Raw genomic sequence first — 72,089 nt, forward strand, 5'->3', positions numbered from 1 at the left:
TAAGAATTGTTCTGCATCATTTGCATGGCCGATGAATATATGATTATTCCACTTGCTGTTGTGTAGATACTTGTAAAGTATAATGATGTACACATGAAGGTATATTTTTCTATCAAAAGCAACTAAATATACTGCTAAATATACTCTTCATACTAAAAGAATAAGATATAAACAAGTTAAAACACTGCAGTCTTATAGTGTTTTTGTTTTCTCTGACAAATGTAAACAAACACAATTCCATCTTTATTTCCAGCACTGATAATATACAAAATAGACACAATTCAATTCACAAATGTTCCAAAAGATCAAGCAAGTAGAATTCAAGGAGAATTAGGACAATTTAAAGACATTGGGATGGGAGGAAGGTGGGATAGGGCAATGGAAGGAAGAAATGAGAGAATATGAAAAAGCAAGAAAGAATATATTCTTGTGGTCCTGATGAACTTTTAAGAGAAACCTTCAAAGTTAACACAATACATTTATATAAGAAGTGAAATAGTTTAGAAATATGGAAGAACTCTGAAAGAGAAAATGGCAGTGATGTCTTATGTCACAGTGAGTCAATATTGTGATATCACAAAGTAGAACCATAGAGATTACATGATTGCAGCCCCATGAAGCTTATGTACGGACAAGGGAGGATCTCTGAGTTACAGATATTAATGTTCTTTGTTCTCCTAGAGCTATGTCTTAAAGCAGCTATCTTAGAAGTTGATTATTTACAGTAGTTGAAATACTCTCACCACAATCTTGTAGTTATATTGTATTAAAATTTGTCCATTTAAAATTCACCAGTCAGGGAAATTTAAGAATAAAAATACAAAAATAAATGAAATTCTTATACCCTCAAATGTTTAAAAGTATAGAATATAGTATTTTTATTTTTTTCACTTAGCTTTCTTTGAATTGTTTGAAGGTGAAAAATAGAAATGTAATAAATAAGAATAAAATAAAAACTAAAAAGAAAAGAAAGAATATGTGCTAGGTTAAATACTTTATTGTTTGGTAGGTTTGTAAGGCAATTGTTCTTAAAATATTTTACGATGTATAAAATATAAATAATCTGAAGTTGGGCTTTGCCCACACTTTAAAGGTAAATAGAAAATATAACCTTTCCCTGTGTGCACTGTACCTTGAATTTTTGTGGGAAAATTGCAATTATCTCTATAAAATATGTGTGGCATGAGAGAAATATGTATTCTATCATATGTTGTTAAATGGTCCAGTGTTCTAGCCTTTCCCTTTTAATGAAAGAGAAAACAGCCTATTTTCAGCGTGATTTTCATCCTGCTACTCCCATTATTGTTTTGGCAGACTGTTCCCAATCTGTAGCCTACATCAATATCTCATGGGCCAAGAGGAGCAGGGATTTGTGTAGATAAAATGCTAAAAGTGTTTTCTCAGAACATATTAAACTGATGAAACATTAAGCTGCCTAATGTACTGGCAGTAAGGTGAACAGCAAGAATTTCTTGTGCTGACATTGTGCTTGTGCTATTGGTTACTGAAGTGTTGCTGTTACTGCAGGACTCTGAGCCCAGGATAATGCAACTCATTTATTATCAGCTAGTGGAAGTCAACAGCCTGTGGTTAGGTAAGAGGAAAAAGATGCCATAATTAAGATGTCTGCTTTAAGATTATCTGGAAAAGATTTCATCCTAAACCCTTTTACTAACCACAAACATTACTCATTTTGAAAGTGTTGCTGGTAACTCAAATTTGTGCTGTCTTGTTGATAGCTGCACAATCCTGCAATGGTGACACTAAAGGGAAGGTAGGGTGCAGGAGGAAAGCTTGGATGCTCAGGTAATTCAGTGGCCAAGGCGCTCCTCGCAGCTTTCAAATATCCCCTTTGTGGCTCCTCCGAAAACATCCACTTGGCGGTCTTCCCAGTGAACGAGGTTACCTACAAGAGGTGCTGTACAGTTGGCGATGCCCTCTATTTCTGTCTGGGTCAGAACTCGATCCCACATGTTCAACTGTGCCACTTCACCCACGAATGCCTGTGTTGCATCAAAACGACCACCTAATGTGTCCTGTATCAGAAAGGAAAATGTAAAAAAAAAAAAATAGGTTCAACATGTTGCATAGACAGATAATTATAATAATACATTTAATAAACCAAAGTGATAGGAATAGGTAAATTAGAGAAATGTCAATGTGTGTGTATGGGTGATTTCAGCAAACACAGAATGGGATAGAAGCATATTTATTCATGGGTGAAAGTTAGAGTTCACATTTATTAAATACACTTTTCACAATCCCCTAGGAATGAACAGAAAGCGGGTGAGTTTTTCTGTACTGAGCTCTAATTTCACACTTTGATACTGCAAAGTACAAGATATTGAAAGGAATGGCCTGAAAAAAAGGAGTGTATTAACAAGTGGAAGAAAATGGAAGGATACATTGATTTATGACTTATGGAATAGCATTAAAGATGATGCTAATGTAATGTATATAACTTAATTAAATAAAAAAAAAATTATAAGCTTGTCGTCCTCCTTACGAAACTACAAAAAAAGTGTAACTCTTTCCTGGCCAACAATATAGATTCTATGTTGTCAACAAAAGTAGGTAACAGCCTATGTTTCCAGACATGGGGGTTACACTACACTGCCTAGCAACATCTTTTTCCTGAAGCTACATTAAACAGGGGAGAAGCTGACAGGGAAAGAGAATAGTCGAGCACCAAACATACCCATTAGTATTCACAGACAAATATTGATTATAACAGTAAGACTGAGGGCACACGGGGCACTTCTCAGCTGTGTGGAAAGAGTCCCAAATCACCCTGTTGCTGCATCTTATTGATCTGAATGGGAAACACCTATCAACCACATCAGAGCTAAAAAAAATGCAGAGTGTGTTTTAAATGGCTGAATTTGTAATTTAACTGTGCCTATTTCCTATTTCAACTCTCACTGCAACCACCAAAACATATTAACAGGAATGATAATGACTTTTGAATGATATAAAATCCCTTGTGATGATATTGGGAAGCCGAAAAGCTTTCCCTCACATTTATTTGTAAATCACAAAATGTAAGAAGAGAACAGAATTTACCTGCTCTTGTCCTAATATAATAACTCCATTGGGTTTGATGGGATGCCAAGCAGAGAGGTTCTCTTTGGAGCCTTTTTTCTTCCCATCCTGGAAAGCTGTCCACATGCCATCCCTCGTGGTCCAGGCTACACAGATATGATGCCACATCCCATCTTTTAGGCTCAGAGGCAACTGTGTGACCTGTCAGTTTGAGTTAGAATTTGTCAGACTGAGATATCGATATAGCAGTTAATACAAAGACTACTACACATAAACCAATTGCTAGTGATGGTAGAAATTTTTGTTTAAAATTCTCTTTTTGTGTTTTTTTGTAAAAAACATTTACATAGCAGATTTATATTATTTTCTAAACTTTCATATGGAGATGCGCGCCAAACCGTCATTTGTGTAACCCAAAATAAATACAAGGGGGCATTTACTATGACCCAGACAGAAGTGCAAGGGCACTATAGGGTGTAGTTGAATGCCTATGTGCTTCCACCCACCCTCCCCTCATTTATACAGTGCCAAAGGCAAGCACTATATTATGGGGGTAGCTGCAATTTGTAAAGGTAGGAAGGCAGGGTGCAAAGTGCAGGTGCTCCTGTTTTTTTGCACCCTGACTTCCTGTTGCTTAATGGCCACTATAACCTACAACATTGCTTTGGTTCTGACTATACTGTATTGCTTCATATTTATTTTATATATGAAATGTTTACCTTGTCATTGATAAGAAGCTCCATTGGATTGTGCCCCCATTCTAACAACACAATTTCATTAGGCTGACCCGGTACTGAGTAAGAGAAGGGAGTTCCGGACCCTGCAGATGCCTTGGATTTCAACCACATACAGATGGTGAACGCATAAAGCTCTGGAAGAGTCTTCTTCACACGCCCATACATGTAGTTGGTACGGACTGAAAAGCTGAGCTTGAAATTTTCAGGGTTGTACCCTGGGTTTCCTATGTAAGTAGGTAAATAAAAACAATAAATATTTTAGAGAATGAGGGTTCTGGGGTTTTCATCCAAGAGCGGTTTGTGATTTTCTAAAGTAGATTTTAAGGCAATGTAATATTATATGTGTGTATATGTATTATAAGACACAACAAGTATAAGTATATCCTTTAAAGTATATCTGGTGCTTAGTGATGTCATCAGTTATGATTGGGGCTCACTGAACGCATCCCCTAATGTAAAATATAAGGATAAACCACAGAGGAGTTCCATGATCATATAAAGGCAAAAGACTGAAGACTGGGATAAATTATTTTTCACAATGCACAAGATTCAGTAAGTCATGCAGCTAGCTTCCCTAAACACCAAGTACCCCATCTTGTAAATGATGTCATATTTTGCAACTGGGGGTACTTTATTTATTATAATACACAAATTTCAGTGAGTCATGTGACAGAAATGACATCAGAACTCATTGTTTATAACTGATGGCATCAGAACTCACCGTTTATAAGGATTATAAGGATCATTTAAAAGATATTCATGGCTTTTGTGTATTATATTATAATATTCATATGTTATGTTCTTAGCTCTTTGATGTCACTGTGTAGTTTTTTCTGATCAGCCCTTTGTATTTTGAAGTATGTATGATGAGGTGGGTAAAAGATGGTGGGTGGAGGTGAGTAAAAGGAAACTAAATGTGTAGTTCTGTCTGTCTGTCTGTCTGTCAGATCACCCCTTGATACATAGTATAATTGCAGTTGTACAGTATTTTGTAACATGTTTACACAACACTTTGTTGGTGCTTATATACCTGCCTTGATTTAGTATTTAATAACTCATATTTAATAACTTACATTGTTACCAGTATTTTGCATTACAATCTACTATCCTGGCTGGTACTTTTAATTCAATTGTCCTTTCTGGCACCGTTTTTCTTTTGCTTTATTTGAATAAAATTTATATGAATGGAATATATATAAAGTAGCAGTATTCCCCCTAGTTCAACATGAGTGCACATAATAGGGCTTGTGCTAAACATACTGTTGTTTTAATAAAAAAACATAAAGCCGTATTTGTTATATTTCTTGAGCTAAACAGGGCAAACAATGTAATTGAAGCTGCTCCATGTTTAGTAAATAAAGTTGGACAGTTGAACAAACTACCATCCCTTTTCTGTTTAAAATGTATTTGTTTATCAATTGCTGGAACAATTTGTATAACATTGTGGTCTGAATCCTATCTGATTGCCACTGCCAACCATTGTTTTTGAATTTAGTTTGACCCTGAACATAATTCTGGATTTGGAGCATCCCTGCTTTCTTATAATATAAATAAAATGACCACCCTCACCATGTTCTAGTTCTGCAATGCGATTCTGTAAAATGCTTAGTTCTTTCTCTATATCCTGTTTGTCTCTTTCTCCAGAGGCTGTGGTCTGTTCCTTCTCTAGTTCCTGAAGCTTGGCCAGAAGTTGGGCTTCCAGCTCTAGCATCTTGGATTGCAGGGAATCACGTCCATGAAGAGGGGATGGTGAGGCTGAGGTTGGAGAAGATGCATTATTCACTCGTTGTTGAATCTCCGTCTAGAGTAAAACCAAATCAAGCAAAAAACAATTACATGTTTTAATTAAAAAAGGTTATTCTGGTTTCCTCAATATGCTGTTGATGTATTTCTGTCTTCTTTTTATTCTCTAGAATAGTTATAGGTAACTGAAAGAAAAGTGCATCATCACAATATCAATGAAAGATGTTATTATTGTCTCAGAGACAGAGCACACAAACAAGTTAGGCCACAATAGCTGTTTTTTAAAAATACCATTGTTGTGCGACAAAACCGATGAAAACAAGGTTGTACAGCTGCAAAAACACACTAACATACATGCTAATCATCTATTATGAGAAAGCAATTTAATTCCAATAACCCAAGCTATATTTATTCTTGCTAGGTCTAGCAGCGGGTTTGCTTGTGAATTTAATATCTATTAAATAAGCTCATTGTGTTATTAGGAGGCTATGTATGAAATATGTATACATCTGAATGGATTGATCATTGCAGGACTGAAATTGTAAGGAGGAGTAGGAGCTATTTGTGGGGTCTGAAGATTCCACAAGAATTTAAGATGTTGCAGGCATTGGTTTATGGGGGTTTTAAGAGAAAGGGTACAGACTGTTCTGCAAAATAGAAGCTATGTTCTTTATTTTAGTTCTGTGTGAGTTCTGTTCCAGGAATCCATCTGCACTCTGCATTTCATGCTAGATTAAAAATATGGCAGGGGGGGCACGTGAAACTCAGCTCTGTACTTATCGTTTGTTCTAGGGCAAGTGTGATTCACTCTCCGGGGCTCTACAACTGTGTAACGGTATGTCTGATGAATGAAGCACAAGTTAGGAAATGAGTAGTGGGTGAAAGAGGATGCTCACATGCACCCCCATTCACCTCTCATGAATACACCCTCCATGCTCCATTTTGGTGCAAAAATAACATGGACATTTGTGTCTGTTTTTTTGATCTTTGCACCCTGTTTTGCATATGGTGAATGGTGGTACATTGTTTTTAATTTAATACTCAAGGTTCACCAAGATATCTGCTTTCTTATATAAGCAATTTGGTCCCATAGATAATAGCTGCCTTCTTCCTACTTTTTCTGTGTTAAAATGTATATTATTTACAACACAATATTTCTTTTTAAAATTACTTTGCCATAATACTTTTCATAAATAGAAAGGGCATGACTTTTACTTTGCTCTTTAAAGTAATCCGAAGTAATATAATAATGAGTTTGCTGGACTTTCGTTTCTATTTTGTGGTTTGCAGAGAAGAGAATAAGAAATAAATTGCTTATGAATATTGGGAAAAATAGAAAAAGATAATCAGTTTCTCAGACCATGTTCTGGGAATTCTTAACTTGTGCTTGAAGTGTTTCACTTTTGCCTGGATACCCAATTTTAATTAACAGATATTCTAATATGAGCATAAAGTTCAATTCTATAGTTTGATAGGATTGTGAAATATATCCCTGAGGGGTTTCTGCCTTTGTTAAAGTGACGAATGTATCATTAATAAAATGGAAACTTCTGAGATATAAGATGTGCTAGGTACTATAGATTGCAAGAATTCATCAGCAAGATAATTTGCTTAATAACTCAGAGACCGGAGACCTTGGGTTCGATCTCAGAAAGATTGCTGTCCTTACGGAATTACATTAAAGGGTACCATGAGGACAGGTTTCCCATTACCATGTGTTGAAAGTGATAATAGAAATGCTTTGCAATACATTTTGGAAATCCCTTTAGTGCATACTGTACATGTTAACTGAATCTCTATTCACAGACCCTATTAAGATAATGCCAACTATCTGCTGTTTGGATAGTAAAAATGTAAAGCAGCATTTATTTTACACTTGATCAGAAAAAGAAAGAAGAAAGAACTGTCCCATATCATTGCACCCTCCCATCCATTACATCCGAAGACTCATGTATGATGGATAATTAAAATGTAACTTTTAATAAATAACTAAAACAAAATGTCCAGTGTGCATCAATTAAAATCCGGCTAATAGCAGGGAGACGAATCAACAAGAGGCAATGAGTTGTTTATATAGATATGCTCTTATTCTGTGTTCAAATTACAACCGAACTTGTCTATTACGCTTGACCAGGGGCAGCTGGGAAATTGACAATATGTCTAGCCCCATGTCAGATTTCAAAATTGAATATAAAAAAGTCTGTTTGCTCTTATGAGAAATGGATTTCAGTGCAGAATTCTGCTGGAGTAGCACTATTAACTGATGCGTTTTTAAAAAAACATGTTTTCCGATGACAGGATCCCTTTAAAGAGTAACTGACACCAGAAAATAACCTTTTTTTATATCCATCATAACATTATCTTTGAATGCTATTTATAATTTTGCCATAAAAGTATTTGCCTGATGCTTTTACATTACCTTTCTTACCCCCATGTTCCTCTATGAGGGGGCTGCCATATTTGTGCAGCAGGAGTCCGTTAGCATTAGAAACTCTGACTGAGACTGAGATGGGACAGTCATGTTGGCAAAACAGTCAGGTTTAGAAACTTCAAGTAATAATTACTTACAAAAGCAGAACTCTCGGCAAAAAACGATCGATGTGACCTATATGTAACTTTTAATGTAGATCAATATTTTGAAAAGAAAATTTCTACTGTCAGTATCACTTTAAGCAGACTAGGTAATGAATATAGACCTGGGAGAGTCACCTATTTCATACCACCTCAAGCGCTAACCCCTTCACACTTTACATTTTGTTTTAATTATTTATTAAAAGTTACGGTTTAATTATCCATCATACATGAGTCTTCGGATATAATAGATGAATAGAGGGTGCAATGATATTGGTCAGTTCTTTCTACTTTCTTTTTATGATCATGTTTAAATCCACTTGACGCTTTACACCATCCTCTGTAAATTCACAATTGATGGTTGGTGCTCCCCAATCCTTGTTCTCTAGGTTTATTTTATACTTATTTAACAAAAAAGATTGCATTGAAGATACTATACTGTATGTTCTGCATATAGTCTTTCTCTGATTAAACTTCAACCGCACAGATGTTACTGACTTCTCCACCCCTCTGTAATATGTTCATCATTGTTTAAGGAAATATTTTAATGTCACCCTCCTCCCACATCATGGAGGGAATATGAACTGTGTGTACTGGTGTACTATACAGCGTTGCCAGTTTGGCATATTTTCAATAAATCAGACACCGTATAGCAGGTTTTAAAGTACTAACTGGCTGGTTGGCAGATATGAGCTGGCTTTGAACTCTCTCTTGTGGGTTGCAAGACCATAACTGTAATAAGACTAGTTTAGGGCCTTGACTTACGTGGCAGTGTGCAACACTTTACCAAGGGCAGCAAAAAAACACCCCCTGGAGATGAAATGATGGTTTTGTCATGAAAGTCAGCTCTTCTTGTGTAAAGAATCAGTTGTGGTTGGACTGGTTGCCTCAAGCATCATGGGGTGCCAGCTGGGTATGGTGTGTACTAGTGGGGAGCCCCCTTATGAAGAACTGGATAGGCTGCAAAAGACACATCAGCCTAAATGAAAGGGCAGATATAGGCTCTAATATAGGTTAAAATCAAACTTGTAAATTGTATACTGTCTGTTGATGTGAAGACAACACAAGATGCAGATGAGTCCCTTGAAGGTATATAGGGTTCTTCCTCTGGGGTGGATGTGTAAAAGCAATGCTGTCAGTCTTACTTACAATCCTTGCAGGTAGATGGTGTAACCATGTAATCCCTGATGTTCCCTCAGCAGCTCTGCTGGTTCATTGGAACAAAACAGATGGTGACTGTAGGGTTATGGCTGGGCACACAGGCTGTTGTCAGTGGCTGTTGTGAGTCTGCGTATTTTTGCAGACTGAGAGAAGCAGTTTTGTTCAGTGTCCCTGCTCCATTGATTTGGATTCGATCAGCCTGTGTGCAGTTACACAAAAGCTGAGCTCAACCGAAATAAGGAATTCAGCTTCAGCTCCGCTGTGTGTGACCGCACACAAGCTGACCGGATTCAAATCAATGGACAACAGCCACTGTCAACAGCCTGTGTGCCCATATTCTAATATAGAGGGAGACACATCTGAGCACCGTGGAAACATCCAGCAACTCAGGTGCTCCCCAGTCCATAGAAACTACACAGTCTCACAGATACAATAAGGGCTGAACTCCCAAACTGGCAAAACAGTTAAGAGCAACTCATCGTTCAGACGGAACTCTGTTTCTAGCTTTCTACTGATAAAGAAGACTGTTAGGCCGCAACCCAGGATTGCATTGGCTGTTGGGACCTTGCGCACTTTCCCTCCAGGGAACAGGAAACAACTCCCAGCAAGCTGCACCCTGCAGTGTCTCCCTCTGCAGATCAGTCTCTCTATCTGGCTGGTCACTAAACCCGGCTGCAACACAAAACTCCCAGTCTCTACTAAAGTGGCCAGAAATTCGCCAGAAATCTCATCCGCAGGGACATCGCCAATTCACTAACAGGCGTAGAGGACACGTTGCTAGTGAACAAGACTGTTGCTAGTTTTTGTTCGCACTCTATCACCAGGCGACTTTTCGCTCTGGCAAACGGTCATTACTCTGCAAATTCTGGCTACCTCTTTCACCAGAGTTTACTTTGCCACCTCAGACCAGGCGAACTCATAAATGAAGCAACATCTTCCTCAATCTTATGTCAGCGACATCATATTCAGTATGCCGGAAATGCATTAAATTTGTCAAAAACGCTGGCGACTCTTCTTTTTTTAAAGCGAGATTGCCATCAAAAGTCCTAACTATTAAAGATTTATGTGTGAGGAATTTTTTAAAACTAAATTGAGGGGCATGGCACATTTGTTTAAGGATGGGCTCATGTCTAGGGCATTACAGGATCTCTTCTGTCTTTATTATGGCTCATTGGACATGTGTTTGAAAGAGTGGCCACTTCAAGCATTTACACCATTACTATTAAAGATGTCCATACCTTTAAGCACACTGCCTATTCAAATTAACCTAATCGAAAGTTTCGCTAGGCAGAAATTAACGCTAGTGAAAATTCGCTATGAAATGCTCACCCAACCGAAGTAACACTAGTGAAAATTCGTCAGCTGCTGAGACGCAACTTTGCCTATTAGTGAATTAGCAAAGTGATAACGAATTTGTGCCTGGTGAAGTGGCGCGGAGTGTGGTGAATCGGTCGATGGTGAAAATTCACCCTTTAGTGAATTTGCCCCTAAGTCTTCCAGCACAGCACTGTGGCTGGTTCCTCCCTTCCTCTTCCCTTTTGGTCTATGGGGTTGGGGTGTTTTTGGCCTTTCTATGCACTTCCTGTAGCAAGGGCTTGTAGGAAATGTAGTTCTTAGACTTACTATAACCCCAAGCAACAGGGGCAATAATGCTAATACAAATGCATTCAATCCTCATCAGTTGTCTGTTCAAACTCAGTTTTTTTCCCCTCCAGGGTCTAAGGATAATAATAAGAGGTATGTACCTTTTTGCACTTTGCACCCTGCCCTGCATTTTATAAATGACCCCTATAATCTATGTATATACCTCTGTCTATGGCCAAAACATGCCTCCTAACACTTATTCAAGTAGCACTGGTTAAACTGGGCTATACAATAGCATTATAATACACAGGAACTATATAACAAATTTACAAACAAGGGTGATAGAATGATACGGGGGAGATGGACCTGCTTGCAATATTTTAAATATTAAATATGCTCCTGGTTTTTAAAGCCGAATCATGTTTGAGCCATTAGTAAAGAATAATTTGTGATATTAAAAAGGAGAAACAAGAGCCTCATACAGCTACAAATCACATAACTTAGAATTATTGTACAGAGAATAACTATAGAAATAATTGAGTCTAGCTTATATATTACTGGGAAGCTGGAGGGCATACATATGTATTCTGCGCATTTCTTTGATATAGTGCTACTTCTTCTCAGAAGCCTATTGCATAATGATTGTCCCCAAGGGGACAGTTTAGGTGGCGAAACACATGCAAGAATACAAGAGGAAAAACAAGAAATAGGCACTATTTGTTCAAACAATGATCCAAACAAAATGGCATATGATCACTCTCTTTCCAGAAAGGGAACATAAATATATCACATAAAAGATCAAAACCTTTTACGTATGTGCAACAATTAACTCAATACATATAGGTGAGTTAATATTGGCAGTAAGCAGGCATTCAGTCTTCTGAGGATGAAGTTAAGGCATCTGTTGCACAAACGTTTATAACCCACGCAACCACCATTTGGGCTAATTAGTACCCCAAGCAAAGAGTTCACTTTTAATGTGATAAGGACCTTAGACAGCACCATCAGGGCAGTGATGTGAATGATGTATAATCTGAAGCTGTGCAGCTGCTGAGGTCAGGTGTAGATGTTAATTTTATGTCAACCATATATAACTCTATTTCGTTCTCAAAGACAGCATATATATATTAGTTTGCACAGGAAAGTGTTCATATACTGGAACCCCTCCATGGGTCACTTGTAGTTTAAACAGAAATACTGTATCTGTAGAGCCTAGTTCTGCAAAGACAATAAGGGTAATTCTGTATTGGGTATATGACCACGGGCCATGATTTCTGTTTCGCAAAGACCTGCTGCTACTCATCTCTGAATTGGAGAGGGGAGGCACCTAGACTCCAGTGGCGATCCTGGCCCCTCTGCCATCTGCCACCTGAGGCAGCAGCAGTTGCTGCTGCCCCCCCTCCCCCATGCGCTTACCTTTTTGCACCTGAGGTGGTCCAGGAGGATCCACAAGGGCGGCAGAGAGGGCCAGTACGCTAGCACAGAGAGCCTAACTTGCGCTCTCTGCGCTAGAAGAGCTGAATTTCAGGTTTGAAAACCGTAAATTCGGCTCTTAAAAGTACCAGGAGCAGCATTTTTGCCTCCTGTGGTACCTAGTGGGGTGCTGCCGCCTGAGGCGAGAGCCTGAACTCGCCTAATTGCTAGACTCCCAAAGGCAGGCGTTAAGGACACTACTTGGCTGCATCTTCTGAAGCTGCTCTCTGCACCAAGGGGTGGATTTGTGATCCGGCACTCTGTGTAAAGCCAACCATTCCCAAGTGTTTTATAAGTAAGCACTGCAAGGCCTACTCTTGCCCGCTCAGGTTTGTTGCAGGTATCAACACACAATGCAGCAATACTGCTAACTTTTTGAATCCACTGCAACATAAAAAAGCAAGGTCTTTTGGAAGAACCAGAGCTCTCCAGATCCAAAGGAAATTCAGACTCTCAGATGAAAATGGCTTTGTGTAAGTAAGTCATACTTTTAAACCACATAATTAATTATCACAAAAACTTTTATTGTTGGATAAGTCACTATACCTTTATGAGAGGAGTTCTCAAGGCAATAGAAAATCTTGCCACAGTTGCTAAACACAGCACTGCGTTACCCCCAGCATTCGAATGATGTGCAATAAAGTTAGATACACGGATATTTCGGACACATGATAATGTCTTAAAAGGAGACAAATCAGTTGTAAGATGTCAAATAATATAATAAAAGCCATGACATTTTGACTATTTCTAGTAACAACCAGTTGGATATTTGCTCTCACAAAACTAACCAGTAAATGCTACCTGCTGATGGTTGCTATAGGTTACTAGACGTGGTGCAAACTTTATGATTTCTTCTTTCTATTTCATTACCACTCACTTATGGCCCAATCCTGGATGCCATTAGCCAAACAAGTTGGTTTCAAAATGGTACTTAGGCTTTGCCGTCAACAAAAGATCACAACTTACATTTTAAAAACATAAATCCTAATAGTAACTGCACACAAAGAGTGGGAATTCAATGTAGAAATGATTGTTAGCATATTCAGCTAAAGTAGCATTTACTGGAGAAAACAAGAAGAGTTTATTGTACTATTTGAGGATGTCAGGAGATGCAGTCAGTACACTACGTTCATTTGGACCCTTTAAGAATTAAAGTGTGTGCGAATTCTCCATTTTCCCTGCTGACCACCCCCACATGGTTATTACTTGGAAGTCTATGCCCCAGTCTATCACACGAAGTTATAGGTTCTATTTATAAAACCACAAGCAAATGCTAATGAGACAGGAGGCTCAGTATAGCTGGCAGATCAGTGGAGCATTACAGACCAGTAATAAGCCACTCGGAGGAAAGAGGTGGCTTGTGGCTCCAGAACTGTTTAATTATTTAAGGAAAAAGAGAGAAGGGAAGGATGGGTTGAAAACGTAACATGTTGAGAGCAGAAGCAATGTTACATTGTGCATTTGTTTATCAGTTTCAGTAGTCAGTAGTTATTAGTGATGCTGCTGCTTGCATTATTATTCACACTGTGCAACTTTACAACAAACCTGTAAATTATAGGCTTTTCAGTTTATTAATTGTGGTTTGAATTGCCACTTTATTTTTCTATTTGCCACAGAAATTGAAGACAGAATTCACAACGTACCATGGTCTTCATGACAATGTATAAATGCAGACGCAGGGATGTCTGCAAAAGGCGCAGGGCTTTCTGTAATTAGGAAGAGACACAGTTGTATTTTGTATCAGTTTTTTTTTAGATAATAATGGAATGGATTGACTAGATGGACCATAAAATATTTGCTTGGCACATGTTTCTGCAATTTGTAATGAATTTTCATATCTGATATGAAAATTGTAGCAGATTATCATAGGAATGATATGGGGGGGCACTCACATCAACCAGGGCCACAGTCATCGGGGGGATATGAGGGCCCCTGACTCATGTGACATCACTTAGCAGCTCTTCCTGTGAGTTAATAGAAAGGATAGAGTTTCAACTCAGAAAATATAAATGAGGTGAATGAGGAGATAGGGAGAGACTTTAAGCTACATACTATAGAGTGTTGCATTACAGACAAAAGACTTTGGGAATGTGATGTAATCTATGCACTTTGCAATTTTTGCAAATCATCACTACAATTTCACCATACATTCTGTTTTGGCAGGGAAAAAAACTCTTTTTTTGAGCCATTAAAAACACAAATGTCATTATTATGTGCCCCTTGTCTTCCACATAAGCTAATCAGATGTGAGCCTTCCCCTGTTTATCTAAGGAGCTGTCCATGTGCAGTGTTTGGAAGAATTTGGCAATATGGGAGCCTTATTTTTTCTAGGAAGAACAATTGTAGGATAGTACAAAGGAGCTTCTCTAGCAATGCAGGGAAATGCATATCCTATTGCAGAGCTAAAACATCATAACCCAATGTTATTTCGCTTTCCCATTGACTCTAACGCCTTTAAGTTGAATTTTGTTCCCAGTTATGCTCATCCCTGCTGGGAAGTATACACTGATTATTGCGTAACTGAAGGAAGTATTCATTGCATTCCAGATTGTATTTGCAAAAAGAAAAACATGAAAATTATACAGTAATACCTTAAATAATAAAACAAAAACATGCATTTTAAGGTGGCTATGATATTGAAAATGGGAATAGCAAAACATTTACATGTTCTGTGGAGCTCATGTCATGAAAACCACCCAGGCTCAAGGTTTACTTAAAGGGAAACTCCACACATAACTTAAGCTTTTTAAAAAGTAAACATAATTTCAAGCAACTTTGCAATATACATTAATTAAAAAATATGCAGACTTTTCATGATTTTTAATAGTTTGGATTAGTTCCCTAAGCCTAGCCCCCTGCTCTCCTGCTGATCTGTCTGACTACTTTGCTGAGCTGGCTGACTACTGTTACTTTGTATCAACAACTGTCTGTCCTTAGCCTGTATCCTCCAAACCCCACAATTCCCTGCACATGTGATTTCATTAAGGAACAGAACATCACAGTGCAATGCATTGTGGGTTATGTAGTTCCTGCATGCTGTCTGTAAGATGTGGAGAAGTTGTTAAAATTTGTAACATCAGTTTTTAGTCCCTCCTTCCCTGCCAGGATTTCAAATGATGCAGAAAGAGAAGAACTGCTAAACAGCTGGATTTCAGCATAGAAAATGGCAATTATTCATACTTTTTGAAGAAACATGTAACTGTGATGGGTATATTAGGGGTTTCTGTGTTATGTGGCCTCTTTATCAATTTTTTGTTTGGAAGCCGGAGTTCCCCTTTAATCCACTTGTGCATAAACAATATCAACTGATTCTTATAACAGTAATTCCTATGTAAATTACTTATTTGTTTTTATGAATGCATTTTTAAAGCTTTACCAAACATCAGCAGTCTGTTTTTTTACCTGGAACCCACACGCCCAGGAGTACAAGAAAATTTAACCATAGAGAAACACTGGATAGGCAAACAGGGAAAGACAGGCTGGTCTAGCAGTGTGAATACTGCAGTATTCTAATAAGCTGCATGTTGGTTCAGTTTCAACTCACCAGGCTACCCACAGACACAATAACAAAAAACAGACTGCTATTGGCATTCCCTAAACAACCATAAGGTTACATTAGTTTCACCTGTTGGGGTCCCAACAAAGTCACCTCTGAAAAAGCAAAACAAAATAAAAAAGTTGAGGGTGCAACCAGAATAGTGGCACATACCAGTCACTTATTTTCAGGTTAAAGGAGAACTAAACCATAAAAATGAATATGGCTAGAAATGCCAAATGTAATTTACTGCACCTATTGTACCAGCCTAAAGATTCAGCATCTCTATAGTAGTAACGATCCAGGCTTTCAAAATTGTCACAGGAGTTTCTCATCTTGCATTTTGTTAGGAGTGTCTGCGACATGCTCATGCTCAATGTGCTTTGGGCAGCCGTTATGAAGCTAAGCTTCGGGGGCCTCACAAATCTTCTGATGATAATTGTGCTGGTTCCTGAGCTGCCATGTACCTATAATCTGAATTATATTGTGACATATTAAATTATATATACAGTATATTGTGCATCGGTCCCTAAGCTCAGCAGCACAGAGCATGTGCAGTGAATATGCAGAAAAGAAGATGGGGAGCTACTGGGGAAATCTTTAGGGGTACAGATCTTTACTGCTAAAGAGTTGTGGTTGCCTTGGGCTGGAATAGACACCCAAAGCCTAAAATTCAACATCTTTGCCCTTCTTCTATCGTTATGCTTTGGTTCTCCTTTAACAGCAGTTGAGGAGAGTGAAGGTGACATTTGGGTGATGGGGGAGTTATTTTTGGGGAAACCACAGCCATGGCTCTTGATCCATTCTTGAGTGACTGTGCAGCTATGATTTTCATTACATTTCAAGCACCCATTATAAACTACTACTAAATAAGAAGTAACCTCCTATATTACAGTCATGTTAGAATATTGAAAAGGTTACCTGTCTTTAAGGGATTTAGTAATGTATTATATATTGTTTGTATGTGTTTATGTCCACACTAGAGAAGGCTGACACCTTGGAACACAGTGCTCAGCATCCCATCTCTCAATCAATACTCTCTGCTGTAATGGAAAGAAAATGGAGTTGCAGTGCCAGAGGAAATCTCTCCCTAGGACAAACATGACTCAGGAGAGGTGTTAATGAGAATACATGGAAACTGGAAAGCCTGCAGTAGGGGGGCTGAAAGTGGGACTTAGAACTAATTATATTGATTCATGAATAATGTACAAATGGACGTCCAACAGTGAAGGAGTAACTGTGGCTCAGCTACAAACACAACACACACACCTGTATCATACAATATAAAACTGGAGTCACATTTTAAAGTCTAACAGTTTAACCTATGACTCTAATCTGTTAGTGGGTAACTCAAGAACTACCAAACGGTGGCAGATTAAGCATTACTTTCCCTGTGTTGAATATAAAAATACAAGGCCAGGGTTTTATATTTACCTTACTTTGCAAAAACATAAATGACACAAATTCCATACGTTTATACAGAAAGCATTAAACAAACACAGACATGGGATGTGATAGCACAGCTTGCCAGGCATCCAGTAAGAGACACTGTATTGACTCTCCACTTTATGCAACATACTGCTATCTTGTCTGGCTATGTCACAGCACAGTCCGTTATTACCACTCTCTGCAGGTGCTCATTACTTTCCAGTGGCTTTTGGCTGTGCCTGTCTCCAGTTCACATTGGGAGTACCAATATTCCTTATCCTCTTTGTTTTTATAGTTGGTAGGTTATACAACCTGTGTGGCTTAAGCAGATGGCTCCTTTTGAAGGACTGATTTTTTTTGCAAATGAGCAAGTATAATTCTACCTACCTGCCTGATAACACTACAGCTAGTACCATCTATTGCTTTTTTTCCATGGACTAGTTTAAGATCAAGAATGGTACACAGTGAGCTTCAAAGCAATTTCAGGGGTCATTTTCTAATGTGGGGTGCTTTTACTTCGGTCCTCTTGTGCCTTGAGCAAACCACAGTGCTCTCCTGTATATCTAATCCCTGTGCTTAAAGGGATACTGTCATGGGAAAAAAAAAAATTTCAAAATGAATCAGGTAATAGTGCTGCTCCAGCAGAATTCGGCACTGAAATCCATTTCTCAAAAGAGCAAACAGATTTTTTTATATTCAGTTTTGAAATTTGACATGGGGCTAGACATTTTGTCAATTTCCCAGCTGCCCCAAGTCATGTGACTTGTGCTCTGATAAACTTCAATCACTCTTTACTGCTGTACTGCAAGGTGGAGTGATATCACCCCCTCCCTTTCCCCCCCCACATTAGCCAAACAAAAGAACAATGGGAAGGTAACCAGATAACAGCTCCCTAACACAAGATAACAGCTGCCTGGTAGATCTAAGAACAACACTCAATAGTAAAAACCCATGTCCCACTGGGACACATTCAGTTACATTGAGAAGGAAAAACAGCAGCCTGCCAGAAAGCATTTCTCTCCTAAAGTGCAGGCACAAGTCACATGACATGGGGCTGCTGGGAAATTGACAAAATGTCTAGCCCCATGTCAGATTTCAAAATTGAATATAAAAAAATCTGTTTGCTCTTTTGAGAAATGGATTTCAGTGCAGAATAATGCTGGAGCAGCACTATTAACTGGTTCATTTTGAAAAAAAATTTTTGTCCCATGACAGTATCCCTTTAACACCTGCATTAGTCAAAGTTAAATACAGCCCCCTGCGCCTGGATCTCTAGTAAAGAGTAAGCAGGGACACTCCTGCCTTGAGAAAAGGGGAGAACTGTGCCTCAGCTGGCACTTTACCATGACCCCTACAGGTAATTCAACAGTTGAATTTCTATTACAGCACAATATGCATGAAGGGCCTGCGGCGTTGGCTCCGGCACCTGATTGTAAAAAGCTTAGAGGTGCCCTGGACTTAAAATGTACAATGCAATTCTGATCCCTGCTCTATGGCTCTGAAAGGTTCTCCAGCAGAGTAGGCTGCGTTTTAGATAGGACACACCTATACAAATTTTGGAAGACAAATGGTTATCTCATATTTTGATGAATATCTGTAAGGGGCACTGTCATTATTACATACGTGAATGTATGTAAATCAGACTCGCTCAATGAAATACAATTCTTTTTACAGCATATGGCAGTGACCTACGGATAAGTGACATGTTTAGTGTCTTTAGGAAATCTGTTTGCTATTTTTCCAGTACCTGCTCAAATAGATTGCTGCTGAATCTGGCTACTATGTGACATTTTCCTAATCTGTACTTAGACCTGACAAATAAGGAAACATTTCTTATAAATAATATATTTAGTATGTTTCCCAAAGAACAGAAATCATTTGGGATCAACAAGCCACAGCTGGGGACTCAGTTAACAGTAAAAGGAATGATTAAGGATCAGGAGACACAGACTAAAATAGGGAGCAGAAAGCTCAATATAGTTGCAACAGGAATGTATTGAAATAGAAGTGTGTGCTTGTCATAGCATTTCAGCATAGGGGGTAGAAGAGAACAGAAAACTCCAAGAAGAGGCTTACCCAGTGAACCTTTGCCCAATTAAAGCTTCATTTGGGCACATTTGATTTCCCCTGAAACTACCTGCATAGAAATATATATATATATAGAATATATAATAATATAGAATGGCCACTTTTGAGGCGCAAGATTTTTTGCGTGTGGCTACCTTCACTGTGAATATTTAATGTTCTATTTGACTGCACCCAATTGGGGCAGATCATTTTTTTTGAACTGTGATAGAGATGAGCAGAAAGTACTTTTATTCTGTTTTTTTTAAGCAGTTTTTTTATTTGAAACACTCAGACAAGTTTTTTCCCATATATATTAAGTTAAGCTATGTATAATATACACCGCTATTGCCTATCCCTTGTGTATCCCTCCTATTTTACAAATATTGATTGGCATATATTGCTTTTAGAAGAACTAAACCACACAGCAATGAAAGCGTTAAACAGCATGCAGTGATGAATTTGCTGTTGCAATGTACAACCCTTTTAAATATTTTATAACCCAATAACCCTATCTTTGCTGACATTTTGACCCAATTGAATATATCTTGGTAGCTGCTACCTCCTTGTAATTAGCAATAAAATGTCTGTGCAGTGAGTTTCTGAAGGGTTAACTCCTCTCTCCATTCCCCATCGATTTGATTCCTCGTCTGCTCATGGCACTCTTTTCATCTGTCTGGCTACCTGATAAAGCTGTGTATCCTTGGCAGTAGATCAGTGAATATATAATGCATCTGTCTGCATCATCTATTACAGTCTTGTCAGGGCTTTCTCCTAGTATTTGTGTTTATAAGTACATCTTTGCAATACATTTATAACACGCATGGAGGAGAAAGAGCATTTTCCCATGGACCATGCTGTTAATCTTTAACATTAAAACAGATTCCCTTCTCATTTCCTTACCTCAATTTTCTCAATGCGATCTTTCAGTGTCCTGACTGCCTCTTCCAGCTCCTGCACTGCCTGAGGGGAGTCGAGGGGCAGATCTCCCATAGCTCCTTCCTTGGGTCCCCAGCCATCTGCACCCTCCCGATAACTCTTGTCCAAGCCATTCTCACAGCGACTGAGCTTACCGGTCAGCTCCCTTATGGCCTCTTGGTCAGTGAGGATCTGCTTTTTCTGCTGTAACACAGTCTGTCTCAGCTGTTCTGCTGTGCTCTGCAAAGAGAGCACCTCTTCTCCAGGAGGCTGCGGGGCATCTCTCTGTACATCAGACGGGCACTCCATTTCCAGGGGGGTGCACAGGAGCCTGCTGAAGCTTGGAGGGGCCTGGCTCTTGGAACCCGAGACCTCCAGAAAGGAATCTTTGGTGCCATACAAGGTTTTAACACCATGGAGAGCTCCCAAGCTCTTCTCCATTGGAGCTGTAGAAGCAGATTCATTGTCAGCACCAAGGACAGGTCCCTTGGCTGCTGGATGGACACTTGCTATAATGCATATGATGGCACCCAGGAATGCAAGCATTCCTGCCACCAATAGGACTGCCAGAAACTTCAGGGTGACAGCTTCAAGGGGGCACCTTAGCAGAGAAAAGAAGGCACTTACGCTGGGATAGACAGCCCCTTTGTTAATAAAGACAAGCCCTTTCTCGGCAGAGAGTGTTCAGGCAAATGGATAGAACCTGACAGGCAGCTCTCTCAGCTCAAGCCTCACTCTGTAGTGCACAGCCGTTGCTTAGTCTATGACTTGGAAGGGAGGAGAGAGTTAGACGTCAGAGCTCCCACCCCCATTTTTTTTTATTCCTCTAGTGAGTTAGCAGAGCTTGGATTAACCCCTTCATTGCTTAGACTGCTTACGGAGTAATTTACGTCTTTGTACCAGAAAATATCAATACTGTCTAAAATATTATGCCTGCATACGCAATAGAGTTACAGCAGCAGCAGCAGCAAAGGGACAGTAGTGTTGCTCTACACAGTGTAGAACAACCTTTACTAGCCTTAAAGCTATTGGTGCATTGAGCGACAATAAAACATTAAGAGATTAAGTGACTTTAGGAGAACAAAAAATATTTTTTACATTCATTATTTGTTTGTTTGTTTTTTATTATTATTTATTTGTTGTAAAGAAAGAGGAACAGAAAGGAAAAGAGAATGAATAACCAACAAAAAATCTATATCAAATAATAACCGCTATAATTAACCACTATCAGTATAATCAGTACAGGTATGAGACCTGTTATACAGAATTCTCGGGACCTTGGGTTTTCTAGATAATGGTATTTCCATAATTTGATCTTCATATCTTAAGTCAACTAGTAAAGCATTTAAACATTAAATAAACCAAACAGGCTGGTTTTGCTTCCAATAAGAATTTATTACAGGTATATCTTAGTTTGGGTCAAGTACAAGGTACTGTTTTATTATTAAAGAGAAAAAGCAAATCAGTTTTAAAAATTTGGGTTATTGGATAAAATAGTCTATGGGAAAAGGTCTTTCTGAAATTAGGAGCTTTCTGGATAATGGGTTTACAGATAACAGATCCCATATAACATCATGTACCTTTATCTCTATAGTTCTTTTATCAGGTGTTATATAATCCTCATACCCTTAAATTGTTAAACAGTGTATTTATATTTTATGTTTTGTGGGGGGGTTATTTGTGGCATATTGCTATGGCTTCACCTATTCTTATCATTTTCCGCCGTAATAATGTAGGTGATTCATGTAGTTAAAAAGAATTGCCACCCAAAACTTGTTTTAATGAAGATTGCAAAAATTTTTTAATTCTATCTAAGCAATTTTCAAACATACTTGATTACAATTTTGCAATGGTTTTCAAGTTATTTGTAAGTGTACCTTCAACTAAAAGAAATACAGTATTTGTTTATCCCTTTCTGTTCTCTAGTTTTGACTTGGTACCCCTCATGCCTGCAAATCACCTGGCTTGTGCTACAGTATGTTACATCAGTAGTCAAGACCAGCAGTGCACAGAAATAAAGAGCCGGTACTGCTTGCAGTAGCAATTAGGTGCACACTAGTGATGTGCAGGTTGAGAATTTCTCGACCCGCACCAGATCCTAACCCGCCCACTCCCTACCCGCACCCGACCCGCTGCTCCCCTTTATTTATAGACCCACGCCCGCCCCGCAGTGACGTCACATAAGGGTCGCGGGGAGAGCAGGAGAAGAGCACAACCCACACCCGCCCCGCGCATTTTGTCCAGGGGTCGGCCCGAACCAGCCCGACCCGCAGGCCTCGGGTCAGCCCGCACATCACTAGCGCACACATAACTTTTAATATTTTAATAAATGTATATTGGGAAGTTGCTTAGAATTACATTTTGTTTCATTATGGAAAACTGATGGTTGTAAATCCCTTTTAACCCTAGGAAACCATAGGACTTGTTTACTATGTGCAAGGCAGTGTGCAAAATGTGTGCAATCCACCATGTTTGTGCACTTTGCACACTTTGATAAATTAATTTTGCTCCAAAACAGAGCACAGAGAGCTACCTTTGTCCACTTGAATACAGTGCTGCCTGCATTCGGCATTACTGTATTCAAAAGATGCAGACGGGAGAAGGCAAATAGGCACTTGATAGCTTGTCACTTAGAGGAGGATGAGGCTAGTTGTAAATGACTGCACATACATTTCTTTAGTTAGGGAGTTTCTTTCAGCTGCTACAAGTATGAGACCTATTATCCAGAATGCTAGGGCCTAGGGTTTTTTGGATAACGGATCTTTCCATAATTTGGATCTTTATAACTTATGTCTTCCAGAAAATCATTTAAACAACCCACTTAGATGGTTTTGCTTCCAATAAAGATTAATTATATCTTAGTTTGGATCAAGTACAAGGAACTATTTTATTATTACAGAGAAAACGAAAACAATTAAAAAAAAAATGGATTATTTGGATAAAATGCTGTGTATGGGGGATGGCCTTCCCATAATTCAGATTCCGGATAATGGATCCCATATCTGTATTTCTGGTATTATGAAATTTTAATTTTTCTGGGGAATGAGGGACAGAATCATTGAAATATAGTATTAGACTGATACAAAATATGCATCTGATCTTACCCTCACCTGATAAAAATCAGTATATTTAATAAATCTGAGTGAACAGATTTGCCCATTTATTAATCAGCATTGCAATGTGCTTTTCATGCAGTTTAATATAAGCATTTGGTGTGCAGTATGCCTTTAATGGTTTTGCATGCTGCACACGTTGTTGACGAGTTTGGCTGCTTATGGTCTCCTAGGACACTCACATGTCATCTGGTTTCCTGATATTTCCATGAAGCCAGGGGCACTGATTCTGTACATGTGAACTAGGATTCCAAGAATCCTAAAATGGATGTTAATTCACAAATATCGATTTGTTTTGCAGGCCTTACACTGCTTCTAAACAAAAGATTAATGTAGAACATATGATGACTGGTGATGTGGATTGTTGGTTAAAATTGTGTAGGTCTTTTCATTAGTATTTAGGCACAAAATGGTTTTTAGAGACACTCTGGTAGGAATGGTTGGGGTTTGAGTTTCATATAGATTAGTGTCTTTCCAAGTTTAGAGCTTTCATTAAATAACATTTACATTTTTTGTTATTCATTTTTAATTAGAAAGTAGAGGGTAACTCCCTGGGCACTGTGGGTCCCAGATGAGGAACAGTTTTTTCAGGCAGGTAAATGAAAGAATGACCATTATAACCCACAGGTTTATCTCTTTTTTGTGAAGGGGCCCACCAGTGTCTATAGTAAGTTTAGATGGAATTGGGAAGGGGTTCCAACATATGGAAAGAGCATTCAGTTCTCTGCTGTCTTCTGGGGTATTTTAGGAGTTTGTATCTGCACCTGGGAGTATCCTGACCACTGTGCTTTCTATTAATAGTGTAAGCTGGGGGTCCCCAACCCTTTTCATCCAAAAGCCACATTCAGATGTAAAACGATTTTGGGAACTACACAAGCATGGTAAAAAAGGCCATGGGGTGCCAAATAAGGGCTGTGATTGGCTATTAGGTAGTCCCTATGTGTACTGGCAGCCGACAGGAGGTTCGTTTTGGCAGTACACCTGTTTTTTATGCAACCAAAACCTTCCTCCAAACTAGGATTTCAAAAATAAGAACCTGCTTTGAGGTCGCTGGGAGAAACAGCCAAGGGGTTGGTGAGCAACATGTTGCTTATGAGCCACTAGTTGGGAATCACTGAGATAGACCAATAGCATAGCACATACAGTACAGGGAGCCGGTGCCAGGAACACTTTAGGGCTGTACAACATGCTATAGCCTATGACTGTTGTTGTACTACAACTTTCAACCTCACTTTGGCTGTTCTGAGAAGCTGGAAGCTCAACTGCCAATGAAGAGATCCCGGCTGAATTATACAGTTACGTCCATAAATCTTTGACAGAAACAACCTTTGGAAGCCAACAGTGGTGGATGATCGCAGAATCATTTCCATGGTGAAGAGAAACCACTTCACAACAGCCAAACAAGTGAACAACCCTCTCCAGGAGGTAAGCGTATCGATATCCAAGTTTACCATAAAGAGAAGACTGCATGAAAGTAAATTAAACCAAGACCAACCTCTACCAGAATGATGGCAAGAAAAAAGTATGGAGAAGGCGTGGAACAGCTCATGATCCAAAGCATACCACATCATCTATAAAACATGACGGAGGTAGTGTGATGGCTTGGGCGTGCATGGCTGCCAGTGGCACTGAGACACTAGTGTTTATCCCTGATGTGACACAGGACAGAAGCAGCCGAATTAATTCTGAGGTGTTCAGAGACATACTGTCTGCTCAAATCCAGCTAAATGCAGTCAAATTGATTGGGAGGGGTTTCATAATGACCTAAAGCATACAGCCAAAGCAACCCAGGAGTTTATTAAGCAAAGAAGTGGAATATTCTTGAATGGCCAAGTCAGTCACCTGATCTGAACCCAATTGAGCTGCATTTCACTTGTTGAAGACTAAACTTCGGACAGAAAGGCCCACATACAAACAGCAACTGAAAGCCGCTGCAGTAAAGGCCTGGCAGAGCATTAAAAAGGAGGAAACCCAAAATCTGGTGATGTCCATGAACATTTTATTTTCAGTTTTTTAATTTGTCCAATTACTTTTGAGCCCCTGAAATGAAGTGATTATGTTAAAAAAAGGCTTTAGTTCCTCACATTTCTTTTGTTCAACCCACTGAATTAAAGCTGAAAGTCTGCAGTTTAACTGCATCTGAGTAAAATTCATTGTGGTAATGTACAGAACCAAAATTAGCTAAAGTTGTCTCCATCCAAAGATTTATGGACCTAACTGTATTTTATTATTGGGCTTCAAGGGGTCACAGATCTGGTCACAGACTCACAGTAATATACAGTTAGCATACTTGTACGTGGTACTGATATTCTCTGTTGTTTTCTGTTCTCTGCTGCACTCCATTTTTCTTACCATTCTATTTTATCTGTCATTCTGAAATCCTTTCATGCTTCTCATCTCCTCTTCTCCTGTGTTCTCTATTTTCTGTCTCTTTTCAACCCTTTTATCTCCTTTTCTGCTTCTGTTTTTCCTCGTCCCATTTTTTCCCCTATTTACCTCTCCCCCATTTTCCTCCATCTCCCTCATCACCTGTTTTGTTCTTCAAAAAGGAAGGTGAAAAATATGAGTTTGAGAGCCACTAGAAATTAATGAATATAGATAGTATAACACGGTTAGGATGGTGCTCGAAATGTTGCTTACATTCCAATGTTTGTGTTTTTTTGCAAATGATTTCTGCAATGTTCTCGATAAAAAAAAATATGAATTTCTACTGTTGCAGCATTGTGGGCTTCTACTGGGACTGAGCTTTCATTTTTGGATTGGCCCTTATGGGATAGTACAGTAGCAGTTCATCACCAGGTAAAGGGGAACTTCAGCCATGTTTATTATCACTTAACGAAACAAAAGCAATTTCATTTAAATCTGTGGATGAGGTAAACTTATCAGAGAAAATGTGGCGGCTCCCATTCAAAGCAATAACAATAAATATATACATATAAAAGGGCTCCCTGTGCATAACAGCCTATTCCTTTGGGCATTAATTGTGACATAAAGCTAACGTGAGCCCTGCTTATAAGAAGGGCATATTGTTCTATTAACCACGGACCACCTGTTAAGATCACTCATTAAAAATGTCTGGCTACACGTTCTTTAGAAACAGACTTTGCACAATTACTCATCATTTTTTGAAGGTGTCACATGAGATAAATTAATTAGCTAAAGCAAAGCTCATGTGCATATGGGCTTTAATATTTGTGGTGCAGATCTGTTACATTTTGTATCATTTTTTTTCACACCAGGAACACTGACATATATGATGTTTTATTCATAGATCGAAACAAATCCATAAATTTGGTCTTACTGGCCTTTAATAACTCTAGCGCTATGTGCCCTAAAAGTCACTGTGTGTATTAGGGTGTTGGTGTAGAAATACCCATGTAAATTAGAATATATAATCTATATAGTGATATTGTACGCAGAGGCTCTGTTGCAGTAACTTACATGTCATCAATAATAAATGGCACACTGCATCTGACAGCTTTGGGAGATCAATTCATAGCCAGACCCTTTTCCCCAGAGCCTATGATTGATACCATGTGGTCTCTTTTTATGGTGCAAACTGCAGGAAATGATCTTGTAAACTGGAAAAAAAACTCAATTGCTTTGGAAAAGTCCTCCATAAGATAAACTCCTCCTGAATGAGATATGTTTTGAAAATGTTCAGCTTGTGGCCTCCAGCTTTTTGAACTACATTTCCCACCCCCACCAGACCACCTAAATGAGTTAAGGGTATGTTGTTTATTCAAATAGCAAATGGAGGTCCACAGGTTAAAGGAGTTGTTAACCAAAAGCTATTAATCCACTTCCACTACAGGCACCTTCTTACCCTACTACTATACCTACTATTCCACAGCCTCTTTCCAAATGATGTTATTTCAGCTTCTTCTCCTGGAGCTTTTGCTACTATAGACACCATCTATTCCTACTATCTCACAGCCACTGTCCCTTCCCAGAGACTATTATCCCACTGTTACTATAGGCACCATCTCGCCCTACTATACCTGCTATCCCACAGCCACACTCCCTTACCAGAGACTATGATCCCACTGCTACTATAGGCACCATCTCTCCCGACTATACCTGCTATCCCACAGTCACAGTCCCTTCCCAGAGACTATTATCCCACTGTTACTATAGACACCATCTCTCCCTACTATACCTCCTATCCCACAACCACTGTCCCTTCCCAGAGACTATTATCCCACTGTTACTATAGGCACCATCTCTCCCTACTATACCTGCTATCCCACAGTCACAGTCCCTTCCCAGAGACTATTATCCCACTGTTACTATAGGCACCACCTCCTCCTACTATACCTGCTATCCCACAACCACTGTCCCTTCCCAGAGACTATTATCCCACTGTTACTATAGGCACCATCTCTCCCTACTATACCTGCTATCCCACAGTCACACTCCCTTCCCAGAGACTATTATCCCACTGTTGCTATAGGCACCATCTCTCCCTGCTATCCCACAACCACTGTCCCTTCCCAGAGACTATTATCCCACTGTTACTATAGGCACCATCTCTTCTTACTATACCTGCTATCCCACTGTCAAACTCCCTTCCCAGAGACTATTATCATATTGCTACTATAGGAATCATCTCTCAGTACTATACCTGCTATCCCACAGCCAGACGCTATTATTCCACTTCCACTACAGGCACCTCCTTACCCTACTTCTGTACCTACTATCCCAAAGTCACAACCTCTTTCCATATGATGTTATTTCAGCTTTCTACCGGAGCGTCTGCACAAGACTAACTCTTTGAAATTTACCAATAGGTTTTGCAATTGTTTTTTATGCTTGTTTGTGGCTGCTATAAAGAAGGTTTTACCTTAATCCTAAACTCTTGGGTATCATCATCTTCCCAATTTCAGTCAGGCTGCTGTCAGAGGAAGGAAGTGCTTCAGAAAGGGATATTTTGGAGAATGTAGTCTATTCATCATCTAGATGCAACCTGGCTGGGGTCAAGGCTGTGAAAGAAATAATATGGATGGTTAATGGAACCATTTCTGTATTATTGCTGATCGGTTTTTTGGTTGATATGAATTTCTTAAAAGCAATAACACAACAAGGTAGGAGCAGGCATTGCAACTGCACGGGGCCTTGCAAAGAGAAGGGGCCAGGAAAGAAACTGAACCTCCTGCATTTGCACAGACTAGGAATCACATAGTGAGCCCCTATTAAAAGCTTTATAGTGCTTTGTTCATGCCTGTGGGCCAGAGTAATTGTATAAAAATATACTTGAATAATGCTATGTAAAATAAGACTAATACAGCTGGATAATTTTTTCCTTTTTTTTGCCTTTTTATTTTATTTTAAAGTGCATGGCTGAGAGAGAAAGTTAGGACAGTGTGTGCTAGAGAAAAGAGGGCAGATAGATAAAAGTGTGTGAGCCTTGGAAATCAGACAAAGGAGCAGGGACACTGTTTAATGATGGGTATGTTCTGGGCTGTATAAATAACCAGCTCAGGCACAGACTTGCTCCATTCATTATACCTCATGATGCATGGATTCTTTCACTTTATTCTGAAATATAATGTAACTCTGTGTACGGGAATTCTCTTTCATTCTGTGACCGCTGCTGAGCTCCTTTGTGATTTTCAACATTGTATTAAGCCTAATTGTGTTGGATCTTGTATAGAGGAATTGATTAATAGCATGTATTAAGCTCGGAGGTGAGGTATGAATGTGTAATGGTAGTGCTACATTCAGATGATGTGGGTGTTTGTGGAAAGTACATCAAATAACAATAACTTTGTTTTCCATTTATGTTCTGATTGTATTAAAATGTACCTCCCCCCCCCCCCGGATTGGTTACACCAGTAAAGACAGATTATTCTTCCTGTATCTCTTGGGGAAAAAAAGTTGTATGTGAACCACCCAAAAGGCTAAATGTCTGCCCTTGGTAGGCAGGGAGAAAAGTGAAAATCGAAGGGCACCTTGGTCTTCCCCCCAATTAATGTCTGTGTGTCAGTAACTCACACAGGGAATGAGAAGCATTAGAGAAGGGGAGAAAGTGAACAGGTGGTGAGGAGGAGGGTGAGGGAACAGATTCATTTTTGGACAAGCGGAGGAGTGGGAGAATTCAGAAAGGAGAAAGGGAATGAAAGAGAGAGAGAGATGGAAAACAGGAGGAGCGGGGGAGGATGCTGGTTATGGGAGCCAGAGCAGAAGGGAGAGTTAAAAGGTGCCACATAAAGGGACAGAACTATGAAAAGTGGTTAGAAGGCAATAGCATTACGCCTAACACAGGGTGATGGTTTTTGCAATACATACAGGTGTGGGATTTGTTATCCAGAAACCTGATATCCAGAAAGCAGGGCTGGTCCTATCAAATGTGGGGCCCAATTGGGACCATGTTGGCGGGGCCCCTAGACAAAGTGTTGCTGGCTACTGACACAGCAAGTATTTAGGAAAATAAGGGCATACAGGCACAAAATAGAAAGGAAAGGGGCAGTGCGGGGCCCCCCAGAGGTGCGGGGCCCAATTGGGCCCAATTGGTCCAATTGGCCTAAGGCCGGCCCTGCCAGAAAGCTCTGAATTACAGGAAGGCTGTCTAATAAAAAGTATTTTTTAAATGTATTTCCATTTTCTCTGTCTGTAATAATAAAGCAGAACTTTGTACTCAATGGTAACTAAGCTGCACCGAATCTGTATTGGTGGCAAAATCCTTTTGGCTATATTTATTGGCTGAATGTTTTTTAGTAGACTTAAGGTATGGTGATCCAAACTAAGGGAAGATGCCAGGTTCTTTCTGACCAAAAAATGCAATCAGATATCTACCTTGTTGCTTGTTTTTGACAACCATAACTATCGTACATATATGCTGAAACAGAATCTAGGTAATTTTCCCCTGTACTTAGGGGCCGATTCACTAACTTCGAGTGAAGGATTCGAAGTAAAAAACTTCGAATTTCGAAGTATTTTTTGGGCTACTTTGACCATCGAATGGGCTACTTTGACCTTCGACTACGACTTCGAATCGAAGGATTCAAAGTAAAAATCGTTCGACTATTCGACCATTCGATAGTCGAAGTACTGTCTCTTTAAAAAAAACTTCGACCCCCTAGTTCGCCATCTAAAAGCTACCGAAGTCAATGTTAGCCTATGGGGAAGGTCCCCATAGGCTTGGCTAACTTTTTTTGATCGAAGGATATTCCTTCGATCGTTGGATTTAAATCCTTCGAATCATTCGTTTCGAAGGAATAATCCTTCGATCACTCGATCGTACTATCTGCGCTAAATCCTTCGACTTCCATATTCGAGGATTCCATAAACCTCTTTTAATTACTCTTACTATAAATTGACCCTTTTGGTGCTTAGAGTAAAGCCCCTTTCCTCCCGAGGAAAGATGAGTTTGTCATTGTCATTCTAGATAAATATGCCCAAGATCTACCTGTATATAACAAAGTGACATATCTCTTTTGGACTTATTCCCCTATCTATTAAAGAAGTTTGGGTTCGGTGTAATATTGACCTTACTACACACCTTTCAGTAAAGGCCATCAGAACTATTTACAGTTGTTTATATACAAACTTTCCAACAATCCAATAATTTTCCTCTTCTTACATACTACATCTGAAAACATCTATTGGTTTACCTGTGACCTCTCTCTCTTAATACTAGACTTCAGTGAATATTTATTTACAAAGTCAAGTTTTGTGTTCTTTACGCTATAGAAATATGATGTTCCAATGGAGGTTTCCTGTAGTGTTTGCATTGCACAGTAACTGTTTTGTTTGCACATTTTATACTAAAGATGAACAGATATGTTTGAAAACACCTCTAATCTATAGTGTAAATGTATCTTGTTTAAAAAGGGTGAGGCTGATGTGTTGCCTCTTATAAGCAAGGAATGCCTTGGAGCAAAATCCACACACAGCTCCCAGGAAACACTCTAGGAGGCTAACTTTACAATAGGGTCTACTACAGGGATGTCTACAGTGGGAATACAACCAAATATAACAACAGCCAGAGTAGACTAGAAGAATGGGAACAAAGTCTGGTCTTGAACACTGAATAAAAAAATACAGGTTGTTTTTTACTTTTTGGTGGTTTATTTATGTAGAAAACCTCCACCCCAAACAGCTTTGTTTGATATCAACTGTTAAATTATGTTGTAGAGCTCAATCCTTCCTTGTTTTGTGACAAAAAGTAATGCAATTTCTCTCCCTGCCCCTAATTTGCATATGCAAATTAGGATTCGATTCGGTTCGGCCCGGGCAGAAGGATTTGCCCGAATTTGAATGCTGCTGAAAAACCCCGAATCCTGGCCGAATCCCGAACTGAATCCTATATATATATATATATATATATATATATATATATATATATATATATATATATATATATATATATATGTAACGCTTTCTTGGCCTAATCTGCCAATTAGAAGTTAAGGGTGACCAGCTAGGTAGTGAGCATGGGTTACATTGCGAATCTTCACCCAGGGCAGAGCCTTCGCCAAATGGAAGCTTCCCCTTTAAACTGTAGTTGAACTACAACTCATAGGCATATAAGTGCAAATAGAATAATGGACGCCAGGAGGTTCTTTAAAAAGGTAAAACAGGAGCACAGATTTATTATGCCAGAGGCAAATGACCACAGGTTTACTTACAAATATACTGAGGACACAGCAGGTGGAATCACTTTGGACAGTACAAGGTTCACAGTCAGACAGATGCGACTCCCAAAAGATATTGCAGATAGGTGTACATCAATTCCCAGTTCAACCGACGTTGCACAGTGAGGGGATCGGGATCTATCAGGTAGGGTACAGGTAGTCCTTTGCTCACCTAGATGCCTATCAACTGAGTTCCCTGCTCTAAAGGCAAACAGGCCTTGTGGGAAGCTACTCCCTACTACAATCCTCGTTGGAGCGACAACTGCTCTTTCTGCTACACCTCTCTGTCTTTCTCTCCTAGAGAGACTATAACAAGATCTTTCTATATTAGCTGGTCCTCGTTCACGGGGTTACCTGGTCCCCGACTTAGCACCAAAGGTGTCAGGTCCCTCTGGGGTAAATGCTTACTGGGGCCTATGGTGATCCCAGGCTCAGTGGAGATTCACCTAGCAGCAGCACCAGGAGCCAAAGAGGAAGAGGACACTCCCTGCACAGCACTATATAGCAGTGTGGCAGGGGAGTGTCATTACACTCTTTGTCCAATAGGTGTGGGTGTTACACTTTACCAGTTACAAGGGCTTGGCCCAATAACAAGGGAAAAGAGAACTACATACAAAAGGTAGGGGATTAACTCTATAGGGATAGGATATCCTATAGGTCCCTAAATATATATATATATATATATACATATATATATATATATATATATATATATATATAATATCAAAACAGGGGGGTTGTGGGAGCACTCTAAAGGCTTTAAAGTATATCTCTCCTTTAAAAGCCTGATTGCTGGCTGGGGAGGATTTAGCCCTCAGTGAAAAAACAGCGTTCAACGGACATTGTTTACAGGTAATGCTAAAATGCACATAAAATATAAAACAAGTTAGGGACCGCCATTCGGGGTTTACCTTGACGTGGTATGGTGGCTTATCAATTTTATGATCATAATTTTGTAACAAAATAACCCCTGTTTTGGGTACATATGCAATAGCATTTATTATACTTATATATATATACTTTAAAGCCTTTAGAGTGCTCCCACAACCCCCCTGTTTTGATATTGTATATATATATATATATATATATATATATATATATATATATATATATATATATATATATATATATATATATGCCCTCCCTGTTTTTTTTAATAAGTTCAGTCAAAGGGAACCCCTTTACAGGTATGGGATCTATTTTCTAGAATTTTTGGGACCTGTGGTTTTCTGGATAAGGGATCTTCCCATAATTTGGATCACAATCCCTTAAGTCTGTTAAAACTTTAATTAAAACATTAAATAAACCCAATATGATTGTTTTGCTACCAAAAGAGAAAATTATTTTTTTTACTTAAAATGGAGGCTATGGGAGTTGGTTTTCTGAATAAGAGATTCCATTCCTGCAGTACCACAATAACTTATTTTACAAATACCGGCATGGGACCTTTTATCCAGAATGCTTGGGACCTGGAGTCTTCTGGATATATCTGCTGAAAATCATTTAAACATTAATTCAACCCAATATGATTGTTTTGCCTCCAATAAGGACTAATTATATCTTAGCTGGGATTAATGACAAGGTACTTTTATTACAGAGAAAAAGGAAATCATTTTTAAAAATGTGAATTATTTTATTAAAAAGAGTCTATGGGAGATAGCCTAGCCTTCCCCTAATTCGGAGGTTTCTGGATTATGGGGTTCTTAATAACAGATCCCATACTTGAAATCCTTTTTTTTTAACCAAAAACCTCTTATACATTGTAACCCAAGACACATTGTACACTGTATAGAATCTTTGGAATTTTGAGTTAAAGCATTTTGTAATGTTACCTTTTGCAGTTTTAATGGAATCTAATTCATAGCATGTTCATAAATATGTAGCTGTATGCTAAGGCCAAACTACTATTTAGTTGCAAGGATACCCCATCTTATAACCACATGGCACACATGCTTGTTAAATGCGAGAGCCGCTGACCCTTAGTAGTGCTCAGTATGAATAATTTATGGCAAATGTAAGATTGCTTCAATTGTTTCATTTTTAAACTGAAAGGAAAAATAATCTACTGGTCTCAGAGCCAATATATTTTTGTAAAACAGCTTCTCATACATAACAGGCAATAAAGTGCTGAAACTGACAATAATATTAAATGACTAAATATGTACTGCCCTTGTACATTCTGATATGATTTACATTCTGCTCTCTTCGCTTCCTACAGTGGTTCATATTAAAGGATGGACAGACCCATGAGCTTTTTACAAAATGCCCTTTATACATTTTGCAATACAGGTTACTGCATTAAAAGAAATAAATTAAGATAATTGAGGTGAATACTATTTGTATATTAAGATTTGAGCAAAATACCAAAGAAACTGAATTATATGAAAATCACTTGCCTTTAAAGGGCACCTATCACAGCCAAAATCAAACACATATTAACAATCTGACCAGTACAACCTAAACACGTTTAATCAAACTACATATATTGAAAAAAAACTGCAGGTTTTAAAAAATCCCTTACTTTGTCAAATGGGTTCTTTCACTGAGGGAGGCCATACTGAGACTATAACAGAGACTTTAACATGCAAATTACAGGAGCATGCTCAGATTGTAACACTGCCTTGAGTATTCTACCCAGAATGCCTTGTTTTAGTAAACTCCTCCACTAGAAGTATCAGGAGATTTCCCTATCTTGTCCCCTGCTGGTGATGTCATTATGCAAATGAAGGGCACACACTAACTTCCAGCAGGTGGCAGCACTACTGAACAGCAGCTAACACAGAAGTTTTGCTGATTTGAAAATATCTTAGAAGGGTTGATAAGCAACCAAGGAATTTCAACTGAGCATGTGCAAGATTTCAGAGCTACAGTTGGCTGGGAAGATATAGGTAGGAGGAGCCAGTGAAATCCAAGATGGCTGCCTCAGCTAGAACTGCAGTGGAGACAGTGGAGACCTTGCAGGAGGTATAGTGAGCTGATGATTTACATTATACAAACAACTATAAGGGGCAGATTTATCAATGGTCGAATTTCGAAGTGGAAAATACTTCGAAATTCGACCATCGAATAGAATCCTCCAACATTCGAATTCGAAGTTGGAGGATTTTATTCATCGCACAATCGTAGTACGATCGTACTTCGAATCGTACGATTCGAACGATTTTATCGTACAATTTTCCTTCGAAACCAAAAAAATAGCTCTGGAAGGTCCACATAGGCTTCGGCAGGTTTAATTTGGCGAAGTATTGCAGTCAAAGTTTTTTTTAAAGAGACAGTACTTCGATTATCAAATGGTCGAATAGTGGAACGATTTTTACTTCGAGTCGTTCCAGTCGAAGGTCATAGTAGCCTATTCGATGGTCGAAATACCCAAAAAATTACTTCGAAATTCCAACTTTTTTAACTTCGAAAATTCACTTGAGCTTAGTAAATCTGCCCCTAACTGTTTTAAAAATCGGATTTCTTGAACTTTCACATAGTGTATTTACTTAGTAAATTATTTTAGTTATGATTGGTGCCCTTTAAGCATATTTCCAGCACTTTTAAAGCACCCTCTGGGTGCTATACACACAATTGGTGAGTTCTCTCACTACCATGGGCCCCTTACGGGCTACCAGTAAAACAAGCAGACATTTTTTTGTGGTTACTCCTGTACTTAATTACCTTGACAATTGTTTGCTTGCTCATCCTCCTGGTTTCACTCAATATCTCATTCAGTTTCAGTTAGATAAATGCTCACTCTGCTGCTTGCAGCGCACTACTAGGCCCTTTGGGAGTCCCTACTGCAAGGAAGTAGCATTCCTGCTCTGTGTCCTTCTCAGAGAGACATTCCAATATTCTCATTAACGTTAAATACATTTCCACAAGACAATGTATCTTCCTGTGGTAAGTCTGCTCCAATATATGAGCTGGACTAGTGCAATGGAGTGCCTGGCCTGTCTGTTCCTTCCAAAACACCTTCCCTGGAATTTACATCTCCTACTATAACGAAATTAATTTGGATGCACAGAACCCTGGTTTTCAGGGTTTGGCTGAATCCCCAAATACAGGGGTACGGAATTGGGCAAATACCAAACTGAATCCAAACCCTTCTTCTGCACCAGAAAAGCTGGCACACGGGTGGGAATGTCAAAGCAAAAGTTTACAATCCGTGCTATATATTTAAATAGAGCTCAAAGGGTTGTGCTGATGTTAATGAACTCACGTCCACAGTCCCCAAATAAACACCAGACTGCGCTCCCAAGTTGTCAAAATCTGTTCCCCTAGATGCTTCCTCCAACTCCCGTATTAGTGTGAAACAGAGGGTATATATGGGGTGCCGTTTGTCCCAAATACATTCTGTATAGAAAACTATCCCTAATACACAGAATGAATGTCTCTCATGTTATATAAGTATTTGTGACCACACACAGAGAAAAAAAATATACATAAGACTTATTTCTATTAAAGAATGAAAGCAAAATCTGGTTAGTGCACAAAAGGATGTCATTATATCACAAACTCCATTCTGTACAGTTTAACAAGCAATCTGTCTCACAAATGTATAACCTCCATGTAACGGACGCACTTATGTGCAAAGTTACTTACAGAATGAATTATGTAAAAACAAAGTTGGACATAATATATAATAGTGTAACTAACTAGTGCTCGTCAAGCTAGATTTGACTGACAAAATAGATATCTGTGACAGAAAGCAAGATTTTATAGTACAGGATCCATTCTTTCCACAAAGTGACAGTTTTGTTTCACAAAACAGATAAAATAACCATTCTGTGAAGCAACACTGTCAGTCACATTCCTGAACCAATAAGAACAAAGCTTATTGCCATATACAAACAAGATGAGAAGTGGCCAGCTCTGCTCCACATGGCCATGGCATAGTATCTGACCTGCTATAGAGGGCGCCCTCTAATGTCCCCTGTGCTGCTGTGCTGCTGTTAAACACTACAGGTTCATAAATGGAAGTTTTTACAAATGGCTGAGAAATATAATGCTGCACTTATAATGAAAGAAAAGTATGCAAAACTTATATAAATATGATCATTTTAGGTGATATGGCTATTCTTATTGTTGTAAACTGCTTGTGCGGCCATTTTGGTTAAGGGCATTCCTGCTGTTTTGCCATTATCTTATGACTCACTCCTGTTCCTCTTCCTGTCTAAGCTGCGAGTAATAATGGGACAGGCCACACCCACCTGCGATGTTGTAGCTTGTAGTAGTCTCTTAATAATGTGCTTAGCTATAGTTCAACTACTACATAATAGCTTTAGCCAGAGACTTGGGACTGATCATGTGCACACATACCTCCCAACTGTCCATTTTTCAGAGGGACAGTCCCTCTTTTGACAGCTCAACCTGAGGTCCCTCATTTGTACTGGAAAGTCGCTCTTTTCTCTGCACTGAACAGCCAGAAAAATAAACAAAATTTCTGACTTAATTGGCTTTTGGCAGAGAGGCCAGTACAGCTAACAGGTGCAACTAAGATGCTTTATAACAATTTTGAGATAAGAAAATAAGTAATTTTAACAGTTTAGATAAGGAGAAATATTTTCACATTTTTATAACCTGCCAAACTTTGTAAAATGAACATGGTAATTAGGGGGTGCGGCCACAAAATGGGTGTGGTCCAAAAAATTGCTGCACTACATGCAAAAGAATTTTTTGTCTCTCCTTTTATTTCCAAAATGTTGGGAGGTATGGTTCAACTACTACATAATAGCTTTAGCCAGAGACTGATCATGTGCACAGTGCATACCTCTCAGCTGTCCCTTTTTTGGAGGGACAGTTCCTCTTTTAACAGCTCAGCCTGCAGTCCCTCATTTGTACTGGAAAGTCCCTCTTTTCTCTGCACTGAACAGCCAGAAAAAGAAACAAAATTTCTAACTTACAAGAAGTCATCTGTAGTATGGGTACTTCAATGTGGTAAACAAATTACTCACCACGTAAGGGAAGTGGCCCAGGTGCAATGCCCTGAGCCCTCAGCATAGGGGGCGGATGAACCAAAATGTAAAAAGGAGCAGGCACTCAATGAACGCAGACTTCCAGCAGGCACCAATTCAAAGTGTAAAGATCTTTATTGTGTCCAAAATTTCTAACTTAATTGGCTTTTGGCAGAGAGGCCAGTACAGCTAACAGGTGCAACTAAGATACTTTGTAACAATTTTGAGATAAGAAAATAAGTAATTTTAACAGTTTAGATAAGGAGAAATATTTTCAAATTTTTATAACCTGCCAAACTTTGTAAAATGAACATGGTAATTATGGGGTGTGGCCACAAAAATGGGTGTGGTCAAAAAAATTCACCGCGCTACATTACAAAAAATTTTTTGCCCTTTTTACTTCCACGCATTCTGTATAGTATGATGTGTAGGTTATATGAGCAGCCACTCCTGAGTACTGTGTGTAAACAAAAGGGTGTCATTTAGGCAGGGGCAATTTTAGGGGATCATAATCTATTTATATAGAAGCAACAAGCTGCACAATGCTTTATATTTATTTATAAGAAAAGACTCTAATCATGCCGTCCCTTACCTGCCCAGTGCTTAACCCTTTCACATCAGAGTGGGTCAAGGGGGGCACAACACTAGAGCAGAGAGCACAACTGTGCCCATGTCACATGCATGTCCAGGGCCGCCAGCAGGGGGGACAAGTGTTCCGGGCCTGAAGGGGGCCCAGAAGTGCTGCATTTTTCAAAGAGCAGGGTCCCCTTTACGAGCGCCCAAGCCATGTGGCCATTTTGCATATTACAGAATGCGGAAGTGCCGAAAAGACGAAGCTGAAGTCCTGAAGCGGCGAAAAGACCCGAATTCACGAAAGGAGGTGAAGTTGAAGTCCTGAAGCCTTTTGTTTACACACAGTACTCAAGAGTGGCTGCTCATATAACCAACACATCATACTAAACACAATGTGTGTGCACATGATCAGTCCCAAGTCTCTGGCTAAAGCTATTATGTAGTAGTTGAACTATAGCTAAGCACATTATTAAGAGACTACTACAAGATAATTGGTGCAAGATTACAGCCAAGAGGAGACATTGGAGTCTAACTATCATATACAAAACTTATAACTGACTCTGAGAGTCAGGCAAAGCAGCCAGACAAGCACAGTAACTTGTGGTACATTTAATACAACATCACAGGTGGGTGTGGCCTGTCCCATAATTACTCTCAGCTTAGACAGGAAGAGGAACAGGAGTGAGTCATAAGATAATGGCAAAACAGCAGGAATGCCCTTAACCAAAATGGCCACACAAGCAGGTTACTACAATAAGAATAGCCATATCACCTAAAATGATCATATTTATATAAGTTTTGCATTATATATTATATATTGCAGCATTATATTTCTCAGCCATTTGTAAAAACTTCCATTTATGAACCTGTAGTGTTTAACAGCAGCACTTTTAGGAAAGGTTTGTTCATGTTTATTACTATGCAGCACAGGGGACATTAGAGGGCGCCCTCTATAGCAGGTCAGATACTTTGCCTTAGCCATGTGGAGCAGAGCTGGCCACTTCTCATCTTGTTTGTATATGGCAATAAGCTTTGTTCTTATTGGTTCAGGAATGTGACTGACCGTGTTGCTTCACAGAATGGTTATTTTATCTGTTTTGTGAAACAAAACTGTCATTTTGTGGAAAGAATGAATCCTGTACTATAAAATCTTGCTTTCTGTCACAGATATCTATTTTGTCAGTCAAATCTAGCTTGACAAGCACTAGTTAGTTACACTATTATATATTATGTCCAACTTTGTTTTTACATAATTCATTCTGTAAGTAACTTTGCACATAAGTGCGTCCGTTACATGGAGGTTATACATTTGTGAGACAGATTGCTTGTTAAACTGTACAGAATGGAGTTTGTGATATAATGACATCCTTTTGTGCACTAACCAGATTTTGTTTTCATTCTTTAATAGAAATAAGTCTTTTGTATATATTTTTTCTCTATGTGTGGTCACAAATACTTATATAACATGAGAGACATTCATTCTGTGTATTAGGGATAGTTTTGTATACAGAATGTATTTGGGACAAACGGAACCCCATAGGTATACAGTTAAGTGTTAGTATTGGCGTTAACCCAATAACTCCTTCACAATTTCAGCCACCATGCTCCTCTAAATACCTTGTATAAAATAAGCACCACATATTTGATTCAAGGGGGTATATTTATTAAAGAGTGAAGTTAGAGCTCATCACAGTCCACTAGCATGAAAAACCGCCTCTCTCCATTCATTTCTATTCGATTTTTAAAGGCGGATTTATCAGAGAGTGAACTTTCACCCCATAGTATACTGTATATAGGATATATAAATATATACCCCATAGTCTTTAGAGGAGCGTGATGGCTGATATTGTGGAGGAGACACTTGGGACTTGGGTTAACACCAATACTAATACTTGACTGTATACCCTCTGTGTCATACTACTAACCCTTGACCTACCCTCTATTTCGCACTAATACGGGAGTTGGCGGAAGCATCTAGAGGAACGGATTTTGGTAACTTGGGAAACACCCAATGTGAGCCCGAAGAGTGCGCCTAAATGGTCCAAATCCTGATAAAAATAGCTGGGATTTGCCTTAATCTTGAACCGATTCTGGGATTTGTTGCATCCCAAGTAGGAATGCACCGAATCCAGGATTCAGCCTTTTTCAGGCATATGCAAATTAGGGGCAGTGAGGGAAATCGCGTGACTTTTTGTCACAAAATAATGAAGGAAAAAATGTTTTCCCCCTCCCACCCCTAATTTGCATATGCAAATTAGGATTCAAATTCGGTTCGGTATTCGGCTGAATCTTTCGCAAAGGATTCGGGGTTCAGAAATTAAAGGGTCCTCATTATTTTATTACTTCTGTGCTTAAGCATTGGCACAGACCTCCACCATATGTTAAAGAAATATATATATTATTAAATGTGTAAAAAATATAATATAAATCACTGCCGCTAAGCTTAAAAATCCTGTTAGGTATAGCCCTGCATTTTTTAACTTTTACAGTACAAATCAATGGCAATTCCTTCAGACAAAATGCTCTGCCTTCATTGTATATACTGCTGCTAACTTGTCTTCCTTTTGAAACTTTCTAGCTCCAAATGTTGAACATGCTGTTGCTCACATGATATTTTATGTTGATCAGGGGTGCTGGGTACTTTAAAATCCCAAGAAAAATAAATGCAGACAAAAATATGTAGCATATGACCCACACTGCAATTTCAAAAAATGGCAAGAGAGGACAATTATGTCTGGAAGAAAAAAAATTACGTTTCATTCAAGTGCTGGATGCTGAAAACCCCAGTGCACCCCTCTGGCCCAATCTCCCCAACCCAACCTGGCAGCAGCGATCTACCCATTCCCACCCTGCCCCATGGTAACTTCAGATATGGACAGGTGCTGCTATATAAGAGATCACAGCATGTTGATTTAGGTTTGGAGAGGGTGGGTGCATATGTTGGTCTCCCCACGATCCTACTCTGGCATGGCTGCCACATCTACTAATACAAAGAATATGAAAATATCTGTTATGTATGAGAGGACAAGAGTGCAATCCAAGACATTTAAAAAAAAAAAATGTATACTTCATAGCCAGGGATCAAGTATGAGTAGAAATCTACTATATATATGTGATTGGATTGATTTCTTGGGATAGGCCAGTTAGCAATACAATGATGTATCAGAATACTACTTCTACCCAGCCCTAAAAAGTGTTCTGTTAGGACTTAATGGAGAACGATTGTAAAAACTATGCATATTATAGGTGTATCTATCTATCTATCTATCTATAAATAATATAATAGTATTCATAGTGTGCAGCTGTGTATATGTATGTGCACTCAGTATTGAAGCAAAATGCTTATAGTGCTGGATGCTTGACTTGTATACCTTTACTTTGCTAGGCTTTACTAGGTTGTACATCAACATAGTCTCAGGGGCTGCAATCACTGCAGAAGGACATTCATGGAAAACCCAACGTAAACATCATCTGGCATAGAAAAGGGAGGGCACGTTGAGGGCCGCATTTACACAGCGGGCACCCCTAAGCCTGTTGTCATTTGTCTCCCTGTCCATCCCCCCCTTTTATTCGCACAAATGTTCATCATCAGGACCGGAGCAATGAAGATTGGTGCATGGGAGATTTAAAAGACAATCGTATCTCCTGCTCATCCCCAGTATTTCTGATCCAATGTGGGTGTGGTTGGGCAGCATGCCACCCCTTAAAATCCTGCCACCCTAAGCCCGAGCCTTGGTGGCCTCTCCACGAATACGGACCTGGGCACGTTTTTTGATACATAACTGGCTCTAAAAGACATATACCATATATAATAACAGGTGCATAGCATGCCCACCAAAATGAAATTATACGTATAGCAGTGAGTTTGCTTGCACATAGTGTTCCAGTAAAATCTACCTGCTGTGGTTGCTGTGGGTTACTGAACCTGCAGCAAACCTTACACCAATTACTCGATAACATTGAAACACAAACACTGTTTGGCGTTTCATATCTTACCCAATCTGTCTTGAATCATAATATATTTAAACCATTTTGTATTAGTCATCGCAGTCTCAAAATAATCTTGGATTCCATTACAGTCTTAATTATAAAACCTTGTTACACGCTGTCCTCCAAGTATAATTAGGGAATCCAATACCGTGGGAAGATTTCACAGTGAAGCATGTGATTAAAAATCAAAGAAAGTGAGTAGCAATAAGGGCATTTCAGCATGGTTTTAGGATCCATTATTTGGAAAAAAGTTATCCAGAAAATACAGAAATGTAATTTCCTCTAGTGTCTTATTTAAACAATTTTTCAGTTTAACAGCTACACCTTATGCTTGATGGCCAAGCAATCCAATTAGTTCTTACTCTTTAAAATGCTTTTCGGAAGTCTTAAGGAATAGTATTCCATATTACAGAAACAAATCTTATCCAGAAAGCCCTAGGTCTTAAATAGTCTGAATAATACAGTACAGTTCGGCAAATAGCCTGAAATGATGTATAATGAAGGCACAGTGGTAGTAAAAAGTATATATTTTCCATTATATGTTTGCAAAGTTATTATGAAGGACTTTTATTATACACAGCAAGCTTTCCCAATATTTTATGTGTTTGTTGTTTATCTTACCCCACTGAGTTCTTAAAGAAACAGTTCAGTATAAAAATAAAACAAAATAAAAAATATTTCTAATAAAGTTAGTTAGCCAAAATGTAATCTATAAAAGCTGGGGTGAAGGGATGGCTAGTGTAAATAATAGCCAGTAACTTTTCAATTGGCCTTCATTTTTTCTTTTTTTATAGTTTTTGAATTATTTGCCTTCTTCAGACTCGCTTTCCCGCTTTCATATGGGGGTAAATGACCCCATCTAAAAAAAAAAAAGCTCTATAAGGCTACATATTTAGGGGCACATTTACCTAGGGTCGAATATCGAGGGTTAATTAACCCTCGATATTCGACTGCCGAATTTAAATCCTTCGATATCCTTCGATCAGAAAAACCTTGTAAAGCCTATGGGGACCTAGGGGGTCGAAGTTTTTTTTAAAGAGACAGTACTACGATTATCGAATGGTCGAATAGTCGAACGGTTTTTAGTTCGAATCGTTCGATTCGAAGTCGAAGGTCGTAGTCGAAGTAGCCAATTCGATGGTCGAAGTAGCCAAAAAAAACATTCGAAATTCGAACTATTTTTCCTCTATTCCTTCACTTGAGTTTAGTGAATGGGCCCCCTATTGTTATTGCTACTTTTTATTACACATCTTTCTATTCAGACCCTCTCCTATTCATATTCCAGTCTCTTATTCAAATCAATGCACGGTTGCTAAGCTAATGTGGACCCTAGCAACTGGATTGCTCAAATTGCAAACTGAAGAGCTGCTCAGTTAAAAATCTAAATAACTTAAAAACCACAAATAATAAAAGATTGTACATTGTCTCAGAATATCACTCTCTACATCATGCTAAAAGTTAATCTAAAGGAGATCAACCCCTTTAACATTGGAGACAGATATCAAAAATTAAAAATTTATTGAAAAAAGCACTTCTGTTCTTGTGCTCAGTGCAGTACTACATTATGTTATAGTGATATATATATATATATATATATATATTTATATATATTTGCAAGGGCTGCACCCCTCCTCTGGAACTCTCTCCCACGGTCTGTCCTACTTTCTCCCAACCTTTCTGCTTTCAAGAAATCTCTGAAAACGCACTTCTTTCGAGAAGCCTACCCTCACTCTGCTTAACTACCAAACGCAACACCACATACAATACCACATTTCTCACCCACTTAATTCGATCTTGCCCACTCCCACACCTTGTGTATTACTCCCTTCCCTTTAGACTGTATGCCTATGCATAGGGCCTTCCTCACCTTTTTGTACCTGTATTGATTGTGATGTTTGTTACTCCATATATTCTATGTATGTAATTCATGTGATGTAGTTGTATAATCACATTTACTTTACAGTGCTACGCAATATGTTGGCGCTATATAAATACATGTTAATAATAATAATATATATACAGTATATATAAATAAATAGTACATATACTTATCTTTACTAACACTTCCTAGAGTTGCAAAGTATATATATTAATTTTCAGTGAGGCAAGGTGAAGGTCATAGTAATAAAGGATATCAAAGGTTTCGGTAGTCCGCTCCCTCTGCCGGTTCCCAAAAGGGTCTGTTCTCCCTCAGACTTGTATAGAAATCCAATCCAGAATTACGGAAAGAAACCAGCGCTCATCCAGCACGAGGTATAGACAAACAAAGGGGCAAGAAGATGATTCCCATATAGTGTAGTATTTTTACATGAATTTAGTACACCACTTTGTGAAATTAGAGTACTTCTAAAAAAGTGCCCTTTTCAAAGATGAAGGTCATGACACAATTCAATTTAATGTATAACTCGCATAAATGTTTTGGCCTTAAAATGTAACCTTGCATCTAACAACACTGAAACTCAATTGATATCCAGCCTTTCAGTTGAAATATCCTGCATAGAAACATATTGTTTTGAAGAACAGAGTATCAGAGTGTCAAGACCGCCGGGAGCGCGAGGAGTCGCGTCCGCTCCCGGCGGCGAAGAATTCAAGATGGCGGCGCCCAGTCAACCCACGTGGGTTCCGACGCCGGCGACGTGACGTCAGCGCGGCGCGACGGTCGCAGGCGCGCTGACGCTGGCGCAAGGGCGCCAAATTCAAACATAAAAGGACGCCTGAGACGCCAAGATGGCGCCCGAAAATAGGATTCTGTTCCCTGAGAGTTTCCTGGGTTCCCTTGCTGTTTTCCCTACTTATATCTGCCTGATTCCTTGTTGTGACCCTTTGCCTGGACCTGGACTTCGCTGATACTCTGCCTGCTATTGACCCCCTGCCTGGACTTTGGACTTTGATTATATTCTGCCTGCCTTGTGACCTGTTGCCTGAACCCGATTACCCTTTCTGCTTAATCCCTGGATACCACGATCCTGATCCCTCCTGAGGGGCTTCCTCCTAGATCCGGACTACTCCCCAGAGGGGGCTCCCGGCTCCCTGACATTATTTTCGGGCCATGGATCCTTCTGAGGAAGCCACACCTCATGTCGGACGAGCGCTCCGCGGACTGGCATCCCGCATGGAGGACTACGAAAACCAGCAGGTTCGCATTGGGCAAGCACTCGATGTCCTGCTAGCTCAAGTGCCTTCTGAGCCTTCCACTGCTCCACCTACTGGAGATCCCCCCATGGCGGCAGCCCCTACGAACGCAAGCTACCCGACAGGTGAGCCTCGCATTCCACCTCCCCCTCGCTTCAGTGGGGACCCACAAGCCTGCAGGGGGTTTGCCACGCAATGCCAAATTCAATTTGAGTTCCAACCCACACAGTTTCCAAGTGAGCGTTCCAAGGTGGGGTATGTGATGTCTCGATTGGAAGGCAAGCCACTAGAGTGGGCAACGTCTCTTTGGGAGAAGAATTCCCCGCTGACTTTTGATGTTAAAGACTTTCTCCAAGCTTTTCGTTTAATCTTTGATGCTCCAGGTCGGGTTACGAACGCCCCTGCCCGTCTCTTGCAGCTCCGGCAGGGAAGCCGCAGTGTCAATGACTATGCTATAGACTTCCGAACACTGATGGCGGAGACTTCCTGGTGTGATGACGCTTACAAGGCTGTATACTACCAAGGCCTATCCATCCGCATCAAAGATGATCTCGTCTCCAGAGAGACTCCTGACACCCTGGAAGGGCTGATCGCTCTATCCATTAAAGTGGACACTCGTCTCAGAGAGCACCAGGTGGAGAGAGAGCGCAGCAGACGATTTTCTCCCTTGTTGGCCCCTCGCTTTCAAAGGCCGATTCTGCAAACACCCGCTGTTCCTGTGACTCATGTGTCGACGTCCCCCTTGGAGGAACCTATGCAAGTAGGAAAGACTCGTCTCTCCGAGCAGGAAAGACTCCGAAGACGTATGGCAGGTCTCTGTTTATACTGTGGTGGGCATTCCCATTTTGCCAACGCCTGTCCTGCCAAAACCAAGAGTTTTGTACCCCGAGGTATGTCTCAGGTTTCTCATGTAGGGGGCATCACTCGAGGTCCTCTGGAGAAGTATCAAGAAAGTTCACGCAGACTTCTTCTTCCTTTGCAGATTCACCTGGCAAGTAGGTCTATCTTCGAAAGGGCCTTCCTCGACTCCGGAGCGGATGGCAATTTCATGGATGCCTTTTTTGCCGAACGCATGAAGATTCCCCTGCTTCCATTATCTTCACCCCTGCGAATTACCGCCATAGATGACAAACCCCTGGAGTTTGAATTCGTCACAAAGTTCACGGCGGAACTATCTGTACAAGTTGGGGCGCTGCATCAAGAAAAACTTTCATTTTTCATCATCCCCTGTCCTTCTACTCCAGTAATATTGGGTCTTCCGTGGTTACGTCTGCATAACCCCACCATAGACTGGTCCACTGGGCAGATCTCTCGTTGGAGTTTATTTTGCCTGCAACATTGCCTTCCGTCAAAACCCCTCGAGAAGGTGAATGTCTCCTCTGCGGAATTAAAGACTTTGCCCTCCACTTACAAGGGATTTTCCGATGTGTTTTGTAAAAAGTCGGCAGAGTTCCTTCCCCCACATCGCTCCTACGATTGTCCGGTTGAACTCCTGCCAGGAGCTATGCCCCCCAGAGGGCGCACCTACCCTCTCTCTCCTGCAGAGACTACCGCTATGAAGGAGTACATCCAAGAAAATCTCCAGCGGGGGTTTATCCGCCCTTCTACCTCTCCTGCAGGGGCTGGGTTCTTCTTTGTGGAGAAGAAGGACGGAGGCCTTCGGCCTTGTATAGACTATCGGGGTCTGAATAAGATCACCGTGAAAAACAGGTACCCCCTGCCCCTGATTGCCGAGCTCTTTGACCAGCTGAAAGGGGCAAAGATTTTCTCCAAGTTGGATCTCCGGGGGGCCTACAACCTCATTCGCATCCGGGAGGGTGACGAATGGAAGACGGCATTCAACACTCGGGATGGGCACTATGAATATCTCGTTATGCCCTTCGGCCTATGCAATGCCCCTGCCGTCTTCCAGGAGTTTGTTAATGATGTGTTCCGAGATCTCCTAGGAAGGTTCGTAGTCGTATACTTGGACGACATCCTGATCTTTTCCAAGGACCTTGAAAGTCATCGCTCCCAGGTGAAGGAGGTACTCTCTCGTCTGAGGAAGAACTCTCTCTTCGCCAAGTTGGAGAAGTGTGTCTTCGAGGTATCCAAGATCCCCTTCCTAGGATACATTATCTCTCCAGAGGGATTTGAGATGGACCCCGTGAAGGTGTCGGCCATCCAGGAGTGGCCTCTCCCACTGAGTACCAAGGCAATCCAGAGGTTCATCGGATTTGCTAATTATTATCGACAGTTCATCCGGGGGTTCTCTTCCCGCATTTCACCTATCCTGGCCCTCATCCGGAAAGGGGGTAAACCCAGCCTGTGGCCTCAATCCGCCATAGAAGCCTTTCAGTCCTTGAAAGAGGCCTTCACGTCCGCTCCTGTTCTCCGACATCCCAATCCTGCACTACCCTTCTGCATCGAAGTCGATGCTTCTGAAGTCGGAGCCGGAGCTATCCTGTCTCAGAGACACTCCACTGATGGAAAATTGCACCCCTGTGCGTTTTTCTCCAAGAAGTTCTCATCCGCAGAGCAGAACTATGATGTCGGAAATCGAGAACTCTTAGCAGTCAAGCTTGCCCTTGAAGAATGGCGTCACCTCCTGGAGGGCTCTGAAATTCCTGTCCAGATTTTCACTGATCACAAGAATCTGGAGTTTATACAGTCCCTCAAGAGGCTAAATCCCAGACAAGCCAGGTGGGCCCTTTTCTTTTCCCGTTTTAACTTTGTTTTGACTTATCGCCCAGGTTCCAAGAATCTGAAAGCCGATGCCTTGTCTCGTAGCTTCACTCCGGTGGATCGTGACCCTGAGAGGCAGGAGCCAATCATTCCACCAGTCAAGATCATTGCCTCTTTGTATCCCCAATTTGCCGACCAGATTCTGGCTGGGCAGTCCTCGGCTCCTCAAGATACTCCGATTGGCATGGCCTTCGTCCCTCCAGAACTTCGCCTGGCCATCCTGCAACAAACCCACTGCTCCAGACAAGCTGGACATCCTGGTCCGGCCAAGACCCTTGAACTCTTGAGGCGCCTAGTCTGGTGGCCTGATATCCGCAAGGATGTAAAGGACTTTGTGGCTGCTTGTAATGTCTGTGCCACTTCTAAGCCTAGCCATTCCCGCCCCAGCGGGTTGTTACAGCCTTTGCCGGTTCCCTCTCGTCCGTGGACGCACCTCTCTATGGACTTTATTGTCGAACTTCCTCCCTCCGGTGGGAATACTGTGATCTGGGTTGTCATTTACCGCTTCAGCAAAATGGCCCATTTCATCCCTTTGAAGAAGTTACCCTCTGCGGTGGAATTATCCCAACTCTTTATTAAGTACATCTTCCGCCTGCATGGTTTCCCGGTGGAGATCGTCTCCGACAGAGGCACCCAGTTTACCGCCAAGTTCTGGCGTTCTCTATGTAAAGACTTGGGAATAACACTTAAATTTTCATCTGCCTACCACCCGCAGACGAATGGGGCAGCTGAACGTGTGAACCAAGCCTTAGAACAGTTCCTGAGGAACCACGTGTCTCTTTGCCAGGACGATTGGTCTGACCTCCTCCCGTGGGCAGAGTTTGCTCATAATAATGCATGTCATTCCTCCACAGGAAGGTCTCCATTTATGGTGGTGTATGGACAGCACCCTCAAGCCTTTCCTCAGGACTTCGTGTTGTCGGACGTCCCGGTTGCAGATGATCTGACAGCCCATATGCTTGCTATTTGGGCTGCAACCAAGTCTAATCTGGAGAAGTGTGCTCTAGTCCACAAGACTTTCGCGGATCGCCGTAGAAGGCCCTCTCCTCCCTACAAGGTGGGTGATAATGTCTGGCTCTCTTCCAGGAATATTCGCTTGAAGGTGCCATCTCCCAAGTTGGGTCCGAAGTTCCTGGGTCCGTTCCCCATCTTGGAGATAATTAACCCCGTAGCCATCAGACTTCAACTCCCACCAGAGATGAGAATCCCCAACGTGTTCCACGTCTCCCTGGTGAAGCCCACCGTCTCCAACCGTTTCTCTGGTGTCCAATCTCCTCCTCCTGCTGTCTCTGTGGAGGGTCAACAAGAATTCGAGGTGGAGAGAATCCTTGATTCCAGAATCTCCAGAGGGTCCCTTCAGTACCTCATCCATTGGAAGGGCTTTGGCCCCGAAGAATGCTCTTGGGAGGGACATCGTGATGTGCATGCTCCTCGTTTGGTAAGAGACTTCCACTCCAAGTTTCCCCAGAAACCAAGTCCCGGTGGTCCTGAGGCCCCCCGTGAGGGGGGGGGTACTGTCAAGACCGCCGGGAGCGCGAGGAGTCGCGTCCGCTCCCGGCGGCGAAGAATTCAAGATGGCGGCGCCCAGTCAACCCACGTGGGTTCCGACGCCGGCGACGTGACGTCAGCGCGGCGCGACGGTCGCAGGCGCGCTGACGCTGGCGCAAGGGCGCCAAATTCAAACATAAAAGGACACCTGAGACGCCAAGATGGCGCCCGAAAATAGGATTCTGTTCCCTGAGAGTTTCCTGGGTTCCCTTGCTGTTTTCCCTACTTATATCTGCCTGATTCCTTGTTGTGACCCTTTGCCTGGACCTGGACTTCGCTGATACTCTGCCTGCTATTGACCCCCTGCCTGGACTTTGGACTTTGATTATATTCTGCCTGCCTTGTGACCTGTTGCCTGAACCCGATTACCCTTTCTGCTTAATCCCTGGATACCACGATCCTGATCCCTCCTGAGGGGCTTCCTCCTAGATCCGGACTACTCCCCAGAGGGGGCTCCCGGCTCCCTGACACAGAGACACAGACAGTACTTAAAATGCAACTTGAAGGTCTTGTGAACAAGTTAAAACCCCTGAGCTACTTCACTGTCAATACTGGTATAGAAAAGCATTCCATTTATAAGCACTCTGTAATCTGAGAGGACTCAAAATACAAATAGTATATTCTGAATACAATTCTGAAAGGACAAGGAAAGGGTAATAAATGGGGAGGTGGGTAGGAATTTCATGTATTGGCACCCACTAGAGCATTTTCTTGTCCTTTCATTTAATCAGTACACTTTTGTGCGGGACTTTATCCAACTGATTAGCTTGGTATCCAGGTATTATAGTTATTATACCATGCCTTGAAGTACCACCACATTCAACAAATTTATCTCTTCAATATAACTGGAACCAGATCCATTGGGCCATCCTATCATAGCAAGCTGATCTGAGGCTAACATGCCTTCTTGTCCTTATTAAGGTTCCTGGAATTGTTGATGCTGACTCTTTGCTGGACTGTTGGTTTCAGTGCACTCTAATTGCCATACTAATAGGGAAATAACTGATGTACAGGCAAGAAGCTATTACTGACTTCCTTGTTGGCTGCTCATCTACTATAGTAAAAAAAATTTAATTTTATATTGGCTCAATGTTTTTACGATACAGAAATGGTGCATATACAGGTACGTGATCCGTTATCTGCAAACAAGTTATTCAGAAAGTTCCGAATTATGGAAAGGCTGTCTCCCATAGACCCCATTTTATTCAAATAATCCAAATGTTTCAAAATGATTTCCTTTTTCTGTGCAATAATGATGATCTTCTGCTTAGGAAAAAAAATAGAAACCTTTCTCAACTCTTTCCTAAGCAAAAGAACATCAGAGCAGCCTCGTTCTTTCTCCTGACAACTTCCCTGACTACTTGGTGGTCACAATGGTTGGAAAATGACCAGCAGGTGATGATCTTGTAACAAAATTCAATCATATTAACAGTACAGGTATGGGATTCATTATCTGGAAACCCGTTATCTGGAAACCCGTCTCCCATTGATTCCATTTTATCCAAATAATTACGATTTTTAAAAATGATTTCCTTTTACTCTGTAATTATAAAACAGTACCTTGTACAGGTATGGGATCCATTATCCGGAAACCCATTATCCGGAAACCCATTATCCGGAAACCCATTATCCAAGCTCTGAATTACGGGAAGGCCATCTCCCCTAGACTCCATTTTATTGAAACAATCCAAATTTGTAAAAATTATTTCCTTTTTCTCTGTAATAATAAAACAGTAGCTTGTACTTGATCCAAACTAAGATATAATTAATCCTTATTGGAAGTAAAACCAGCCTATTGGGTTTATTTAATGTTTACATGGTTTTCAAATAGGTATGAAGATCCAAATTACGGAAAGATCCATTATCTGGAATACCCCAGGTCCCGAGCATTCTGGATAACAGGTCCCATACCTGTACATGTATGAATGTACAGAGCAAAAGTGCTTGGAATAGCACGTTCATCAACTTTACATTCACTTATTTAAAAGGTTTGCTTACCCTTTAAAGAATAGGTTTCTGTTCATGTACAGCAATGGGATGATTCATTACACTGAATCACAAACATGAATAATGATGCTGTTTATGTATATCAGTTTCAGAAATGACACGAACACCATCAGATCGGATAATACCAAGGTATGAAGCTGTTGTACTGGAAAACCCAGCAGGGGTAGAAACAGATATAAAGACAAGAATGGTTCATGTTGCCGCAGCACTATTCTGAGCAATAATGAGAATGTGAGATACACTTTCACAATGAAAGGACAGAGACACCATACAGGGCAGAATGACTCAGAGAGGAACAGAACTATACACTGGGCAGAGAGAAATAAGAACAAAAAAGATAAAAGAACATAGATCTAATTTATGGGCTTTGTTCAGAATGGGTTCTGGTGCCATCTAATGGACAAAAGAACACATTGTCGTTGTATCTAAAACACAAGAACACAGCACAAGGCCTGGGAATTAAAACAAACGTGTTTTTAGAGATAAACTTGACTTAACCTTTGGCTGGATGAAGTCATCAGATCAACTATTTTGGCCTGATTAATAAACTTCAAATGATAATGCATAATCATTACTCAATCAATCAAACTTAAAGGAGAACTAAACCATAAATGAACATGGTTAGAAATGTCATGTTTTATATATTGAACTTATTTAACTAGCCTAAAGGTTCAGCATCTCCATAGTAGTTATGATCCGGGCCCTTAAACTTGTCACAGGAGTTTCCTATCTTGGATTTTGTTAGGAGTGTCTGTGACACGCAAATGCTCAGCCGGGTCAGACCTGCTCTCCGACTTCTCCTCTTAGCCCAATGGTCTCCTGTCTTGAAGGAAAAAAGGCACGCTCAGAGTGGGGGGCTGCTCCTGGGGCGGGCCGGAGGTGTGGGGGCCACTTACACGGCAACCCTGTGGCCCCATGACCCCCAGTCCGATGCTGGTTAAGAAGCTAAGCTTAGGGGTTGTTTCAAATTATAAAGCAGAAAATGGGGTTTGCCTGGTATATAAGATGATGCTTCAGGGCTGATTATTAAATTATGATCCTGATTGTGCTGGTTTCTGAACTGTCATGTAACAATAATAATTTACTGTATTATGTACTGTATACTGTATATTCAGTATATAGTGAGTGAGTCAAAAAGCTGAGATAAGTAACAGCAGCACAGAGCCATGTGCAGTGAATCAGCAGAAAAGAAGATGGGGAGCTACTGGGGCATCTTTGGAGACACAGATCTTTACTGCTAAAGGGCTGTGGTTGCCTTAGGCTGGTACAGAAGCCCAAAACATTATGTACAACATTTCTAGCTACTTCTTTTGTTAAGATTTAGCTCTCTTTAAACTTGCAGTTAGAATACATATTCTTACACACTCAAATTCCATACATATGGGTTGGAGAAGGTACTGCCATGCTTCAAAGCAGTATTGTTATAGCAAACACAGGCAATGAAAACCCCAGCCAGAATTCTTTGGGTATCAGAACAGATGATTGCTGACCTTGGACCAGCTGAAACAGTCAACACTACTGCATAGGCCTGAAGAGGAACACACCAGTGTAAAAACTTTCCTATAAATGAAAGTCTACAACCCATGAGTTCACATAGTAAAGAATCACTCTATTTAGGGGTTACGTGTTTGCCAAAACTTGCAACTCCTTGTCAACAAAATACAGGGAGCAAAATATAGAGTAGGGTGGAAAGTTTGTTTGCATTCTATGAATATTTAAATTATGACAACAATTTACTTGAACTATATTTAAATATATATGCAACCTTGTTATGAGCTATGGAGCATCTAGTTAAATATTAAACCACAAGCTGGAAGACAGAACTCTGGAATAGAGAGACAGAGTGAGAGAAAGAGGTTCTCTTCCTATAGCCAACAGATGTGGAAAGGCTGCTTCACAATATAGAGTGAACACAATATAGGAGGCAGGTCCCCTAGGCCAACTCAGTAAAGCATATATGGTATAATTAAATGTTGTTGGCCTAGAATGGTTGAAAACTGGCACATACTGTATTATTATAGAATCTCAAAAGAAGAACTTGACTAGGCTAAGGTGACTGTGCTTAGCATGACATGTTACCATGTTTGGTCCTGTTGGTATTCTTCTCAGTCCACTGAAGATTCAGAAAGAGGAGAAGATCTCTCAGATGCCATAAGAATCATAAGCTGGGTCATGAATCAGGGATATCAGAAAGCTCAAGAGACAGACCAAGATTAGGGTAGACATAGGGGAAAGATAAGGCAAGTCAACTCACCTGATTATTGGCTAACATGAACCCCAAACCACAGCAACACTGAAACATGCCGATACCTGTGCATTTTATGTGTATATATATATATATATATATATATATATATATATATATATATATATATATATATATATATATATATATATATATATATATATATATATATATATATATATATATATATATATATATATATATATATACACATACACATACACATACACACACACATGTTGAATAAACATTTTTACCTTATTTCTACCTGCTATGTAGATTGCATTTGTCCTCATAGGGGACAGCTAAAACAAGATTGAACAGGAAATTGATCAAAACAGTCTAAGATCAATTAAAACGTCAAAAACAAACACTGGTATTACCAAGCACCATAATCATGACACTAGTCACCAGTATACAGTGTATTGTATACAGTAGAATATCTCACTGAAAGTGTAGCACCAACTAAAACTAAGCCACCTTCAAGTTGAGCCAAGTAATAAACCATATAAAGGACATTACTAAATAACAAAATGCGATTTTTTGCAAATTTTATATTTGCAGTTTACACTATTTTGTATTTTGCAGCGCATACAATTTTGGCATCTAAGGATGAATGTATCCAGTACCAGCACACAGGAGCCTTCACAACAAGAGTTGCGCTATAAGTGCAAGCAGGGAATTCCATAGGGACAAACAGAAATGGGGTATGCATCTTGCTCACAGGTGTTCATTAATAAACACAGATCTGTGTGTAAAGTGCAATTACATCCATAGATCACCACATTTTTTTTACCCATAATGCATCGTCCCTCCCCCACCTACAAGCCCATCATGATTGTGGCTCACTCCAAGTTGCATCCAATGCAATTGCACTTGATGCAATTGCAATTGCACCTGATGCATCAAAGCAGATGCAATTGTGCTCACCATTTGAGTTTGTAGTTGAGTCATTTCTGGAACTCACACCCACTCACACTCACATTCACTAGGCAAGGATTCGTACGATTTTCGGACCGCGTGTAGAGAGTCCAGAAATTTTTTGTCCGGTGGAGAACGGTCGTTTGGTCGATCGGCCAGGTTAAAAGATTTCTGTTGGCTGCGGATAATATCTCTGCGTGTATTGCCGATCGTACGATTTTCAGTGGGAGACTGTCACTAGCTTTGGTCAGACATATCTTTCGTATGATTGCTGTCAGGGGCAGAACATCGGCTGATCTGATCTGAAAGGTTAATGGCAGGTCGGGAGATGGGGGAAGTCCGATTGTTCGAGGATTCGTACGATCGGATCTTTGCGTCTATGGCCAGCTTTATTCACCCAGAGGCAGGATGGATGCAACCACGTGGAAATGCAGGAGTGTGTTTAGTTAGATGCAAGTACTAAGAATGCACTTTTTGGTACATTCATAAATGACCTCTTATAGGAATATACGTAATGTTCAGTATTATATTACATAATAAATGCATGACAACCCAAGGTATTTCTGTAACCTAGGGACAATTCTGGAATGGTGTTTAGTATGCTTTATGGTGTTATATGAAACTGTAAAAATTGATGACTGCAGTTAAATTGGAATCTTGCCATTTCATGTCAGCTCTTAAAGTTATACTGCCACTGTAAGTAAGTGTTACTTGAAGTCCCTAAACCTACCTGTCCCTTTCCAACCTGTCATTTAGAGCTTTTCATGCTAACGGACTACAGCTACACAAATATGGCAGTCCCCTCATAGAGGAACATGGGGGATCATCGGCATCGGCAAATACTTTTATGGCAAAATTATAAATAAGAAAAGGTTAGGATAAATGTAAAAAAAAGGTTTAATTTCTGGTGTCAATGTGGTTGAATAACCATTTTTTTCTACTTTTCTTGGCATGACAGCAGTAATGTGCAGACTTCATATATAAGAGAAGCATGGAGGTTTAGCAGTCTGCACACATTAAATCATTTTGGGACAGTTTGACTGCTTTGGGAATTAGAATGACCATACAGTAACTGTGGCAATATCACAATATGACTTTTGCTTCAGATGGTTATTTTTCTTAGAAACCTGTGCAATATAGAACTAGATACCGTACTGAAGAATTTCCTGCCCTGAAGGAACAAATTTATTGGTTGAAAAAAAAAATATGAAGAAATGCTCGGCCTAGAGGGTTTACGTTATCTTTTATTGTTACTGTGTTTTCAGACATATAAAGTCCCATTATAAGAAACAGCCTTTTACATTACTCATAAGGCAGTGTCAATACATACCACAAGAAACACATTACTATAATAATTAGAAACTCAAGTTCCTTCAGATTTTGCAAGCTCCAGCAGGTTATATATTAAAACATGCAATAAAAAAAGTTGGCCATTAACCAAGTAGGTTAGTTGGTAACAAAAAGTTGGGACACTGTGTAACGTGGAAATAAAAAGAGAATGGGATGATTTGTAAATCATTACAATTCTAAAGAACAAAAAAATATCAAAATATTGAAACCAAGAAATTTTACTGTTTTCTGAAAGATATAAGCTCATTTAGAATTTGAGGGCATAAACATGTTTTTTTAAAAAGGTTGAGACAAGTTCTAAGACTGGAAAAGTTCCCAGAGAGGAGAAGAGAAGTAAAAAGATTTGAAGGGGTACAACACTGCACTAGCAATTATTTAAATAATAACAGAATAAACGTAAAATTTCTGTACGGGAGTGACAAGGCCAAAAGCAAATATTGGATGGCCATGCTCTTCAGGTCCTCAGGTGGCACTGCATTAAAAACAGACTCTGTGCTGTAGTGGAAATCACCCAATGGGCTTAGGAATACTTCCCAAAACCACTGTCTGTGAACACAGTTCATTGCTGCATCAACAAGTGCAAGTTGCAACTCTAGCAAACAAGGAAGAAACCATATACTGTATATACAGTTAGGTCCATAAATATTTGGACAGAGAACTTTTTTTCTAATTCTGGTTCTGTACATTACCACAGCGGATTTTAAAAAACAACTCAGGTGCAGTTGAACTGCAGACTTTCAGCTTTAATTCAGCTGGTTGAACAAAAAAAAAACTGTAAAAATATGAGAAACTAAAGTATTTTTAAACACAATCACTTCATTTGATTTCAGGTGCTCAAAAGTAATTAGACAATTGACTCAAAGGCTATTTCATGGGCAGGTGTGGGCAATTCCTTTGTTATGTCATTAATGTTATGTCAATGAAGCAGATAAAAGCCCTAGAGTTGAGGGGGGGGTTTTTGTATGGGGAAGATTTTGCTGTGAACAGACAACATGTGGTCAAAGGAGCGCTCCATGCAGGTGAAACAAGCCATCCGTAAGCTGCAAAAACAGAAAAAAAACATCCAAGATATTGCTACAATATTAGGTGTGGCAAAATCTACAGTTTGGTACATCCTGAGAAAGAAAGAAAGCACTGGTGAACTCAGCAACGCAAAAAGACCTGGACATCCACGGAAGAAAACAGTGGTGGATGATCACAGAATCATTTCCATGGTGAAGAGAAACCCCTTCATAACAGCCAAACAAGTGAACAACACTCTCCAGGAGGTAGGTGTATTCATATCCAAGTCTACCATAAAGAGAAGACTGCATGAAAATAAATACAGAGGGTGCACTGCAAGGTACAAGCCACTCATAAGCATCAATAATAGAAAGGCTAGAATGGAATTTGCTAAAAATCATCTAAAAAAGCCAGCACAGTTCTGGAAAAACATTCTTTGGACAGATGAAACCAAGATCAAACTCTACCAGAATGATGGCAAGAAAAAAAGTATGGAGAAGGCGTGGAACAGCTCATGATCCAAAGAATACCACATCTCTATAAAACATGGAGGAGGCAGTGTGATGGCTTGGGCATGCATGGCTGCCAGTGGCACTGGGACACTAGTGTTTATCCATGATGTGACACAGGACAGAAGCAGCCAAATAAATTTTGAGGTGTTCAGAGACATACAGTCTGCTCAAATCCAACTAAATGCAGTCAAATTGATTGGGAGGCATTTCATAATACAGATGGACATTGACCCAAAACATACAGCCAAAGCAACCCAGGAGTTTAATAAGTGGAATATTCTTGATGGCCAAGTCAGTCACCTGATCTGAACCCAATTGAGCTGCATTTCACTTGTTGAAGACAACTTTGGACAGAAAGGCCAACAAACAAACAGCAACTGAAAGCCGCTGCAGTAAAGGCCTGGCAGAGCATTAAATAGGAGGAAACCCAGAATCTGGTGATGTCCATGAGTTCAAGACTTCAGATTGTCATTGCCAGCAAAGGGGTTTCAACCAAGTATTCGAAATTAACATTTTATTTTTAGTTTTTTAATTTGTCCAATTACTTGAGCCGCTGAAATGAAGTGTTAAAAAAAGGCTTTAGTTTCTCACATCTTTTTTTTTATATGAAACACTGCCACCTACTCTGGGCCCAAGCTCATTTAAGGTGGATTAAACCAAAGTGGAAAATGGTCCACCATCTAAATGTGAAATTCTTTTTGGAAATCATGGGCGCCGTATCCTCTGAGCTATTCTCAGTACAGACCTGTCAATCTTTGAAAACATTGGATCATAATGAAAAATAAATACAACACAGGAGACTCTGAACTGTTGAGCACCTGAAATTCTACTTCTAGGTTTGTCACCTTTTTCGAACTTACAATACCAACCATACAGGGGGGCCTATAAAACACTGGCCAGGGTCAACCCTACCTACATTAGACAAGAAAGGGACATTTCACTTTCAAAACTACAGCAATAAAAGTGTTGTTCAAAGAAGAGGTGGGAAACACTGCCCTCTCCTAGCTCTTTTTTTGAAACATGTTGCTGTCATCATATTGAAAATGAGGTCCCTACTTTGAAGCCTAGCCCATGGGGTATTTTGACTGCCACTTCTGTACGGCCAAAAAGAAAAAAAAAAATCAGTGATGTTCAAAGCACCTCCAGTTACTGAATAAGAAGTGTATGCGTCATTTTTGCCTTTCAATGCTCTGTGTGCTAAGCATACAACTGTTCTCCTTTAGTACAGTTAGCAGCACAGCTTTAAACATTACTGTTCTCTGCTATAGGACGGCAATGTTTAAAATACCCAATTGCAGTTAGGTCAAATTAGAACATAATGCACTATGAGGGCAATAAATTAATTTCATTGTGGCAAATGCCTTTAATCACTTTAAAATAGGCTTTAAGGGGTATGAGGTTTATTATCCAGAATGCTTGGGACCTGAATCCTCGTTTAATTTTCCAGGCTATGTATGAATGAAGCAAAAACAAAGTCATTATTTTTGGAATGTAATATTTTATTTTTAGCTTTTCAATCTCAAACTCCAATTAAACACTGAGCGCAGCAGATAATGTATATATATTTTATATATATTTATATGCAGTACAACAGATATATAAAATCCAGAAAACAGAGCTGTAATACATTGGAGCAGGCTTGGCCTGCTAATATCACTCACAAGACTATTATTGCCAGCTAGGCACCAATTTCCAACACACAATATTTATTTTAAACATTTAGCTTCGGAAAAAAAAAAAAGACAAAAACACCCATTTTCTCCCCCAAGTTTCATGCAAGAAAATAAAATATATATAGTAACATAGTTAATTACAAAATACATTTGATAGTTTTCCTTTTAAAATGGATGTATCCTTCATTCCCGTTGATAAGAGACGTTGACACTAAGCATCCACCAATCTAATTCATGACAATTGGTTGTAACTGGGGATCTGTATAGCTGAATACCTGTGTTCTTGAAGGCAAACAGTTGTAGAGAGAAACTGCGGGAACCTATCAAAGGGGTGTCAAATCTCCTGGTTTTCAGGATAAAACCGGTGTTTCTGCTTTATAGCAATGTACAGAAATACCAACAAGTCTTTATGAAAACAAAAGGGTCAGTGAATATTGTGATTTATAAAACAGTGGAAATAACTTCGGCGCAAATACAGGCGGACTGTAAATCCCTATTTTTGGGAGAATTTAGCTTGCACATTGTAGGTGTTAGACATCTAGCAGTAGCACCGGCTGAAGAAATGAAAGCATGTTTACGGCACAGATAAACAGCAAGAGGCAATGAGCTAATTAAAGTGATCCAAGACACCCAAGCATTAGGAGATGTAGCAGCTCATAGTTGCTCTTGCTCGGATCATGTAACAGTGGTGGATGTGAGCGATTAGTCCCTTGCTACCAACATGTAGCTCTGGCTGCACCAATTATTAAACATGCAAAGCTGTAGCTTATTGCATAGGGTTTGGGGGAACAAAAGGTTTGCCTTCGATGCATTGAACAAAAATCTTGCATATTTACTTCCTATTTGGGTCTTTGACCCGTCAAATTGAAACCTCTCCCCTCGAATAAAAATAAAAAGAAATGAGTTAGCATCACTATTGTGCGTGTGGCATGGCAACACTGCAGCTTACTTACTGTGCAATTAAATATACATATGCTACATTTAAGTTTTCTTTCCCGAATCGGCACATTTGCAGCTTCTAATCCAAATCCTGCTCCCGTAACACTAAACTGCTACTTCTGTCCATTTTAGGGATGCACCGAACCCCAAACCCTTATTTGCATATGCACATTTTTTACTTCCTTGTTTTGTGACAATAAGTTACACATTTCTCTCCCTGCCCCTAATTTGCATATGCAAATAAGGTTGGGGTTTGGCCAGGCAGAAGGATTCGGCTGAAAAAAAGGCAGAATCCCGAACCTGGATTCGGTGCATCCCTAGTCCATTTATCTATAACCCTTATCCGGCAGCTCATATGATGCAAAGAACAAGCTGCAACTAGATGTACAAAGAGAACACTTTCACAGCATGGGAAAGAAACTGTAGACCACTATAAAAAGCACCATTATTTATAATACTTAAGAAATCATAATGTAAATCTTTCTTAATGAAATTCTTGTTTAAATTACAAAATTACCAATAAGAACATGTGGTATAAACGAACAATAGCTTCTTTCATTTGTACCGGACTCTGAGAATTATTAAGCATTCCTGCTTTTTTCAAATTAATAAACACTTACATATTACAAACTTTATTTACTTGTTCTGCTACGATAAGCTGCGTAAAGGGGCATTTATAGATTTAAGATGTTTCTTAAATGAATATACGATATGAGTGCACATGCAATCAAAATGTAAAATGAAGTCAAATAATATACTGTACGTTTCAAAGAAAGTATTTATATGCCAAAATGCCCAAATGATTAAAAAAAAATATATCCATATCCAAGCTATCCATATTTAACCAACAAAATGTACAGAGCATCATCTTCTTATAATAAACCAATTAGCTTCCATGGCTTGACAATGCCTGATATAGAGATCCTTAATGCCCAGACAGGAATCTCACACTCACTCAGATGAGTGTGTAGAATCTGCGTGTTACAAACACTGCTGCGTAAATGACGGCAATTTTTCCCTCTATGGTATGCCTACGAATCCTTTGGTTCACATGCGACAAAGCATCAAACGTTACTATAGCGATATGAGGGGGTCATTAGAATCCCCCAGATGAGCATATATATATATATATATATATATATATATATATATATATGTGTATGTGTGTATGTGTGTATGTGTGTATGTGTGTATGTGTGTATGTGTGTATGTGTGTATGTGTGTATGTGTGTATGTGTGTATGTGTGTATGTGTGTATGTGTGTATATATATATATATATATATATATATATATATATATATATATATATATATATATATTAGCTAGCTAAACACTGATAAAAAGCTGTTACACTATGGGAAATGATGTTTCCATTACATACATGTGGACCTTTATGGACAGCACAAGTACCCTCATATATCACTGTATGAAGCAGCTACAATGCTAAGACTCCTTCAGCCATGTTTTTTTTTACATTATGCAGCTGTATCTCTGCAGTCTTTGAGTGTGTGAGTCGAATGGGTTAAATACGTCCATACTTTAACCATTATAACCCAAGGGAACAGCTTGAACACTTGACGTAGGTTCTATCAAAAGAACAGTGCAAAATCAACCATCTGTAACCTTCGCACCCCCCCATAAAATCTGATTGGCTATCTACTCTCTATCGCAATATCTAATGTGCATAAGAACCGTTTCTCACGGCAATCGCATATGCCACAATTAGCAATCTGAAATAACCTTTTGCTCAACAAAAAGTGTCTTCTACAGGAGAATTAACTGTCGAGAGACATCAGAGCAAATAGATTTCTTCTGTGGCAGAAGGAAAGCGGGGGAGAAAACGGACCATCAGCTTCCAAGCCATCTGTAAAAGTGCAGCTTATCAAACTCTTAATGAACATGTATTTTATCCCAAATGGAACACCAGACAGAATCCAAAGCTTTGTTTTTAACTTGGACTCACAGCTGAGCCTGAAAATCCCAACAATTTATGAACAAAGGACATTTCATCGATTAAATGCCTGGTCAATAAAGACATACAACCATGCTGTATACCTAGCTCTCTAAAAATGTCAAATTTCTAACACCTCATTGATATATCAACTCTTCAAATAAATATTTCCATTTACGGTTATAATTCAATTACATTTTCTAACGTGATCTAAAATAGCTGTTCTCTGAGTCGGAGCAATAACAATAATAATTTGCAATGGCAAATCCTGATGAAGGTAAAAGCTAATATGTCTAATAGTTAAATACAAAAAGTGCACAGAAATTATGTATCTTATTCCTTTTGTGGAATCAGTGGAGGATGGATGGAAAAGTGCAATCCATCATTTGAAATAAGAGCCACCTACTATGCAAACTTTTATTAGATTTATGCACCGTTGTGCCAAAAAGGATCAAGGTGAAAAAAAGTGCATATCTGGAAAATACAAATGCGATTACTGTAAAACAAAAACAGGAAATACAGGTTTGTTTCCTTTAAGGTTTCTTGTCTATTTCAAAATCATTTGCAGCTTCCTGGATACAATCTTTGTCCCATGTAAGATTTTTTCTCTCTTGCCATCCACAGTAAAAATATGCATTTATTTTAAAAGGGATCTTTATCAAAGTCCCTTAACGCAATCACTACATTGCACTGAAACCAGTACTGTCCACAGTGAGTTGGTTTATCCACTGTACAACATTATGATGGAATACAGAGAATGCTATAAAAACCCCGGCGGGTTGGAGGCCATAGAAATATATTGGAGGGCCAAATCTGGCCCCTTAAACCAACAGTTCGACAGCCCTGTTATAAACCAATGTAGAGCATCACTAGCAACAATCTTTTTGTAATTCAATCTGAGATTCCGAGAGTCAGTTCAGGCAACATTATTAAGTTAGTGTACACCTAAGGAACACAAGTCCACTGAGGACACCTGACAAACTGGAATTGGGTAAGTAGATGTATGTCATCGACACCAACCCTATGCCCTGTTCTAGTGCCCAGTCTGCACCAAAATCTACCTTGTAATGCCAGGATCATTAATCTGCAAAGCGTGTTTTGGAAAACTCTACAAAATAATCATTCAGCATTTAAAAATTAAAATGCACAATAGTCACTCTTTCTTCAGTTAACATGAGAAGTACTCTCCCACCTTCACTCTCCTGCCCCCCCCCACTTTTATCTTTCCGTTTCCCCTTTTTCTGTACCCACTCTCTTATTAAAACACTGACAATAACCTTATTACTGGCTTTATTATTAAAGTAAATAGTCCTAATTTGTACTTGCTGTGGATATTGTATGGCCTTTTTATTTATAATCTTCATCAATGTACGTTGTCAATTGTTTAAAATTCAATAAATAATTTAAAAAGTTATATAAGTTACTTGGCCATTTCAACTAAACCAGCAAGATGGCAACCCTCCAGTTCAGGATAAAATAAGCAATGGCAAGACAAAAAGGAACTTAACAGGCATCACCTTGACAAAAGTTGAAATTTAAATTGGGCTTCAATATCCCTAGATGTGGACATTTTTTTTTTTTAAATCAAGATGCAAAAGCGTTGCATATTGTGCTCATTTCAGTCACCTTGAAGTGGGTCAAGGACCTTCTGCATGCCGCCCTTCATCTAGCCACATGACACTGCTGAATTGCAGTAGAAGCACCACTGGCTAATATAATAAACCAGACTTACCCCATGCTGTTTTGTACCTAAATAAAACAAGGCAATGTTTCACACATCAGTATCAGGAAAATATTTATGGTTCAGAAACAGGATACCTTGCATTGGGAAGCTGAGGAAGTTTAATTTGCATGAATATCCTAGTCGTATGCAGCATTTAGGGGATAAAGAAGGAACATGCATGGAAGAAAATATTTAACTGTTGAGAAAGGATAGGCAAGAGTTAGCACCAGAATAAAGCACCGAGATGGGAGTTTGAGTCCTGCCAGGACTTGTACTAGCTTTTTCATAACTGAAGTATTTAAACTACATTCACTCAATCTGCAGTGAACCATTCACATTTTCGAGTTTGTTTTGTCTGAAGAAAGCTGGGAAAACTATTTAAATTACTAAGCTGCCCACACACCGGCTAATGATTGGCCAGGAAGTTTGAAAAAGTTCATTGTCAGACAGGGGACTGACAATGACCCCCCCCTGGTATGTATATGGAGTCATCAGCAGACCTCTAGCAACGGAATGTATCCAGTTATCCAAAGAGATATGTATAATATAACAAGGATCTATGCAGAAGTTAATTCGCATAAGATCCAAACACTAAACTTGGGAGATCACTAGACCATTAGCCTCTGTATGGGCAGCTCTCAAAAGTTCCCCAAATTAACACGTGGAAATGGCAAAGCCTGTTATGTTGTGTGATTTGTTCCAAGACCCATTTTCTTAGTGCAGTAACCCATAGCAACCAGAGATTTGCTATCAATATTCAACCTGGCGTAGATTGATTAAAGCTAATTGCTAATTTGGTGCTATCGGTTGCACCCTTGGCCAAAGTTTCTCAGTTAAAACATTGAACTCCAATAATGACTTGAATCAAATAATGAAAACAGCAGTGCCATAAATATTCTGCCAAGACTTATGAAATTTATACAGTTTGTATCAAAGGTGTAGTATGGCATGTTAGTTCCATAAATCTTTGGACAGAGACAATATTTTTCGAATTTTGGTTCTGTACATTACAATGAATTTTAAATAAAAAAACTCAGATGCAGTTGAACTGCAGACTTTCAGCTTTAATTCAGTGGGTTGAACAAAAAGATACAAATGTGAGGAACTAAAGCCTTTTTCTAACACAATCACTTCATTTCAGAGGCTCAAAAGTAATTGACAATTGACTCAAAGGCTATTTCATGGTAGGTGTGGATAATGCCATCGTTATGTCATTATCAATGAAGCAGATAAAAAAAGCCCTGGAGTTGATTTGAGGGGGGCGTGATTGTATGTGGAAGATTTTGCTGACAACATGCGGTCAAAGAAGCTCTCCATGCAGGTGAAACAAGCCACCCTAAAGCTGCAAAAACAGAAAAAAAAACATCTGAGAAGTTGCTACAATATTAGGTGTGGCAAAATCTACAGTTTGGTACATCCTGACAAAGAAAGAAAGAAAGCACTGATGAACTCAGCAACGCAAAAAGACCTGGACGTCCATGGAAGACAACAGTGGTGGATGATCGCAGAATCATTACCATGGTGAAGAGAAACCCATTCACAACAGCCAAACAAGTGAACAACACTCTCCAAGAGAAAGGCGTATTGATATCAAAGTCTACCATAAAGAGAAGACTGCATGAAAGTAAATACAGAGGGTGCACTGCAAGGTGCAAGCCACTCATAAGCATCAAGAATAGAAAGGCTAGATTGGACATTGCTACAAAAAAAACATCTAAAAAGTCAGCACAGTTCTGGAAAAACATTCTTTGGACAGATGAAACCAAGATCAACCTCTACTAGAATGATGGCAAGAAAAAAGTTTGGAGAAGGCGTGGAACAGCTCATGATCCAAAGCATACCACATCTATAAAACATGGCGGAGGCAGTGTGATGGCTTGGGTGTGCATGGCTGCCAGTGGCACTGGGACACTAGTGTTTATGTCTGATGTGACACAGGACAGAAGTCTGCAGTTCAACTGCATCGGAGTTGTTTCATTTAAAATTCATTGTGGTAATGTACAGAACCAAAATTAGAAAAAAAGTTGTCTCTGTCCAAAGATTTACGGACCTAACTGTAACTGGTCAACTGGACTAGGGTACTGCGAACCTCCTTATATTAAATGGTAGCCACTAATATATGCCCATCATTTTGCATTTATATTGAGATTAATATTTTAAATAAATTATTCAAGATTTCAGCTTTTTATAGCTTAAGCTTCTACACTTTTAAAGAAATATATTGAATAACAGATACTGAAGTACAAATGTCAGTGGCTTTTTGCAGCTAAATCATTGGTTATGATTTTAAATAAATATTTCCAAGCTTTATCTCTCTCTCTCTCTCTCTCTCTCTCTCTCTATATATAGCTGCAATTTCATTCAGATGCCACAATTTCACATGACATTAAAGTAATTCATGATGGCTGGCATTTTCTTTACTGTACAACCGTTCTACTACTTCCACGATCCACTGTTTCAAAATACATTTGATGTTAAATGTGTTTTTCTTGCCCCTCAAATGGCAAACAATGGATAGGGATGCAGTAAGGTCTGTGGTTTTAGATAAAATCGTATAAAGACAGCTTTTGGGATAGGATTGTGCATTGTGTTTTTGTCTTTTTTTCCCTGTCCTCCTTATAAATGTTACAGAAAAACGTACTAAGTTTTTACACACAAAGAAATGTAAGCACCAATATTACATTTTAAGGGTAGCACCTATCAAATATAGACCTCTTGTGGAAAGGGTGACGTAGCTTCAATTGGTATGAGTGAGTGAACCTTTAAATATCAGGGCCCATATCCTCCATGCTCTTCTTACATGAGGGGTTCTCTCTTTCTGTTCTTATTTGCTGGTAGCGACTTTCTCGAAGTCTTGAGCATTGCAGAATTCCTTTATGGTGACGGTTAACAAATTGCTAGTGACATCTGTCACCACTACGTTGGAGCAAGGAGACATGTCTGGACGCCAGTCCCCAGCCTCCTCATCAACATCAGACTCTTCAGGTTCTCCTTGACTACGCTTGCTTGCAGAAGACTCTGGGGGGATTGACAGATCCAAGGCCTCAGACTCACGCCAGTCTGGAACAGCAGGACTGAGGGTCTCAGGCATAAGCTTGGGAGGGCGGTCATCAGATGGTGCAGGAGAGGGGCACCCAGAAGTACTAGAACTGTCATCAGCCAGGCCTTCTTGGGTAGCTTCATCACCATCTTTAGCCCTTTCAGGACCACAAAGAGCTGGATTGTTATAAAGAGAAAATGCCCCGTATTTAAGATGGCGTATCTGATTGCGAAGCATACTTTCACTATACTTTTTACTTTTACCAATCACCCTATTTCGGGAGGGAATTTTTGGGCGAGCCAGAGGAGCCTTTGTCCCTTTGTCTATGACTTTGAGGTTAAGGATGATGCGATTTCTTTTTGGCTCTCTAGGCTTGGCCTTGCGGTTGATGATGCGCACCGTTTCAGAAAAAGGTGAAACAGGGGGGCGCATACCAGAGCCTGTTCCAGATGGGGCAGTGGGATCTGGGCGAGGGAGCGGACGACGAGACATACTATGGCAGCGGCGGATGTCTTTTTTTAAACGATGAACTGCTGCACTGGAGTGCAACTTTGGAGAGGGACTGGACCCAGGCTTCATGGTGAAATGAACATCGCTCATTTGCAGGGCATCAGTCTGTGCTCTGGCCTGTTAATAATGACATTACAAAAATGCATCAACAGAAATATTACTATAGGTATTTTTAACTAAAGACTATGATTATTTGCTAGAAATGTAACAAAGACTTTAATTCAAGTGGATTAAAACTTGGAATTTGGTGGAAAATATTAACTATATGTTCATCTGCCCCTGAGCAAACTAAGAAATCACAAATATGCACAATAATTTATAGCCAAAATACATTAACACTATTCTTTAAAGACTTACAGATTTCAGTTAACGGGGATATAAGCCTCAAGACGGGACCTTTTTATCTTCCTCTGAGTAAAGTTGCAACACTGTTTTCATATATCTTTACAATAATTGTAGGTTGTTTTTTTTATTTATGTGCTTCCCTGTGTTTGAATGCTGGAGTGATTAAAAATGTATACAGGATTCGGATAATGATCACCCTTGTATTCTTTCCATTTCACAACTTTCTATGCTTTTGTGTTGCATGCTAAATTAGTGAACCTTTCCTGAAATTTTAAGCACAAATGAAATACTGTCTGTGCCCTCCTACTGGCCTTATAACACATTCTGTCATTGTGGACATAACACATTATATGACCACTAGTTTCTGCTTGTCAGCTGCAGAGCAGACAAACACATTTTTTGATATCCTCATAAAACTTTGATATAATTTCAAACATGACTCACTTGCCCTATTTCAATATAACTGCATCCCAATTGGTGGACCTGTATCAATTACACCCATAGGTGGCATATAAAAATAAGACAGAAAAGAGGAAAAAATAGTATACCGGTAAATAAAGCAGAACAAAGCAAGTCGTAGAGGTCAATGAAAGCCCAATATCCGGAAGGGTGGCGATCTGAACGCCAAACCCCAGTTCCACAGTGATCCGGGAGCAGAACTACTGGGGGTGCATCCGGGCCCACGCTCCCTTGGGACCCTTTGGACACTTGTGTAGATGCAAATCCTCGCTGAAAACGGTGTGTGTGTGTGGGAAGACTGCTCTGCCTGCAACTGAGCCCTGGTTATAGTTATGTTATTGCAGGGATCCCTTTTGCTAAACTTAAATCTGAGGCTGGTACCCCTCTTGCTGTATCCAAGGGTCCAATACAGAGATGTGGGCACAGTGCATGCAAAAGCATGTGAATCTTTGCTCCTGGCCTGGCTCATCAGTGCACAAGCATTAAGCTCTTGGGACTACATTTGAGAAGCACAGGCAGAATTCTGCCTACTCTCCCTATAAGAACAGCAACTGGGCCAGCACAAGAAAAAGGAACACTTACCTGGGATTCAGGATAAGCAAATAGGTCAACTTTTTATGTTCATCCTCTAATGTTTATTAGGAAGTGTGTATTTCCATTTTAATCTCCTTTAGACAACATGAGTTGACATTCTTAATTACCTTAAGCAGGAATGTTTTTGGTTTAGGGCCTCGTTTCTTCGGTCCATAAATTTCCTGTTCCCTCTCCCTGTGTGTTTAAAAATAAGAACTCTATTAAGGAAGGTGGAACACAGAACACAAAATTTTGCTTAATGTGTTTCATACAGGTCAGGGCTGCTGTATTTTTTGAAGTGAAGAACTGAAGAATACCTTCTTTTAATTCCCTACGTATAGCAGATATGCCCCCAAAGACTTGGAAGATAAGTTGAACCAGTGGTAAACTATACGGTGTATCCTGAACCTTAGCGAAGCTTTTCAGGTCTAGTTCCAACATTTTCCTTACTGGCAGAGATATCAGCAGTAGACCAGAAGCCTCTTACTGTGAGCACAAGTATATGTAATCTGTTGCATACACAAAACCCTATCCACTATCAAAGAGCAGTGGGCTCATTTATTAACACTATTTTACTGGAAACAGCACTAGTGCAAGTTAGCACCTATAAGTTCTTTGTTTCACATTCTAACTTGCAGTAGAAGGTTCAAAACGTAGTGCTGGCTTCTACCGACACCGGACTTGTGCAATTTAGAACCTATAATCATACATTAGCCCACTATAGCTTTAGGGTAATGCTTTGATAAAACTATACAAGGCAAGTAAGGGAGAGAACAGAAATATTCTTACTTCTGCTCAAAAGCTACAATAAGGCGGGAATCCAAGATATTCTCTTCTGGCTCCCAAGTGCTGTATCTGCAATAGAACACACATATCAGAAACGTTTATAGCAAAAACATAACATCTACCATAATGCCAGAACTACTTATTCTATATTTGCAGCATCTAATCCATATACCTATATAATGACCAACTTAGTAGGTGGCCCAAAAAATCTTACACCTATGGAGAGGCATTACCACCCATATTCAGCTTGATAGGCTGTAAAAGACATCTGACCGTGGCCCTGTCAGTTCAGTTTAGGCAAGACTTAATGCACATGGGGCTTGCGAGTATGCATTTCAGTGCTGAAACCCACTCCGAGTGTCCGGCCCAATGCAGTGGCACCAGGTGCAGTCACATGAGAAGGCTGATGCCAGTGGAGGGGATTTTTCTGCATTTCTCCACAGGCTAAGAATTAGCCCCATGTGGCATTAGCTTAAGGTTTATAGGAATTATAGTTGATGTCTAGAGTGGAGGATAGGTAGTAAAAGCATGGTGACTTCACTCCTTTGTGTTGCAAATGATTGTCGACATTCCCCCCTTGGACATGTAGGGTGCTGCAGAGTACCTCCCCTGAGATCTGCTCTTTATAAAGAAGGTCTCTTCCACTAAGCCCAGTTGTAAATGCATATGGGTATTTAGGAGTTTTTTTATAGATATCATATAGATAAGTACAATGTCTGGTCAGTAGTGGTCACACAGGGCTAAAAATTCCTATCAATGATCTAGTAATCTGAGGCTGAATGACTAGGTACAGGATAAAACAAGGCTGTTAGGAAAAAGATATATCTGAACCAGGTAACATATTGAGCGGTTATGATAATATGGGTTAGAAAACACGATAATGTACGATATTCGGTGCGTGTATGGTGGGAGACGAGTTGACTGATATCAGCAGAAGACTTTGCTCGTCAATCGGGCTGGCCCGGAAAATTTTGATTGGGCGCCTTTGAAGGCACCCGAACATCTGCCATTGTTAGTGCTAAATTGCCAAATACAGGTAGAATTCTATTGTTTCTACCTGTATATCCGGCCATTCAGCTTTACAAGTGTGTATTGAATTGATATTTCCTGGAAAGAGTTTTTCTAGGAAAGATTGTAATTGTAATATCTATGGCCACCTTAAGGCACTTAAGTGGGTACATCACAGGTACTGATTCAAGACCTATAGGCCATTAGAACAGGGTAACAGAATCTTAATACATAATACATGGCACATTCATGGGCAAACACTTTTTGACAAATTCTGTTAAAGCTAGTCTGCTGAATTATTCCAAATACTCCCCATCTGTTTTTGACCAATGCTGTGTCAGTCCTAAAATAATTTAAACCTATTTCTAACTATTGAAACAAAACCTCATCCTTCCCATTAGACAACTGCTCTAAGAAAAATATGGTGAAATGCAACCTGATGCCAAGGTTTTTCCAAAACTTCAAAATGGACTAAAACCCACAGAGACAACGATAGATATAATTAAGTCTTCTGTAAAGTTGATCTGGGGTAGAAGGAAGTTTACAGTGGGGCATATTTACTTAAGGGTGAAAAGTGTGATTCCCCTCAACATCGCCAAGAGAAAAACAAGTTTTAGAAAATTAACTTTGCAGTGGTGAAAATTCTCTTTGCATTGGAGTAAAATCACAGCTCTTCTCCAGTGAATATTCTCCAATTTACTAAAAGCACAAGAAAATATTTTTGCCAAGAGAAACTTCTCCAGGTTCAGGCTGGCAAACTACCATTATAAAGATGGAGCAGCCACTTTTGAATCTCATAGTTTACTTTACCTCCTCCATGCTAATTTTTTCATGTCATTTCTTCATGGTAAAAATTCTGTAGAGAATTGTCCCCACTACAATGGTATGGGGGAAATATACGGGTGGAGAGCAATCACCAAATTTCTCTTGAAAAAACTGTAGTTGTAATTTATAGTAGATAAGAGTTATGCTGTGAAAATACACTTGGCGAACTGAGGTGAAAGTTAGTGGAGGAGAAAATACACACTTTTGTAAATTTGCCCCAGTGTCCTTGAGAATGTCCTACCTACGTGTGACTGAGAAGGTAGATATGGGTAGGTCAACAATCCAATTCATGGGCATATAGAATTAAA

The 72,089-nt window shown here is 39.7% G+C and overlaps 2 protein-coding genes across 2 annotated transcripts in view; both read right to left on the reverse strand.

Annotated features, from left to right (window-relative positions):
- Nucleotides 1–222: 222 nt before the first annotated feature.
- On the reverse strand, nucleotides 223–21,013 carry nptxr.L (neuronal pentraxin receptor L homeolog). Its single transcript, XM_018258828.2, has 5 exons — nucleotides 20,242–21,013; nucleotides 5,349–5,580; nucleotides 3,762–4,003; nucleotides 3,064–3,243; nucleotides 223–2,036 (listed from the first exon to the last, which is right to left on the reverse strand). Exons 1-5 carry the CDS (start codon nucleotides 20,800–20,802, stop codon nucleotides 1,812–1,814), a joined length of 1,440 nt encoding a protein of 479 aa, XP_018114317.1. The 5' UTR covers nucleotides 20,803–21,013; the 3' UTR covers nucleotides 223–1,811.
- A 43,068-nt stretch (nucleotides 21,014–64,081) lies between these two features.
- Nucleotides 64,082–72,089, reverse strand: part of cbx6.L (chromobox 6 L homeolog) — a 19,117-nt gene continuing 11,109 nt past the window's right edge. The window contains 3 exon segments of the mRNA NM_001094605.1: nucleotides 64,082–67,902; nucleotides 69,291–69,357; nucleotides 69,952–70,017. Coding sequence (NP_001088074.1) covers nucleotides 67,060–67,902; nucleotides 69,291–69,357; nucleotides 69,952–70,017 — 976 coding nt within the window. The 3' untranslated portion in view covers nucleotides 64,082–67,059.

This window comes from Xenopus laevis, chromosome 4L, assembly GCF_017654675.1.
Source record: "Xenopus laevis strain J_2021 chromosome 4L, Xenopus_laevis_v10.1, whole genome shotgun sequence".
NCBI lineage: Eukaryota > Metazoa > Chordata > Amphibia > Anura > Pipidae > Xenopus > Xenopus laevis.

What these genes read in the sequence shown, in the direction of transcription:
- nptxr.L (XM_018258828.2), bottom strand. Translation starts at nt 20,802, where the DNA reads ATGCTTGCATTCCTGGGTGCCATCATATGCATTATAGCAAGTGTCCAT. An exon ending in ATCGCATTGAGAAAATTGAG is followed by an intron (nt 5,581 to 20,241) that starts GTAAGGAAATGA and finishes GTTTTACTCTAG; the next exon opens with ACGGAGATTCAACAACGAGT. An exon ending in AGCTTCTTATCAATGACAAG is followed by an intron (nt 3,244 to 3,761) that starts GTAAACATTTCA and finishes TCAAACTGACAG; the next exon opens with GTCACACAGTTGCCTCTGAG.